Source organism: Myxocyprinus asiaticus, chromosome 1 (genome assembly GCF_019703515.2).
Source record: "Myxocyprinus asiaticus isolate MX2 ecotype Aquarium Trade chromosome 1, UBuf_Myxa_2, whole genome shotgun sequence".
In the NCBI taxonomy this organism is placed as follows: domain Eukaryota; kingdom Metazoa; phylum Chordata; class Actinopteri; order Cypriniformes; family Catostomidae; genus Myxocyprinus; species Myxocyprinus asiaticus.
Window position 1 is genome coordinate 43,780,292 of NC_059344.1, and position 72,089 is coordinate 43,852,380.

At 38.4% G+C, this 72,089-nt stretch overlaps 2 protein-coding genes and 2 long non-coding RNA genes across 6 annotated transcripts; 3 read left to right on the top strand and 1 right to left on the bottom strand.

The window, feature by feature from the left end:
• Positions 1-10,261: 10,261 nt before the first annotated feature.
• On the top strand, positions 10,262-21,984 carry LOC127446298 (uncharacterized). Of its 3 annotated transcripts, none has more exons than XR_007898185.1 (4): positions 10,262-10,393; positions 18,460-19,220; positions 19,435-19,517; positions 21,195-21,984. It is a non-coding gene; the product is annotated as an uncharacterized LOC127446298 (long non-coding RNA). The 3 variants fall into 3 exon arrangements; XR_007898184.1 differs by having other exon boundaries at positions 18,460-18,576; positions 19,004-19,517; XR_007898183.1 differs by having other exon boundaries at positions 18,460-19,517.
• Positions 21,985-26,052: 4,068 nt separating this feature from the next.
• Positions 26,053-42,644, bottom strand: LOC127446135 (NEDD8-activating enzyme E1 regulatory subunit). The gene is made up of 20 exons (XM_051706819.1): positions 42,520-42,644; positions 42,058-42,161; positions 41,901-41,961; positions 41,735-41,765; positions 41,543-41,614; positions 41,379-41,458; positions 41,087-41,196; positions 39,617-39,726; positions 39,426-39,488; positions 39,284-39,347; positions 39,089-39,180; positions 38,942-39,001; positions 37,175-37,308; positions 30,501-30,576; positions 30,325-30,364; positions 29,968-30,054; positions 29,389-29,481; positions 26,724-26,838; positions 26,530-26,579; positions 26,053-26,355 (listed from the first exon to the last, which is right to left on the bottom strand). The coding sequence occupies exons 1-20, from the start codon at positions 42,567-42,569 to the stop codon at positions 26,246-26,248; spliced, it is 1,602 nt and encodes a 533-aa protein (XP_051562779.1). The 5' UTR covers positions 42,570-42,644; the 3' UTR covers positions 26,053-26,245.
• LOC127446317 (uncharacterized) lies at positions 30,859-35,747 on the top strand. The gene is made up of 2 exons (XR_007898199.1): positions 30,859-31,480; positions 31,600-35,747. It is a non-coding gene; the product is annotated as an uncharacterized LOC127446317 (long non-coding RNA).
• Positions 42,645-50,309: 7,665 nt separating the features above from the next.
• Positions 50,310-64,950, top strand: LOC127446239 (carbonic anhydrase 7-like). Its single transcript, XM_051706997.1, has 7 exons — positions 50,310-50,720; positions 51,198-51,395; positions 56,349-56,467; positions 56,752-56,847; positions 57,517-57,579; positions 59,433-59,588; positions 62,596-64,950. Exons 1-7 carry the CDS (start codon positions 50,684-50,686, stop codon positions 62,716-62,718), a joined length of 792 nt encoding a protein of 263 aa, XP_051562957.1. The 5' UTR covers positions 50,310-50,683; the 3' UTR covers positions 62,719-64,950.
• Positions 64,951-72,089: the final 7,139 nt, after the last annotated feature.

Below are 72,089 nucleotides of genomic sequence, written 5' to 3' on the forward strand. Positions count from 1 at the left end.
ACTGTACATGCAGGAAGTCCTGCCAGAAGGGCAATGCAGTAGTCCAGTCTAGATATGACAAGAACTTGGACAAGAAGTTGTGTAGCATGCTCAGATTGCAATGTAACATGAAACATCTGGCATGTAACTCATTCCGCATCATCTGTCATACACTCATGAATGAGGTGTCAAATCGACCAGCTTTAAGAGGAGAGGTGCAAATATCTGACGCACGGTGTTCAGCCATTGGGTTTTAAAAAAACAAAAAAAAGTCCTTAGGCTTAACATTTCATACCTCCAAAACAGAAAATCATAGAGACATGGGCATGGCCTCTTTTTGTGATAGCTAGTTATTTTTGCAATTATTTGTGTTGGGTGTCATGAGTGTGACAAACTGCACACTTCACCTTAAAGCTCAAGAAATAGACCATTTTAAACTTGGTTTGGTGCACTGGTACTGTTTGCTGTCAAACAATGAAGTGAACAAAGACAGTGCTGTACAAAGAACTTGCCAGGTACTATATGGATACAAAACAACATTCTGCGAGGACTGAAAGAAAGAAAAGAAAGAAAGAAAGAAAAAAAAAGATGAATGGATGTTGCAAATGAGGAAAATCAGGCCAGGAACACACTGAACAAGGAATTCAGAGTGGCTAAAAGATACTCTGAGAAGCTGAAAAACAAGATTTCAGCTAACGACCCTGCATCAGTGTGGAGTGGCATGAAACAACTCACAAATTACAGGACCCCTACCCCCAACCAGCTGGCCCCCATCTTCACACAGATCTTCAATAGATCACTGGAGCAGTGTGAAGTCCCATGCTGCTTCAAACGCTCAATCATTATTCCTGTCCCAAAGATACCAAAAATCACAGGACTTAATGACTACAGACCTGTCGCCCTGACATCTGTGGTCATGAAATAATTTGAAAGACTGGTGTTGGCCCACCTGAAGAACATCACTGGACCCTTTCTAGATCCCCTTCAATTTGCTTATCGAGCAAACAGGTCTGTGGATTACGCAGTCAACATGGGATTGCATCATATCCTGCAACATCTGGACAGACCAGGGACACTTGCAAGGATCCTTTTTGTGGACTTCAGTTCAACATTCAACACCATCATCCCAGCTATATTCCAGAATAAATTACACCAACCCTCTGTTCCCATGTCTATCTGTCAGTGGATTGCCAGCTTTCTGACTGACAGGCAGCAGCTTGTGAAACAGGGGAAACTCACATCCAGCACCTGTACAATCAGCACTGGTGCCCCCCAGGGATGTGTGCTCTCCCCACTACTCTTCTCCCTCTACACCAATGACTGCATCGCCAAGGACCACTCTGTCAAGCTCCTGAAGTTTGCAGACGACACCACTGTCATAGGCCTCATCCGAGATGACGATGAGTCTGCATACAGAAGGGAGGTCGAACAGTGGCTGTCTGGTGCAGTCAAAACAACCTTGAGCTGAACACGCTCAAAACAGTGGAGATGATTGTGGACTTTTGGAGGAACACCCCAACACTGACCCCCTCACCATTCTAAACAGCACTGTGGCAGCAGTGGAGTCATTCAGGTTCCTGGGCACTACCACCTCACAAGACCTGAAGTGGGAGACACACATTGACTCCATTGTGAAAAAGGCCCAGCAGAGATTGTACTTCCTTCGCCAGTTGAGGAAGTTCAACCTGCCACAGGTGCTGCTGATACAGTTCTACTCATCAGTCATTGAGTCTGTCCTCTGCACTTCAATAACTGTCTGGTTTGGTTCAGCTACGAAATCAGACATCAGAAGACTACAAAGGACAGTTTAGACTGCTGAGAGGATTATTGGTTACCCCCTGCTCCCCCTTCAAGAACTATACACTTCCAGAGTGAGGATAGAGGCTGGAAAAATCACTCTGGACCCCACTCACCCTGGCCATTACATTTTTGAACTGTTGCCTTCTGGCCGACGCTTCAGAGCTCTGAGCACCAGAACTGTCAGGCACAGGAACAGTTTTTTCCCTCAGGCTATCCATCTCATGAACAGCTAAATTGCCCCATTGAGCAATAACTATGTGCAATACACAGTTTAGTCTTTTTTATATTTATCCAACACATCCAACCTCTTCTGCCATTTCATTCCTCTGGGGGGAAAAAAAACAAAAAAACAAAAAATTGTGCACTGTACATAACAGATTTGTATTTGCACTGTACATAACTGATAACAGATTTGTATTAGACTGCATTACATATGTGTATGTATGTATGTATGTATGTATGTACGAATGTGTATAACTATTTTTTATTATTATCTATGTCTTGCTGCTTTTTTTGTATTGTTTTTGTATAGCTGTACACTGGAAGCTCCTGTCACCAAGACAAATTCCTTTGGCAATAAAGCTGATTCTGATTCTGATTTAATATTTAGTCCTTTCAGATGGAAAACATTTATACATGTAAATGATGTGATCCAAAATACATTTGAACAGCGGTGAAACACTTTCTTATGATGTGTTACATTCATACGAGCAGACAGAGAAGTAAGTTTGAAGTAAGTTTGGAGTAGAAGAAATAGAAATAAACCTTGTGTAAATTGTCAGCTTTACGCTAAACTAAAATGCTATTTCTAGCCATTTTACATGCAAGTTACCAGGCACGATCATATTTTTTTATCAAGAAAATTCACGTTAGATCATAATTTCTTTTTCTAGTAAGACCTTTGATATTAGGGCAAAAATCATATTCTTGATAATAATTTTTGTATTGTTTTCCTGTAAAAATATCTAAAAATCCTTAAAACAAGATCAATTTCATTGATCTTGTTTTAGAAACAACACTGCATAAGATATTTAGGTTTTTCAGAGAATGTATTTTTAACGTGTATTTTGTCTTACTGTACTGGCAGAGTTTTTATAGTCAAAACAATTGAAAAAACCTACCAGTGCTGAAGAAGTAATCCAAAGAATTTAGAATACATTACTGACCTTGAGTAATCTAACGAAATACGTTACGAATTACATTTTACAGCATGTATTCTGTAATCTGTAGTGGAATACATTTCAAAAGTAACCCTCCCAACCCAGAACATATCAGAGCATTACTGCATGTTGATAAAGTGCAAAGAAAAAAAAGCAAAGAAAGTGAACTCACCATTGATTTCTAATATAGCCCATCCAAATTTGTTTTATCGCAATAGATCAGTGGTTCCCAACCCTGTTTCTGGAGGCCCCCCAACACTGCACATTTTGTATATCTTCCTTTTCTGACACACCCAATTCAGGTCTTGGAGTCTCCACTAACAAGCTGATGAGTTGAATCAGGTGTGTTTGGTTAGGGAGATATCCAAATGACAGGTAAGTAAGAGGTCATTTTACATTGTCCAGGATGCATCAGTATAGATTAGCATTTACACTACAAATGCAATGTGTTCAGATGTGTTTTTGACTACCTCCAAATGTGGTGATGATTGGTTGAAATGATCAGACAAAAGAAAACATTTAGGACCCTGTTAACATGTATTTAGCGCTGTAAAAAAAAATCCTTCCTTATTTTGTTTTTTTATTATTATTTTTATTTTCTTTTTGCACAATTTCTATTTTGCACTGTGAATGCAGTTTATGTAGTTAAAGAGAGAGTTCACAAAAAAACAAAAAACAAAAAAAAAATTGTCATAATTTACTCACCCTCTCATTACCTGGGTTTTCATCAGAATGATTCACATTTTTTAATTGCATTTTAACAAATGTGCATTTTCATCCACTACATATTGCACATTATCTTAAGGAGCCTGCCTTGTCAAGATGGATCATGAGCAGTTGAATGACCTCCTTGCTTTAGGGAGTGTTTTATTTGCAGGATTTGAGTAAATAATATCAGAATTTTCATTTTTGGGTGATCTATCTCTTTAAGCTGCAAATGCTTTGGCATTGCAAATGTGCAAATATAGGATCTGTTATGATTTTTTATAATAGAGAGGATCTGTTATTATTAACACACATTAGCCTTGTGTCACATACAATGAACAAACTGCTGTAAATCTGTTGTGACTGAGACTGGAAGAGAGGAAGAGAGAAACTTTGAGGAAGGAGAGGTTAAGAGAAGAAACAGGATAGAGAGAGAGAGAGAGAGAGAGAGAGAGAGAGAGATCCTGCGGTGTAGCTTCAAACAAAAAGGCCCACTATGTGGTGTGTGGCAGAAGGAGATCACTGATTACCAGTCTGTTGGTTGGGTCTCATTAAATCCTTTTTCTCTGTGTCACTCCCACTCAGTTTCAGTTTCAAGGTGCTTTACTGGCATGACAAACATTTTTACATTCGTATTTGCCAAAGCGTTTACAGCTGAGCAACCTACAAATAAAAAAGTGCGAAACAAAGACAGTGCAAAACAATGTACATAATATAAGAAAAAAAGAAAAGAAAATATTCAATGCATTCTTGGCAAATAAGGTAAAAATTATAATGTTAAATAATAAAAATGTAAACAAGTTTAAAGTTACACATAAAGGAAAAATAAAATATTACTAAAAAACTATAAGAAAGGAAAGGTCCCACTCACTTCATGAACTGCACACACTTCACACCTCCTCTCCTACTGCCCTGCCATATGCCCACACAACCATGCCCCCAGGTGCTAAGAGCAGGCAGAGGCCAGACCTCCCTCTGCCAGAGAGGAAAATCCACTTCTGTCATGAGTCTTGCAACCCTGATCCTGCAGAGACGTCACAAATCTAAGCAGGTAAGGGTTGCAGAATGGGAAACCTAGGTTGTTTACAAAAAGATTGACAATCTTGACATATCAAGACAGCTTGAGTGCACAACTCAAGAGGCAACTGTAAAAGCTCTAGGTGAGATGTAAAAGCCTTTATCTAATATTAGCTTGCACTCAGACTATGAGAGGAGAAACAAAAGGAAGTGGAGGTGGTGTGTGTGGTCTGCTGCTGGATGTTTGAGATCCTTAGCTTGGCTTGATACCATAACCAAAGAGTAGGATATGTTCTTGGCAAGACCATCAGAACTGCTGGAACCCACTAGTCCATGTGTCCTGCTTAGCCACAGTGATTATCATACAAAAGTATTCAAAATATTCGTAAAAATAAACAATTATTATTCATATAAAATAGTTATTCATATTTATTTAGCCTTGAATGGTTCTGTTAGTTTTTTAGGTTTTCAAGGACAAGGCACGCAAATCCCTTTAAGGCAAGTCAGATCACTTGGCGGCCATGTTCGAAACGCTTCAGGACAGCTTGTTGAATGCTATTTTCTAAGAATAAAAGTACAGTCCATACTGAATCTACTTGAATGGGGAAAGACAGAAATCTCCAAAATGGTTAGTTAAGATTACAATCAAATAACATATTTCAAATCAGCTACAAAACTGTACGAGAAATTGTGCTTCTTTACATGATATCACACCAAAAATGCTTTTTTGTTTTTTATGCTGGTGCGCATGTGCATTCTTGAGTAAACAGACAGGTGACATCTCTATCAAAAAGGTGACTGGCTCTTTTACCCATAAGACAGAACTTCCATTTCTAAAAACACCAAAATCAGCGTTACAATTTCTTCCATTCATAAGTATACCAGTGACCGGTCTCATTCTATACAGTCTTGGATTTGGCTGACTTCTACCAAGTCACAGATGAATTTGCACCAAAAATACTGTTGAGTTTTATGGGATGCAAAGCCTTTGATGTCAACAACAAATGATGTGGGAAGCATTTTCTCCTCCCTTTTAAAAGTTGATAAGCCTAATCATTTTGCTGTCCAAACGATGCACAATTATTTCGTTTTGTTGACTTTGTTTTATTCCTGCTGTCTGCGACCCAATCATAATAGATGTGCAACCCATTTGGTGGTGACCCACCAGTTATATACACTGATATACATCTCCACTGTTTGTCTGTTATAGACATGATCAAACTGCCTCAATTAGTCGCTCTACTGACCCCCTTTACACACCATGATGCAATACACTATTCAATGTGGCTCACTTCCTGCATTAGTACTGGCAATAAAGCATTTAAACTGCGATAGTTTTTTTCAGCAGTTCTGAAATTAGACAAATATAGGAAAAAGGGAAAGTATGCAAACATGATACACCACATCTGCACACACAAGAAATAGAGAAAGAAGCTGTGCAAAAGAAGTTACTTCCCATTGCAATACAACCCTAACACAAAAAGATCATAGCACATCATACAGTATGGAAATGTAAACAGTGTGATTCACTGTGGTACATGGTTTGTGTACTCTAGAATTTAACAGTTACTTTACCGAATACCTGGAAAGTGACAAATTATCATGTAATTTCATGAACCAGTGAGTTGTGAGGAAATTCTAAGAGTTGCCATACCAGTTTGATTAGTTTAAAATAAATTGAAACAGTGCTAAACATTATTATTAAACCATCAGCAAGATTTTGGCATGACATGCAATATGGGACGGTTCTTGGAAGAGAGAAAACAACTAAAGTTTCAGGGAATGTGGAAAGAGTTTTGACCAGCAATCTTTTCTAGAAAAGGAGGCAATGAAATGTGAAGCTGGAAAATTCAATTTTGTGGTCAATGAACATTGAATCATCATTTGTCTTCTGAAGAGACTGCCAGGGAAACAAAGTAATATGATTATCTTATCTTTTAAAATCGAAACACTCACAAATTCAGTAGAAGTCGGTTTGCGATTTATGCACTTTATACTATTCTAGAGACCATCGAAGATAGTTGCATTAAATTACATGTTATAGGAGAGGAGTAATTTGAATACATCTTGTGTAGCTACTCTGGGACATATTCTGGTGTTGTTTCTGGGCAGAAATGTATTATGTATACAAGCATGCAGATATTCTTCCTGTTTATTTGTCTCACTTCTAACCATTGCTTTCTTTCACTTAACATTAACTTCCCTCAATATATTTGTACAGGAAGTATATTTGAAATCTCTTCATCTCTTAAGAGCATACACAGAGAATGACAGAGAAGAAACATGAGATGTGAGAAAGGGGAAGGAATGGGTTGGGAAGAATTTACTTTATGGCTTTTCCTCTGTCCTCAGCCGTTCCAGAAGTGGCTACAAAGATTACGACAGACACTTTGGTGTGGAGTGTTTTGGCTGTCTGGAAATGAGAATCATTACTCACATGAACACTAAAGACCTTGGAGGGAAAGAGAGCTCTTGTCTTCTGTGCACACACACACACACACACACACACACACACACACACACACACACACACACACACCATAGTAATAACCAGACACCCAAACACTTGCATAACACTGTCTCTCATCCCCGTTTTGTGACCCTGCCGCATGCCAAACACAGCACTGATGCAGTGAAGTTAAACAGAGGTCCTCGTCTCTCTGCCTGCCTGGTCAGAACGACACCAGCTCTCAACTATTGCTTGTTTGAAGGAATAATTTACCCCAATTTTTACAACTAATGGAGATAATGAAGATAGCTTTCCGTCTTTTCAATACAATTGATAGTGACTCACTTTAAAGCTTAAAAAAGTATCCACAAGTATCATAAAAGTAGTTCTTGTGTCATGTGTCATATTCCAAGTCTTTTGAATGGTTTTTGTTGAGAAACAACTCAGAATTGAATTTGTTTTTGTATTCAAAATCTTGGCTTCCATTTGGTGCTAAAAACAATGCAAAAATGACTTAAATTCAGGGTTGTTTCTCTCCAAAACCTATCGTATGGCTTCAGAAGACTTGGAATATGATAAGTCCTGTATAGACTACTTTTTCATAGAGCAGTCTACTAAATGGACTACTTTTATGATACTTTTGACCTTTTTTAACTAAAGTGAGGCACTATCCACTGCCATTGTATTGAAAAGACAGAGGGCTGTCTTAAAATAAATTTCTGAATAAGACAGAAAGATTTATGGGTTGGAACCAAATGAGGGTGTCAATTATGACAGAATTGTCATTTTTGGGTGAACTATTCCTTTAAATGGAAAGTTGTTAGAGAAAGCAGGTAATTTCTTCCTCATACCTTCACTCTATACAACACAATCTCCTTTGGAGAGTGGGTGTTGATTTATAAGCCAAGATGACTGTTCCTGTATTGAGAGGTCTTTCGGTCAAAGTTGGATATATTGAGCAAGATGAACTGGATGCTCTGGCATTTTTCAAACAGACAGGTGAGCGATAGGATCAACAATAACATCTTCCCAATAACAAACAATAACAAGCTATCTTTTTATTCATCCTACTCTACCAATTTGTGACCCTTCCGTTCGGTTTAATTGGGGCCCAGGCTACGTTTTAGTGGCTCATGGACAGAATCCTCAAACCACACGCTGCTTATGCCGCTGCCTATCTAGACGACATTATTATTTTCAGTAATGATTGGCAGTGGCACCTGTGGCATCTGAGGGCTGTTCTGAGATTGTTGAGATGGGTGGGACTCATGGCAAACCCAAAGAATTGCGCAATTGGGCGGATGGAAGTAAGGTATCTGGGCTGACACTTGGGTCATGAGCAGGTGCGGCCTCAAATTGATAAGACCGCAGCGATTGCAGCCTGCCTGAGACCTAAGACCAAAAAGGAGGTGAGGCAGTTCTTGGGGCTGGCTGGCTATTATCGTAGGATAGTGCCTAACTATTCGACCGTCACCGGCTCGCTGACTGATCTGACTAAAAAGGGGGCACCAGATCCGGTCCAGTGGACGGAGCCGTGTCAGCAGGCGTTCACGTGGCTGAAAGCTGCACTTTGCGGCGAGCCGTTATTGCACTTTCCTGACTTCTCTCTCCCTTTTTATCTTGCAGACAGACGCATCGGACAGGGGGTTGGGAGCAGTACTGTCCCAGATGGTGGAGGTGGAGGAGCATCCCATGCTGTACATTAGTCAAAAGCTCTCACTGAGGGAGACTAGGTACAACACGATCAAGAAGGAGTGTTTGGCCATCAAGTGGGTGGTCTTCACCCTCTACTGGGGTATGCTTTCACCCTCTGTTCGTACCATGCCCCGCTCCAGTGGTACCATCGCATGAAGGATGCCAATGCACGGATCACCCATTGGTATCTGGCTCTCTAGCCTTTTAAGTTCGAGGTGGTCCACAGGCCGGGGACGCAGATGGCTGTTGCGGATTTCACAGCCGTGTTCGTGTGTGTGTGCATTTTTGTTATGCTGAAAAGCAAACCTTTTTGTGTGTCACTGAAAAGTGTTGTAAATTAAAGTCTCACGTCAATTGTTTACCTAGCCCCCGCTTCCCCCTTCACAACCGAGCAAGAGATTTATCACAGTGTGTTAGAAGAATGCTATTCCAAACATGGCATGTGTGGTTTGGTTTTGGTGGTTTAAGAGGACACTTTTTCAGGTTATACACTAATAGTTACGAGGGTATAATGCTATAAAGGTGGTTAATGAGGACATCCCTAGTGTCCCTGTAATTCAAATGGCTTAAAAACCATCGAAAAGCCATTGTTTTTTTTTTATTTAAAAATTCCCAAAGTTTTCTGATAGGGTTAGTTTTAGGGGTAGGTTTAGGGGATAGAATAGATAGTTTGTACAGTATAAAAATCATTATGTCTATGGAGAGTCCTTGTAAACCACAAATACCAACATGTGTGTGTGTGTGTGTGTGTGTGTGTGTGTGTGTGTTAGTTACTCACATGTTCGGAAAGTGTAGCAGAGTGCATGTATGTCTCTCTTGTCTTGCTACATGTGTGGTGCATCTGTAGTGGCTCCCTCCTGTGGCTGTGAAGGTAAACTACAAACAGATGTCTGCTACACCCTTTCATCAAAACCAAGAACCTGCCTCTGCCTCCAACCCTCCCCCCTACAACCACTCAGCATCCCATCTCCTCTCTCCTTCCCCCTCTCTTCTCTTCCTGTCTGCTGCATTGTGAGTCTCTTTAGCATTGTGCTGGCACAGTGTATACAAGCCTGCTGACACATGCAAAGCAGCTCAACCAGACACAACCAGAAACTGACATTTCTAAGGCGAGGCAAGCATCAATATCACTTTTGCTCCTACATCAAATCGTGCAGCTTGTTGAGAAGTATGCTTTGACTTTATACTCATACTTGGTATCAATATCTTCATATAATGTTTCTGAGTGTGAGTATATTGACATAAAGATGTGGTGCTTCTAAGAACAGTGTGAAAATATGTCAGCCATTTGGGTGTTTAAAACATTTAAACTTAGCATGTCAGTTTTAATTTTTTACACACGTGCACTCACCCTCTCTGAGAAAGTTTGAGAAAGATAAGGAGAGTGAGTCAGCACTTCACCATACACACGCCAGATGGTGGCTGTAGTCCTAAACACCGCAACTCCAAAAATGATGTAGCTTATGTGTTTGAGTCTAAAGAAGATGCTGGTCAAGCGGATGGCAGTTAAGTAACTTTTAAGTTACTTAAGCCTAACAATCGGACATCGAATACCGTGCTAGATAATCCATCATGCCCACAACGCCATGTAAGTTAGGACCAGTCTCTTTACTAGATCTCTCTCTCTCTGTCAGAAGATATCCACATATTAGACTTTTGTCTGGTATTCAAAACCAGTCAAAATCAACAGCTTGTTGTTATCTCTTCTACCATCCCAAGAGCTAGGCATAGGCAGCAGGGGAATGTAGCAGAAGGCAGGAGACAAAGTGATGATAAAAATGATCAGAGGTTATTGAATAATATTAGTAGCGTGTTTCTCAATGCACAGCCTGAATTTGTCTGACCAACACAAGCTCAACAAGCGTTGTTATACCAATCAAAGACAATGAAAAATTACAACTTCACTCACAACATGGTCCTGTGTCGTTGAAGATCTTAAACTGGAGACAGCACTTTATCTCTAACTTGTGAAGACAATACAGTGCACAAGATAAGATGAAACAGAAAAAATAATGCATGGCGAGGGCAAGAAACAATGTAAAAAGAAAAGTAACAAGTAAAAGTGAATATGTAAAATGAATATTAAGAAATGAGTAAATATATAATATTATTATACGAAAGATTTAAAGAAACAAATTAATACAACACAGATGTTTGCTATTTTGAAGCCGCACACACACTCAGGTTGCCATTAAAATCTCAAATTAGATCATTAGATCCATCAACCGTCACTGCCATTACAATGCACCTGTGAATGAACACAACAATATGCGTATATTCCTTGATTTTTTGACATATAAGAGGTCATTGTACTATGAAAACCTATTGTAAGTTTCAGAACTGAAAACTTGCTCAATAGAAAAAGATAATTTATTTAAACCAAGCACTAGAAATGGGCCGTTTGGAATTTGTGGTGCTTGTGACGTCACAAGGACCAAATAAATCTGCATATGACTGCCTCTTCAGCAAGACATCAATGCCTATTTTTCCATCATTGCACCCTTGGTCCCGCCCACTGGTGCTCAGTTACAGAATTGAAGAGCAGAGAGGGCCTGTCATGGGAGATTCATCTACATCAAAGGGGACTTACATAAGACACCTTCATGTGCCTGTCTGGATTTAAATGTTTTTCTACACTATATGAACGGCTTTGACCATTATCATTCATCTTGCGCTGCTTTTAAAAGATGTAATGTCAAGTTATAACTCTAAAAAGGAGACCTCCATTCTGTTTCATTCAGCTGTGCTGTTTTGAAGGCATCTTGGACTGTTTTTGCACCCATCTTTGCTATATTTAATTGTTAGTCTTTTGTAAACATGCGCTATGTGAACATTTTTGATCGTTTTGATTCGTTTCCGGCAATATGCACCACATAGTACAAGCACAACTTTTAAAAACATTTCTCATTCTGCTGCTGCCACTTACTGGGAGAAACACATGCCGTTCTGTGTGTAAGCAAACATGGAAGAAGCACCCAGCTTCACCATGGATTGTATTACGTTTGTATTTTCAGAATATTTTAGCATGGATTGTATGTTTTTCTGGCTGATATCAACGTGGATTGCTTGTGAAGGAACTGTTATTGAATGAGCATTATTTAAGATGGGGCAGTTAAAAACTCTATTGAACCCCACGCAAAACAGTAAGTGAACAGTTTTATTCACAAATATTTCAAATGTCATGACTGTTTATAGTTAAGGTGCCACTGTGCTTAATGTATTCGGATGCAATGTATTGGATGTACGTTATGTGTAAACCTTGAAATTTAATTTTAGAATGTTGTGGAGATTGTTGTTCATTTTCTTCCGATTGAGTTTCTAATATGGCTGAATTAGAGGGGGCTGCATGATGTTAGCCAATCATAACAGTGGGCATTTACATTGAAGTTTTAAAGGGCCAGAGAGCTTAAAACCGAGTATTTCAGACAGAGGGCCAGAGCAGGGTGGAAAATTATTATATATTACTAAATTATGACTGTTTTGGTTAAAAAAAAATAAGAAAATAAAAATAAAAAGACGACATTATAAGTGGACCTCAGGGAAAATAATACAATTATTAAATAAAAGAGTATGTTATGACCCCCTTAAAGCATAATAATGTATCAAACATGTTAGCTGGGTTACTTTTAAAGGTAAGCAACTCCGTGGTCAAACAGTCATGAATTGCTGAAACTTGAATCAGTCTTAAATTGGTATCAGTGCACCTCTAAAAAAAATTGAAATCTAATACTCACTGCACTCTCACCAGATATGGATCTAGTTATGGTAACAATCCTTCCTTTCTGTTTTAGCAGGAGAAACTAATGAAATGAAATCAGACATTGCTATATAATCAGTAGACAGAATGGCATGAATGCAAGAAGAGGACAAGCTTATTCAGTTTATCGAGGAACAAAAATGCCATGAAACCTGGGGATTGTTTAAAAACTGCATGCCACAGGCTCAGTCATAGCCTGGGCTCTCAGCTCTGTGCTGAGATGGGACCCTGCCAATATGTTTTTATAGATCACCTTTTTTCCCTTGCACTGTCTTTCCTATCTGTGCATTTCTTTTGTTTCCATCCTTTGTTGGTATCAGTCAATCACATTTATTTCTATAGCACATTTAAACAACACATGTTGTCTTTTAACTGAGTTTTAAAAGACTCAACTGTGCCACAGGATCTAATGTGGATAGGCAAACTATTCCAAAGGCGAGAGGCCGCAACAGAAAAGGGACTTGGGGACACTCAAAAGCAGACTCTGTGAAGTCCTCAATGATCTAGCAGTTTGATATTGATGTAGAAGGTCAGAAATGTAATAAGGTGCAAGCCCATGCAGACCCTAAAAAACTGTTAAAAGTACCTTAAAATTAATTCTATATTTAACTGGAAGCCAGTGCAGAGAGGCCATCACAGGAGAAATACTACTGTGCTTCCTGGTGCCAGTCAGGAGTCTAGCCGCTGCATTTTGCACTAACTGTAAATGTGATAATGAAGCGTTTGAAAGCCCCAAATACAATGAATTACAGTAATCAATTCTGGATGAAATAATGGATGGATGGATGGTTCTTCAGAGTTGCAATGGAAGGCTTGACGACAGCTTTCTGTCCACCATTCCTCACCTCCAGAACTACAGGCCACACCACTTATATGTGGAATTCTCAATGTCTCTCTGTGCTCATCAACACCTCACTGTAGAGCCTGACAGTTTTAGAAAAATAGACAGAGGGAGGACTCTCTCTCTCTATAAAGCCCATGGCAGCTAAGCTCACTGTTTCCTCAAGGACGTGCCATTGATTATTAGAGAGAATTCCATGCATGACTGGGATTGGTGAGATTTTTAATCAAATTTGGCAACTGACAATGGTTGTAGACTATTGAAGTAAAGGCAAGAGGCCCCACTTCAGAAGGGAAGAAAGGCAGGGAGGGAGAGAGAGACACAAAGAATTTATAATATCAAGGGCCAGCTCACCTCTCTCCAGCATCTCACTCTTTACCCCAACTGGGCAGACTCTCCTCCATCTCTGGCTCTTGTTTTCCCAGCACTCCAGAAAGTTTTCACCCAGTGGTGCAGTGTGTCCTGCAGCGTGGGTTACAGGGTTTGTGCTTTGGACTCTCTCCCATTTCACACACACTCACACCCACACTGCTCTCAGCCTCAAGGATGAAATAAAAACATCTTTACTACCAGCATGTGAATTATAAATGATGAATTCACATTCCTGTAGCTCAACTGATAGAGCATGATGCCAAGATCATGGGTTTGATTCCTAGGGAGCAAACATACTGATAAATGGATAAAATGGTTTGCAAAATGCATACATTTAATATAATTCCAGCAGCACATTTGTTACCGGAAACATGTCTCTAAACACAGGTACTGTATGTTTGTGTCCTTTGACACAAGAGAAATAACAGTGATGGCTGAGGAAGGGAATGCAAAAAACGGGATGTCATTGATAAGAATGGCAGCCAGAGAATGTGTCTCCTGCAGAGCGTGTTTACATTTTTTGCATACATACATGACATTGGCCGTGTATTCACACGTGCGTAAACACACCATGCACCCAGTTACATTATATGCATAACGATTTTACATATTACACAAACAGATAGTGTTTAGAACAATATGTGAAGCCTGAACCTCTTCCTTGCATTTGGAGATTTGACTCATAAGATCCAAAGTGCAGGAGAGGCCAGGAAAGTATGGCCTGTTCTGGGTATATGTTAAACTGTATGTGAGGAACTGAACGGAGAACAATGTGATCATTACACATACAGGAAATGGCCCCTCACACCTAAACAGTATGACAGATCTGTGCCTCACTGTAAAACTGTGCAAGAAATTCAAATAAATAAGTTAACAAGATTAGACAACAAGAATACAATTTTACTATGTAAATGGGTTTTACATATGACTTAACTGTTGCAGTAATGTTATTCTGCAGTAACTTTGATCTTAGTCTTTGATCATACTATTAAAGTAAATAGTTGCATAGCAAATGCAGTATTGTAAATACCAGGTGGTATTTTTGTTTTCATTATAGTTAAAAATTTGTGCCATCACTGTTCTACTTTCAAAGCTGGCCTCTGGTAAGATAAATATTGCTATACCGATAACATCTATTGAAGAATGGTCTATTGAAAAAAGGTCTTTTAGTGATGCTGAGGGTTTCTCAACACTCTTAGATCTGTTACAGTCTAGCTGTGCTTTCATTTCAGGGGTTACAGTATATGACTACACTGGTGCCATTGTTTAGATAAAATGAACATTGTGCTCTGGTGGCCGGTTATGAGAGAGCCAAAAAAATAAATTAAAAAATCAGCCACATTGAGACAGGAGAATGCAATATAAACAACATACAGAATACACAATATACTGTACACACTATGAAACTATAAACATACTGTATTATACAATATGTGCTATATGTCCAATATAAACATAATACAGAATGTTTATACAATGCACAGTATAGATAATTTACACATACTTAACTGTTTTCAAAGCATGTACTTTAAACAATTCTGTAACTGCAGCTGTGTTACATAAACATAAAAATACCATATATCAAATTATCATGGTATTATTATTATCTAAGATCATCACTGTGTTGCTGTTGCACTGCCACAGTATTTTTTGTAAGGGCCCCATCATTTTGCTCATACTGCACTGGATTAATCCATCCCAGCCTCACCAGACCCCAGGAGAGATGAAGAGACATAGCGTAGCATTGGCAGACGGCCAAGTAAATTTCCAAAATAATAATCAGCAGATTTCAGCAACATCCCCACCCTCTTCCAGTCCCTTGCTGCTAACTCACTCCTTTGGTATTCTCTTTATGTGTGCGTGTTTATAGACATAAATAAATGTATAGACATGTTGATTTTTTTTTTCAGCTTTTATTGAATGCCATGAAAGAAAAAAAAAAAAAAAGGTACACTGAACCCAAATATGGTCACCTCATCTATTGTTCACCCCTCCTCCTGTGAGCAGAGATAATGCACCACCCAAAGTCCTCCACTCAGATCCTAATAACATGTGAATGGATCCAGTGTGCAGTATATGTATGCATATGATAGGAGTGTTCGGATGATGATTCAAGCTGGTTAGTGAATATATATTTACACATATAGAGGAATTTTTTCATGCAACCCTGAAGATCTTTGCGAGCTGTTTCAGGTAGAGTTGAAACAAAACCCAAGTGAGCTGATCTAATGTATTGAGCACTGTTTTGAGGATTGCTAGTGCTAAACTCTGGAAACTATCTGTGGATTCAGATTTTTCTGGAACAAGCACCAGAAATGTGATTACTTTTGTTGTAAATGATCTCCGGCCAATGATTAACCAAGGCGGTGACTAAAAAGCTAAAAATACATTACATTTGTTCTCATATCGAAAGCTTTATATTCCTTTATTTGTGTGAGCACTAGGAGTGTGCAGCTGAGCCATTATCTGTATTTGTATCTGTATCTGTTCATATGACAAAATTATCTTGTATTCGGATAGAACCGGGTGTGGACGGGGCTTAAACAGGAAGTGCGTCAAAAATGCCCATTTTTAAGTATTACTCTTACATTTATAGTTTATATTAATAAAATATGACTTGTATGTGCCATTTTTTTTCTTACCAGATGAAGCTGAATTTGTAGGCTACATGAACTGTGGAATATGTTGTGGTTTCTCCTGCTGCATGAAACAGAATTTTCGTTTGTCTGTACATGTATATATATAAGGTGTCAAGCAAAATGTGAAAGTCAAGCACACATTTTTGCAGTGAATAATAAATACAAATTCAAACATTAAAAGAAATGAAAATAAAATCAATATAGCCTACAAACACGTGAAAGTCCCATAAGTCTATCAGGAATTTTTACGATAGGACACCATTATTTATTTTATTAATAATAATAATAATAATAATGTTACATTTATATTGCGCCTTACTAGAGTTCAAGAACATTTAACATTTTCAAATTTAGCACAGTTTAAAGAAGAAGAAGAAAAAAGTTTCAGTTTCTTAATTTTACATGAGGAATATTCCTAATAGACCTTTATGGAGCATTTTAACTTTTTTTTTGGAATAAAGTCTTAACCAGTTAATAACCTTAATAGCTGATATGAATATAAATGTGGTCAACTTTAAGAGACGGAAGATGAGCTCCGATGTTAAATCACTTCAATTTAGGAATTTAACATTGCGCTCAGGTTTAGGGTATAGCCTAAATGAATACATGAGAATCACATGTGAATCGTGTGATACATTAACATAGACATTTCAAGAAGTGGAAAATAGATACGACATCATATACATCTTAATGCTACAGCTGATAAGCTCCAGACAATTAACAGAGACCGCAAACGACCGCGCCTATCCGATTTGAAATCACAACTTGCGCATTTTCATTCATAAGGTTTACACTTATATACTAAATACTAGCTGCGCAGATTCATAACTTCATTGTAATTCTGGATATGTGTAATATGATGTTGTGTGTAATAAGTTTCAGGTGTGTATGATCAAATTGGTCCTCTTTAGCATCTTGTTTTCTCACTGCTGCCCGTGACAATGTGTCTGCAATCCACATACAGTTACCTGGTGTGTATTGAATCCTCAGATCATAACCTTGTAAACAAAGAAGCATTTGCTGCAGTCTTGCTGGTGCTTTATTCAATGGTTTTCGAAAAATATTCGCAAGTGGCTTATGACCAGACTGCACTGTCACTACTTTACCATACACATACTGATGAAAGTATTCGACAGCAAAAACAATAGCCATCAACTCCTTTTCAATTTGTGCATAATATTTCTTAGCATATGTAAGTGCTCGTGAGCTATAGTACAAGGGATGCCCTTCTTGCATGAGCACAGTTCCTAAGCCATCCTTTGATGCATCAGCTTGAATTAACAACTGTTTGACAGGATCATAGTACTTAAGGACTGGTGCTTGATTTAAGGCTACCTTGAGACTTTCTAAAGCCTTATCATGCTCAGGGCTCCACTGTCAGTCAGCTTCTTCTCTCAACAAATACCTTAACGGAGCAGTTAGTGTTGCTTCATTTTTGGATATACTGAGATAGATACCTTGTCATTCCCAGAAATCTCTGAAACGCCTTCTTGTTCTCTGGTGGTGGCATTTTAACGATTGCTTGAACTTTGTCTCCACCAGGTTTTACCCCTGCCGAGGTGATGATATGTCTAACTAAGACAATGTCCAGCATATGGGGTAGAATGTTATAAGTGTGGAAAGAACAGTCATTTTGCAAAGATGTGTATGACAAAAAGCCTGATAAAAACACGAGCATCAAGAAGTGTTGACAACATTGAGAATGATATTGACGTTGACATTCTCCATATTGGCACAATCCTGCGTATAAATTCAAATACAACAGTAATACAGAACGATAAGGCATGGTATGTTAAAGGTCATTTGAATGGAATGGATGTCAAGTTTAAACTGGACACTGGTGCCGAAGCAAATGTGTTATCAATGGAAATGTATGAAAAGGTTCCTGCTGTATATCCGATGAACTCTACAAATACTGTGCTCGTGGCTTTTGGAGGAAATAGAATAAAACCAGAAGGTACCATATCAGTTATGTGTGAAACTCCTAAAGCGAAATCTTCACTGCAATTCTTTATTTTTCACTCAGTCCAGTACTCTGATTTTAGGCCAAGAAGTCTGTGAAGCCATATAGTTGGTGAAGAGAACAGAGGCAATTGGAGTGAAAGGACCAATGACAAGAGATGGAATGATTCAAGAATATTCATCTGTCTTTACAGGGCTTGGTGAGTTTCCTGGTGTTCATCACATACATGTTGATCCAAATATAACTCCAATAGTACAGGGATGTAGGAAAATTCCTCTAGCCATAATGGACAGATTAAAATCGACTTTACATTAGGAGTGAGAAAACAAGATGCTAATGAGGACAACGAAGACCTGTTTCAGGAGAAAGTAGTGTATTTGCTAGAAGCTACTGATTCTCTGAGTCCAGAAATGTTGAAACAACTAAAAGAAATGAGTCAAACAGATGACATCCTGCAAGCTATAAAAGAAGCTCATAAAAGTGACTGGGGTAAGCAATGCAGCAGGTTTAAGGATAAATTGCACAAATTCTGGTCAGTGCGACACAACATCAGTATGCAGAATGATGTGCTAATGATGGGAGATAGAATCATGATTCCAGAGAAATTAAAGTCTACTGTGTTACAGAGGTTACATACTGGACATCAAGGTATACAACGAACTAAAGCACAAGCAAGGCAAGTTGTGTTTTGGCCTGGCATGTCAAAAGATATTGAGAGCTTGGTAAGCAAATGTGGCATATGTCAAAAGTTCCAACCTCAAAATCAAAGAGAACCTCTTCAGTCACATGACATCCCAGATGTTCCCTGGTTGAAGCTTGGAGCAGACATCTTTGAATTGTAAGGTCAGTCTTTCCTGGTGTTAGTTGACTATATGACAAAATACCCAGAAGTGCTAAATTTGAGAGACAAATCTGCCCATTCAGTCATACAAGTTATGAAAGCAACATTTGCAAGATACGGCATACCAAAAGAAATTGTGAGTGACCATGTACCATTTGCAAGTCAAGAAATGAGAAAATTTGCTGATATGTGGGGAATAAGGCTTTTGTTTTCCAGTCCAGGATATCCACAATCAAATGGACTTGCTGAGCGAACAGTGCAAACTGTGAAACATGTTCTGAAAAAGGCCCTGCATTCAGGTGAGGATATACATCTAGCTTTGTTATCATTCCGAAATACACCTGTCACAGGATTAAGTATAAAGTCAAGTAAAAAAGAAAATACACCCTCCTTGAATTCAATGGTTTTACATATCAGGACATAATAAAAATCATCTTGTCCTTAGCAGGTCTTAAAATTAGGTAAATACAACCTCAGATGAACAACACATGACATATTACACCATGTCATGATTTATTTAACAAAAATAAAGCCAAAATGGAGAAGCCATGTGTGAAAAACTAAGTACACCTTATGATTTAAAAGCTTGTAGAACCACCTTCAGCAGCAATAACTTCAGGATTTCTGTATGACTTTCAGTCTCTCACATCGTTGTGGAGGAATTTTGGCCCACTCTACTTTACAATGTTGCTTCAGTTCATTGAGGTTTTCGGGCATTTGTTTATGCACAGCTCTCTTAAGGTCCCGCCACAGCATTTCAATCGGGTTGAGGTCTGGACTTTGACTGGGCCATTGCAACACCTTGATTCTTTTCTTTTTCAGCCATTCTGTTGTAGATTTGCTGGTGTGCTTGCGATCATTGTCCTGTTGCATCACCCAATTTCGGCCAAGCTTTAGCTGTCGGACAGATGGCCTCACATTTGACTCTAGAATACTTTGGTATACAGAGTTCATGGTCGACTCAATGACTGCAAGGTGCCCAGGTCCTGTGGCTGCAAAACAAGCCCAAATCATCACCCCTCCGCCACTGTGCTTGACAGTTGGTATGAGGCATTTGTGCTGATATGCTGCGTTTGGTTTCGCCAAACATGGCGCTGTGCATTATGGCCAAACATCTCCACTTTGGTCTCGTCTGTCCAAAGGACATTGTTCAAGAAGTCTTGTGGTTTGTTCAGATGCAACTTTGCAAACCTAAGCCGTGCTGCCATGTTCTTTTTAGAGAAGAGGCTTTCTCCTGGCAACCCTTACAAACAAACCATACTTCAGTCTTTTTCTAATTGTACCGCCATGAACTTTAACATGCTAACTGAGGCCTGTAGAGTCTGAGATGTAACTCTTGGGTTTTTTGCAGTTTCTCTGAGCATTGCACGGTCTGACCTTGAGGGTGAATTTGCTGGGATGTCCACTCCTGGGAAGATTGGCAACTTGAATTTTTTCCACTTGTGAATAATCTTTCTCACTGTAGAATGATAGACTTTAAATTGTTTGGAAATGGCCTTATAACCCTTCCCTGATTGATGGGCAGCAACAATTGCTTCTCTATGATCATTGCTGATGTCTTTCATCCTTGGCATTATGTTAACACACACCTGAATGCTACAGACCAGCAAACTCCTAAAACTTTGGCTTTTATAGAGGTGGTCACACTTGCTGATGATCAATTAATCAAGGGCATTTGATTAACATCACCTGGCTACTACTTAGCCTCTTAATTCCTATGGAAGCAGTAAGGGTGTACTTAGTTTTTCACACATGGCTCCTCCATTTTGTCTTTACTTTTGTAAAAATTACGGTGTAATATGTCATGTGTTGTTGTTCATCTGAGGTTGTATTTACCTAATTTTAAGACCTGCTAAGGACCAGATGATTTTTATTATGTCCTGATACGTAAAACCATAGAATTCAAGGAGGGTGTACATTCTTTTTCACATGAATGTATCTCCAGTACAAATGTTGATGGGACGAATTCTTCACAGGACTATATCATGTTCTACCAAGATGTTGCAACAAAGATCTTTTGTGCAGGAGCACAGTAGACTGGTAGATCTACAAGTTCGTCAGAAGAAGTACTATGATGTCAGATCTAGAAGTTTGCCAGGGCTAGTAGCAGGTGAGACTGTACATATGCAAACTCGAGAAGGATGGAAACCAGCAACAGTACTATGTAAGAGAGAGGAACCATGGTCGTATAATGTACAGTCGCCAAATGGTCAGATCTTTAGACGAAATAGACGTCATTTGAGAAAGATACATCCAGAGGTATTCAGAGCTGTTGAGTTAAATCCAAGCAGTGATAATGATTTATTTGATACAGTGGCACCAGACCGGTCTGATCCAGTGACCACTAATTCAATGCCAAAGACACCTGTATCTGAGGAAAATCTTGAACAAGCAACTTCGCCGTGTGTCAATGAGGAATCAACAATTCGCACAAGAAGTGGAAGAACTGTCAGACCTCCAGTAAGATTTAAAGACTATACTACATAGTGACTGACATTAACTGACGATATATGCATTTTAAACTCGTCTGATTATGACTGTCATCCTGTGGAAGGACTATTCTTTATGCTGTTCTGATTGTATTTATGACAGTGTTTGTGATGGGATATCGTGATTCATGATTGTGGTTATTAATGCTTGTTGATGAGGTGATGTAATTGTCTTTCTAATTTAAGAAATGAGGATGTAATATGATGTTGTGTGTAATGAGTTTCAGGTGTGTATGATCACATGGTCCTCTTAAAAGAGGTGTGGTTTGAGAATAAACACACAATAAGCATGAAGCATGGTGTAGCTGTGAGTCTGTCTGCAGCAATTTGAGTAGCCCACAAACACAGAAAGAAACCCACATTAATGAGAAACACGACAATATGTTTAATTAAAAAGTCGCTTTATCATGGGCTTTTTGGATAATCAGTCATATGAATATTTTTTATAGCGTATTATTCGGATGAATCTGTTATTCGTTATGAAGTCATTCTGTGCCTTTCCGAATAAGGTATTCGGTTCCGGGCACATCCCTAGTGAGCACCGGACTTTCCCGCTCACATGGCTGATAAGACTCAGAAGAATGAATGTAGTATGTATGTGAATGAATGTATTGATATATTGCTCCATCACTGTCTCTTTATCTCAGGAGCAGGGTGTGTTTATGAGAGGCTGTGTGTCGCCTCTGGATGGTTCTGGGCTTCAGTCATCCATATTAATGAAGAAGAGCTGCCCTGTTTAGCACTTTTGCCAAAGAGAATGGATTCTGGACATGGATATCCATGTTCGATACAGCTTCACATGAGGATGTAAAGTGTTTTCCTGGTAACTTCCTAAAGAACATTATGTCAATCCTGTGGAGATCTCGTTGGAGATGAATAGGGCATAGAAAGGCAAACAACATAATATATGATATTGTAATATATGTGATATAAAGACAGTTTTGTGTACTAATGGCCTACAATTTATCTTGATTACATAAGATTACAAATCAAGTACTTAGATAACATTACATTAAAAGAGTGTAAATTGGTACTTAATACACTTAAAATATTTATTTAAAAAAATGCAACAAGTAATCTAAAAGTAATCAGATTAGATAAAAAAATGTAACCTAAATGTAAAAGATTGTGTTACTGAATACAATTTTTGTTGTGTAATTTGTAATCAGTACCAGAAAATTTTAGAGGTAATCTATCCAAAACAGTACATGGATGTCACCCCTGTCATGTCTTAAAGCCACCATTGCACATTACAGTATAGAATCAAAATCAGAATAAGCTTTATTGCCAAGTATGCTTACACACACAAGGAATTTGTCATGGTGACAAAAGCATCCAGTGCAAAGAGAATACAACCATATATACATACATACAAACATATACATTTAAACACATATACATATAGTGACATAATATATATATATATATATATATATATATATATATATATATATATATATATATATAAAAACAGATAAATAAAAAGAGAAATATACAATAGAGCAATAATGTTGTTCGAAAGTTTTATATACAGTTATGTGCAGGTGATGTATTGAACAATACGTAGGATATGTTAAAAAATATAAATGAAAAATAAATATATATATATATATTTATATATATAAAAAACTGTTCCTGTGCCTGGCTGTTCTGGTGCTCCGAACTATCCTTTGAAGTCTTCTGATGTCTGACTTGGTAGCTGACCCAAACCAGACAGTTATAGAAGTGCAGAGGATAGACTCAGTGACTGTTGAGTACAACAGAGCAATAATGTTGTTCGAATATTTTATATACAGATATACAATTATTTGCAGGTGATGTCCCCAACCTTTTTTAGTCTGGGGAGTATTTACACTTTACAGTGTTGTTAAGATTATAATTGCACACAGAATGTGAGTGCAAGCCTTTAAAGTAAAATGCACAGTGAGGAGAAGAGCATTAGGTAAGGATCTGTTGCAAAGATAACGCATTAAGTTAAACCACATTTATGTGTTTGTAATGGTTTGCCCCACTTGACGTTCTGGCCATGTTGATACAGCTGCATGGCACGCTGGACTCCAGGCCTGAACTTCCTTCTCTCCAGGTTTTGTTTCTATGGTTCTCTGATGTTCCTTCTCACTTATCATCTGACATCCTAAAGGAAAATCCTATTTAATCATCTACATTGTCTCACATTTCTCCTTATTTCTTAGGAGAAACTGACATACAGAATGTATGGAGTAGAATATAGAGCTGTAAAATTGTTGTGGATAGCATTAGTTAATTTGGGCTTGGAAGAGCTTGATGAGAAATGCTCATATAAAGTTCATATTTAAATCTTTGACTTTTGTTTGCCGACTTTGGTATCTTGACAAATCTGAGCATAATTTGAGACATTGTTGAAATGGGATTTCCTATGGGATTACAGCTGCCACTGGAGAGCAAAGATTCAGGTCATTTGAATGTTCAAACATATATAAACAGCAGGCTTTATGTTGTGGAAGGAAGCAATACTTAAGAAACCATGTAAAACTGAACTTCCCTATGTTTATTAGTCTAGAAGAGCCTGCCAGCTGAGCTAATACTGGGCAGGTGGTAAACGCAAATTTCCTATTTGTGGCAGGGAAAGAGCCTAACTAAAAATTTTATTTAGCTACTGAGAAAACCAAGGTCATGAACTGAGCAGATTTTATACAAACAGTCCTAGATCTTATTCACGCTAGCACCATCTTTGATTTTTTTTAATGGGAATGACAACGAGGCTGTGAGGGAAAGTATTCCAGTCTCTTCAATGGCATGAATGGTACAAAGCTGTATATAGCTCCTAGATCACATCTGATTCTCCACAACTCATGCTGTCTGGAGTTTTTGGATACTGAGTGTTCTTGGACAGATATTTTATCAATGTTTTGTCCACAGAACAATCCAAAAACACTTTAAATTGCAGTACAGCCCATTGAAGATACCTCACAGCTTTGTTGTTGTTCCCACTGTGGTACAAAGGGAGCAATGAATACAGATACCAAAAAGATAAGCTGTATTGCGAATGAGGCTTCAGTTCAATTTGCTAGTTGAATAGGGAAAGACAAAGTTTCTTGGTTACAACCACTGGTTCAATGTCACTTTTGGTCCAGAAGGGGTAAATCTCCTTGGGGGAATTTCCATTCGGTTTGAATAGCTGCAGGCAAAACAAAACAATTCCTTCAACATTCATAAACACAGCCCAGATAGACAAAACTATACTTACGTGTCACATAAAAAGTTTAGTAACGTGCATACTGCATAGGCAGCATGTCATCAATTTATTAGTTGGTGAGAGGAGAACATTTTAAAGAATAAGCTTCTGTAAAAACAATGAAGTAGTTACTGATCAACATGGCCTGGTTTCTTATTAACATTGTCCTCCTCAACAGATACATTTAAGGAGTGCCCGCAGTTGAATGAATTATTCACTCTTCACTGGAATGTGGATGCAAAAAAAAAAAAAAAAAAAGTAAACTGACATTTTTTTTAGTAAGCACATTTAAAAAAAGGGGGAAGGGTGCCCTCCACTGGATTTGGGCTTTAAAACATATAGTAATGTACAGAGAGGAGTGCTCTGACATTTCTATAACTTTGCGTAAACATAATGGTATTCCTAGATAAACTAAGAGGGCTTTATAAGAGTATACGCGACTTGAGGATGGTTGAAAATAGAACAAGTTTATGTGCCACTTATTGTGTCCTTCCTCCGTCTAGACTCCCCGTGAGGAAAACCTAGCTATTCTCTCCAAACCACAGAGAGCACTCTGCTTTTACAAAGGCCATGGAAACACAGCACTCCACCCTACAGCAGGAAATAACTCTGCAAACTACTCAAACAACAGAAGCTCACCGCACACAGACCTTAGCACTGCAGGGACATGTTTTGTACAAATTCTATGGCATACATAAACAGTAGTTCTCCAGTTACTATGTAAAAATGCCACACGTTTATAACATACTACAATTTAAGTTGGGCGCACAGTCTGAATGCTGGCAGAGGGGACGTCCCAAATATAAAACCGTCCAACAGCTAAATTGCTGGTATGGACATTTAAGAAAATGTTTCGCTTCTTGTTTTTCAAAAGACTCACATGCTTATCAATTTATTTTCAATTCAGGCAGCTGACTGCTAACACTAGTCATGCTATGTGCCTGAAAGTAACATTTAGCCGGGCCACACAGATGAGCCTTGTCACCATGGTTCATGACTGCGATTTCATAACAGACTGGCATAACATTATTATATTTAAACCACTGCGCTGGTGACACAAGAGAGACATTCAATCTACTCTTTGACCATATTCATCCATATGAGCAAAGTTCACAAACCACACACAAAAGCTTCGAAGATACACTGTTTATTCAGTATGCAGCATCAGTTCTGGTCTGGACGAAGAGCATTGATCATTGATCAATACAAGTCTAAACAAACTTGAGCATCCCCTTTGATGCATGAATTAAACCAAATCCAATGTTTCGTGCCTTTGAGGGCAACACTTTGATATAGGAGTGAAAATCAGATGGGGAAGATTGCTCTACAGTGGAAAAGTAGCAGAGGTCTGTGACATGGCATTATAGATGAATGTGTTGTTGAAAGGTACAAACTGGTGAGTAATGATTTTGATGGCTTCTTGAGCTGCTGATCCTACAACAAAAGGATGACAATCATCAAGGTTGTATTTGCATTCAATGGTTTGATTTGCTGTTGTACTATAAAATCCACATACCGCTAGTATAGATGGCCATCATAATAATTATATGAGTGTGTGACAAGTTGCTTGTTTGCAGGCCAATCCTATATAACTATGTTAACACTCACCCCCCAAAAAAGCTGCGACTGTGTGTGGCTCAGCAGCTCCATAACGACAGCTGGAACATATGACAACAACATTTACACTTTTACAACTGAATTATGAACAGGAACAATGTGTGCTTCTTTGTTGTCATAAAACATATTTAGCACATACTGTATGGCTTCAAACCAAACAGGCCTAAATGTGGGCTTAAACTTACAACTCATGTATGTAGTCATCTTTCACATTGACATTTAGACTGTACTCCTGTAAAAGACCATTTACACACAGCTTGAGTTTATTAATGTCTTCCTCCACCTGGTAATTGTAGACACCTGAGAAAAAACAGCAACAGTACAGTCTATAATCTCAGAGTGACATATATATATATATATATATATATATATATATACACACACATACACTACCAGTCAAAAGTTATGAAACTTTTGACTGAAATGTTTCTCATGATCTTAAAAATCTTTTGATCTGAAGGCGTATGTTTAAATTATTTTTGTAGACAAAAATATAAGTGTGCCACCATGTTAATTTATTTCATTATAAAACTAAAAAAAAAAAAAAAAAAAAAAAAAAAAGTTTTTATAATTGATGACTTGGACCAAATAATAAAGAAAAAGTGCCCAACATAGATGGGAACTCCTTCAATACTGTTTAAAAAGCACCCCAGGGTGATACCTCAAGGAGTTGGTTGAGAAAATGTCAAGAGTACATGTCTGCAAATTCTAGGCAAAGGGTGACTATCACAGCTGAGAGACACATCTGACAGAGTAAGCACACATAATCAGGGCGCTTACCTGAAACCGGAGTTACCAGATTGTGAGATGTAATCAACATGGTGGAGGAAAGAACGGTTTATATAGTGAATGACTCCTGTGCACCAACTACCACAAAATACTCGGGGGAAGACCCTGAGTATTTTATTTACTCATTCTTTGAACTGTTGTATAAAAGCAATATCACACTCGCAATCGTTTAATGTAACTATATGTGCATACGCAATGTCGTATATACATATACAGGTGCATCTCAATAAATTAGAATGTCGTGGAAAAGTTCATTTATTTCAGTAATTCAACTCAAATTGTGAAACTCGTGTATTAAATAAATTCAATGCACACAAACTGAAGTAGTTTAAGTCTTTGGTTCAATCAGCTAATCAACTCAAAACACCTGCAAAGGTTTCCTGAGCCTTCAAAATGGTCTCTCAGTTTGGTTCACTAGGCTACACAATCATGGGGAAGACTGCTGATCTGACAGTTGTCCAGAAGACAATCACTGACACCCTTCACAAGGAGGGTAAGCCACAAACATTCATTGCCAAAGAAGCTGGCTGTTCACAGAGTGCTGTATCCAAGCATGTTAACAGAAAGTTGAGTGGAAGGAAAAAGTGTGGAAGAAAAAGATGCACAACCAACCGAGAGAACCGCAGCCTTATGAGGATTGTCAAGCAAAATCGATTCAAGAATTTGGGTGAACTTCACAAGGAATGGACTGAGGCTGGGGTCAAGGCATCAAGAGCCACCACACATAGACGTGTCAAGGAATTTGGCTACAGTTGTCGTATTCCTCTTGTTAAGCCACTCCTGAACCACAGACAACATCAGAGGCGTCTTACCTGGGCTAAGGAGAAGAAAAACTGAACTGTTGCCCAGTGGTCCAAAGTCCTCTTTTCAGATGAGAGCAAGTTTTGTATTTCATTTGGAAACCAAGGTCCTAGAGTCTGGAGGAAGGGTGGAGAAGCTCATAGCCCAAGTTGCTTGAAGTCCAGTGTTAAGTTTCCACAGTCTGTGATGATTTGGGGTGCAATGTCATCTGCTGGTGTTGGTCCATTGTGTTTTTTGAAAACCAAAGTCACTGCACCCGTTTACCAAGAAATTTTGGAGCACTTCATGCTTCCTTCTGCTGACCAGCTTTTTAAAGATGCTGATTTCATTTTCCAGCAGGATTTGGCACCTGCCCACACTGCCAAAAGTGCCAAAAGTTGGTTAAATGACCATGGTGTTGGTGTGCTTGACTGGCCAGCAAACTCACCAGACCTGAACCCCATAGAGAATCTATGGGGTATTATCAAGAGGAAAATGAGAAACAAGAGACCAAAAAATGCAGATGAGCTGAAGGCCACTGTCAAAGAAACCTGGGCTTCCATACCACCTCAGCAGTGCCACAAACTGATCACCTCCATGCCACGCCGAATTGAGGCAGCAATTAAAGCAAAAGGAGCCCCTACCAAGTATTGAGTACATATACAGTAAATGAGCATACTTTCCAGAAGGCCAACAATTCACTAAAAATGTTTTTTTTATTGGTTTTATGATGTATTCTAATTTTTTGAGATAGTGAATTGGTGGGTTTTTGTTAAATGTGAGCAAAATCATCACAATTAAAAGAACCAAAGACTTAAACTACTTCAGTCTGTGTGCATTGAATTTATTTAATACACGAGTTTCACAATTTGAGTTGAATTACTGAAATAAATGAACTTTTCCACGACATTCTAATTTATTGAGATGCACCTGTAGTTACATTATAGTACATTTATAAAGTACAGTGGCGATACCATGGTACAGTGATGCTATCAGAAGCTAACACCTAGGTACTTGTAAATATACGATCGCACTGTATGATTACCAAACTTGTACCACAGTATTTACGTGGTATGTTACTCAAAAATTACCATAGTAATGTGGTAGTGTCATGGAACAACATCATTAGTATACTGATAAATCTATAAAAAAAGGCTTGAAGACGTTTCCTGAATTCAAAATTCAGACAGAAATGGGAAGAAAAAGGACCATCTGTGACAAATTAATGGATATTATAAACACTGTTACTTTATGCCTGTCAATTTTGCTAGGTCTTCTGACCTGGGTAACGAGAGTGTTGCTGATAGAAGCGGTCGACTGAGCGGAGCATGAGGTAGAGCACCATCTCACTGTCAGGGCTGTCCATACAGGATGCTGTGGAGGTAGGAACAACTACTTAACACATACAGTATAACACCAAAGCGTGGATGTACACAACATGGATTGAACAATCAGATTCCCTATTGGTTAATCCACCTAAATAATTTAATTTTGCGCAGTGAGCATAAAATGTACAAACTGATATAGAAACCACAGGCCACCAAAGAGAAATGCAGTACCATTTTACAGTACAACAAGGTTCTTAAAGGTGCTGTAAGCAAACTGTTTTTTTTTTTTAATGAAATGACAGAAAACATGTCAATAATAAAGTTTTAAAAGATTGGTTAATATATATTTATAAACCAAACAACTGTCCATTGATAGATGGATTAACTAATATTTAGGTATGTGTTAATTATTATTTGTTAAAAATGTAGAAAATTAACAGTAACCAATGCAGAAAATTGACATTAATGAATATTAATAAATGGTGTAAAAGTATTGTTCATTACTTAAACTTATGGCAAATATAAGCCTTACTGATTTCATCTTTATTGAAAGTGTCTACACTGTACTCCTCTGCTAGAGACCTGCACCGCACCACTCTGAGGAATGCTGCGTTCTTACCTGTGGGACACAAAACAACACCACAACATAGTTTTGCCACACATTTATCTGCAGTACAGCAAATATGGTTGGATCCATGAACGTTATCATGAATGAATCCAAATACACTGATGGAATAGTTAATAGTAGATCATGGGATTTTGCTACAAGTATGAAAAGTGTTGCTCATCTAGTTACATGACAACACCTTGGCTTTTCACAGACAAAACAGAACCAAGAGCAGTTCATGGGAGCAGTGTGTAGTGTGCATGATGACCAGGCAGTACTCACAGAAAAGCTTTATTTCCTGTTCGGAGATGCTCTCTGGAGGCTTTGAAATAAACAGTAATCATTAGTAGCAGCATGAAGCCAATACACCTCAAACAAACAACTTTCATCTTTAGTGTTAATGTGCAAGTAAAAGATATAAAATGCTGTTATTACAAACAAGTTGGTTATGTAAATACCTTTCCAACTGATTGCAGATACGATTCAACGTGTTTGGACACAATTGCAGCATCCTTCATTGCTTTTTCTCTATAGCTGAATAAAAATTAAAAAAAGTGTAAAACAAATGCCATGAAAGTGTGAAACAAATTGCAGATTATCTTATCAAGCATTCAACAGAATGTCTCATGTAGGAGTGCTTGAGTTCTAAAATCATCTGAAGTAAACAGAGGGATAGACATTCACTGTACAGGTACATAATGTTTTTCTATTATAAGTGGTCATGTCATTTTATATATATATATATATATATATATATATATATATATATATATATATATATATATATATATATATATATATATATATAAACTCAGCAAAAAAAAAAAGAAACGTCCCTTTTTCAGGACACTGTATTTTAAAGATAATTTTGTAAAAATCCAAATAACTTTACAGATCTTTATTGTAAAACAATGTTTTCCATGCTTGTTCAATGTACCATAAAGAATTAATGAACATGCACCTGTGGAACGGTCGTTAAGACACTAACAGCTTACAGACGGTAGGCAATTAAGGTCACAGTTATAAAAATTTAGGACACTAAAGAGACCTTTCTACTGACTCTGAAAAACACAAAACAAAAGTGCCCAGGGTCCCTGCTCATCTGCGTGAACGTGCCTTAGGCATGCTGTATGGAGGCATGAGGACTGCAGATGTGGCCAGGGCAATAAATTGCAATGTCCGTACTGTGAGACGCCTAAGACAGTGCTACAGGGAGACAGGAAGGACTGCTGATCATCCTCGCAGTGGCAGACCATGTGTATCAACACCTGCACAGAATCGGTACATCCGAATATCACACCTGCGGGACAGGTACAGGATGGCAACAACAACTGCCCGAGATACACCAAGAACGCACAATCCCTCCATCAGTGCTCAGACTGCCTGCAATAGGCTGAGAGAGGCTGGACTGAGGGCTTGTAGGCCTGTTGTAAGGCAGGTCCTTACCAGACATCACCGGCAACAATGTCGCCTATGGGCACAAGCCCACCTTCGCTGGACCAGACAGGAGTGGTGAAAAGTGCTCTTCACTGACGAGTGATGGTTTTGTCTCACCAGGAGTGATGGTCGGACTCGCGTTTATCGTCGAAGGAATGAGCGTTACACTGAGGCCTGTACTCTGGAGCAGGGTCGATTTGGAGGTCGAGGCTCCGTCAAGGTCTAGGGCAGTGTGTCACAGCATCATCGGACTGAGCTTGTTGTCATTGCAGGCAATCTCAACGCTGTGCATTACAGGGAAGACATCCTCCTCCCTCATGTGGTACCCTTCCTGCAGGCTCATCCTGACATGACCCTCCAGCATGACAATGCCACCAGCCATACTGCTCATTCTGTGCATGCCTTCCTGCAAGACAGGAATTTCAGTGTTCTGCCATGGCCAGCGAAGAGCCCGGATCTCAATCCCATTGAGCACATCTGGCACCTGTTGGATCGGAGGGTGATGGCTAGGGCCATTCCCCCCAGAAATGTCCGGGAACTTGCAAGCGCCTTGTTGGAAGAGTGGGGTCACATCTCACATCAAGAACTGGCAAATCTGGTGCAGTCCATGAGGAGGAGATGCACTGCAGTACTTAATGCAGCTGGTGGCCACACCAGATACTGACTGTTATTTTTGATTTTGATCCCCCCCTTTGTTCAGGGACACATTATTCCATTTCTGTTAGTTACATGTCTGTGAAACTTGTTCAATTTATGTCTTAGTTGTTGAATCTTTTTATGTTCATACAAATATTTACACATGTTAAGTTTGCTGAAAATAAAAGCAGTTGAAAATGAAAGGACGTTTCTTTTTTTGCTGAGTTTATATACATACACACTGGCATCCAAAGGTTTGGAATAATGTACAGATTTTGTCTTATGGAAAGAAATTGGTACATTTATTCACCAAACTGGCATTCAAATGATCACAATGTATAGTCAGGACATTAATAACTTGAAAAATTACGATTTCAAAGAGTTCTCATTGAAAAATACTCTTTGCAGATCCTTGGCATTATAGCTGTCAGTTTGTCCAGATATTCAGGTGACATTTCACCCCACGCTTCCTGTAGCACTTGCCATTGATGTGGCTGTCTTGTGGGGCACTTCTCATGCACCTTGCAGTCTAGCTGATCCCACAAAATCTCAATGGGGTTAAGATCCATAACACACTTTTCCAATTATCTGTTGTCCAATGTCTGTGTTTCTTTGCCCACTCTAACCATTTCTTTTTGTTTTTCTGCTTCAAAAGTGGCTTTTTCTTCTAAATTCTTCCCATAAGGCCTGCACCCCTGAGTCTTCTCTTTACTGTTGTACATGAAACTGGTGTTGAGCGGGTAGAATTCAATGAAGCTGTCAGCTTCAATAGATAATGACAGATGCCTCCTCTGTGGGTTGGGGCGCTGTGTACGAGAACCGTCCTGCTTAAGGAGTTTGGACGGGTCAGCGGCTGATTTGGCACATAAACTGTCTGGAGATGCTAGCGGTGCTGTTGGCTTTTAGGTTTTTCCTTCCAGTAATTCAGAGCAGTCACGTACTCATCCGGTCGGACAACAGGACGGTGGTGGCTTACATCAACTGTCAGGGAGGGGTGTGCTCTCATGCCATGCTCAGGCTGGCACATTCTTCTGTGGGCATGGGACAATGTGCTGTCTCTACAAGCAGTACATGTTCCGGGCCGGTTGAATCTGGGGGCAGGTCGCCTGTCCAGACAGGTTCTGATGCCAGGAAAATGGACATTACACCCACAGATTGTAGAAAAAATCTGGATGAGGTTCAGCAGAGCAGAAGTGGACCTGTTTGCATCAAGCGAAACGTCACACAGTCCCCTCTGGTTTTCTCTCTCACCCCCGGCACCACTGGGCATCGATGCGCTGCCACGTTTCCACCAATCAACCTGCTGCACTCTGTTCTGCAGAGGGTTCGGGGGGGATCGCTTTCGGCTTTTGTTAGTGGTGCCGTATTGGCCATCTCAAATATGCTTTTCGACTCTGGTCTCTCTCCTGGACGGAATGCCTTGGGTGATTCCAGTCAGAATGGACATGTCTCAGGTGCGGGGCATCATTTGTTAACACAATTATGGAGACTGTGGGTTTGTACCCTCACCAGGGCCCTCTTTTAAATGATGGTTTATCCCCCACGGTGGTTGATACCATCTTAAATGCTAGAGCTCCATCATCATGAAGAGTATATATACGTGTAAATGGCGTATTTTCACCTCTTCATGCGCAGCACACAGTGAGGATCCAGTCCACTGCCCAGTTGGTTCAATGCTGTACTTTTTTGCAATAGTGTTTAGACCTTTTCGTCTCGTCCGCATCCCTTTATGGGATTTATCTGTGGTGTTAGAGTCACTCTCGGCTGCTCCGTCCGAGCCTTTAGCATCAGTATCTGATAAATTTCTTACTCTTAAAACGGCCCTGTTAATAGCACTGGCATCGTTGATGTTTTGCATGCCCTGTCGATCAATCCCTTGTGTATGCAACTTGTGCCAGGGTTATCTAAGCCCTGCTGGTTTATGTTGACCTTAATAGCCAATATTGAAAGTTAGAGCAGTTGTTTGTATGCTTTGGTGGCCGCAACAGGGGTGTCTCATTGGATTGTGGATGCAATCTTGAGTGCTTACGAGATGCATTGTTTGCCTTCACCTCTGGGTATTCGAGCTCATTCTACGAAGAGCATGGCATCCTCATGGGCAATGGCAAGAGGTGCGTCCTTGGAAGACATTTGTATGGCAGCAGGATGGTCCTGTCCACATACTTTTGTCAGATTTTATAACTTCGACGAGTGTTTGTCTCCAGCTTCCCAAGTTCTCTCTGTTGGATCAGGAGTAAGTTTTTGAGATTTCTATTTCTTTAGCTCATTTGTGTGATGCTGTAAGCTTGCCATATGGGCTTAGAGAGTTGGCAGCTACTGTTTGCATGGTGTGATGGTATCTCGTCCCAACTGCGTCATTATGCAATGTCAGTGTTTCCTTGAAAGGGAACGTCTCATTTATGAATGTAACCTTGGTTCCCTGAGAGGGAACGAGACGTTGCGTAGCTGGCCATACTCTCTAATTGCTGCACAGGCTTGTTGTGCCTGTTGCAGAAAATCTGGCGAAATGGCACAAAAGCAGCCACCTATATGGGTTCCGTGATGCAGCTCCCTATGGGCGTCACTTCAGTGCAATCAGCCAATATATTTTATACAACTGTATACAATTGCATGATTGTATACAGGCTTCAGACCACGTGACTCACTGACGTAGTGATGTGCGTCATTACGCAACGTCTCGTTTCCTCTTAGGGAAATTTAAGACTTTAAGACCTTTTTCAAGACCTGAACAAATAAAATTAATACTGTTATTCTTACATAAACAGGCAGGGGCACACATTCAACATGGACTTAACATTGCTTATCAGTAAAACAGAGTAGACTATATGCAAGTTTAAAATACTCAAGACATGTTTTCCACATATATATCACATTAAAATTGGTTTATGTACCATTATATAAATAAATACAAATTAGAAGTCGACTGATATTGGATTGTGCTGATTCGATAATGTGTTGAAAGAAAGCCAGTAAGTTTGCCAATAGTTTTTAAAATTGGTAGCCTATATTAAATGTTGTTCTTCCTGTGATAGGGAGGGCCAGACAGAGGCTAAAAGAGTCCATATTGAATTAATAAAACAACAGTCACGTTTTTACTTTGAAGGATGCAGAGCATTTATTTAATTAAACTGTATTATTTTCAAGTTTGATAATCACATTAGGTCATATCACGATTTCTGTCTTTCCACCCCCAAATTTAAGACCTCTTTAAATAAAAATTAAGACTGTTGTATCATTTAAGATATTTAAGACTTTTTATGACCTCAAATTTTGGAAAACTGAATTTAAGACATTTTAAGGATCTGCTGGAACCCTGACGGTATATAACCAAATTTCACAAATACATTAACATTAATGTGAATTTTCCAAACAAAAATAAAAATAAAAATAATAATAATAATAATAATTATATATATATATATATTATATATATCAGTTGAAGTCTTAAGTTTACATACACCTTAGCCAAATACATTTAAACTCAGTTTTACACAATTCCTAACATTTAATCGTAGAAAACTTTCCCTGTCTTAGGTCAGTTAGGATCACTACTTTATTTTAAGAAATAAAAGTAGAGAGAATGATTTATTTCAGCTTTTATTTCTTTCATCATATTCCCAGTGGGTCAGAAGTTTACATACACTTTATTAGTATTTGGTAGCATTGCCTTTACATTGTTTAACTTGGGTCAAACGTTTTGGGTAGCCTGCTTCTCACAATAAGTTGCTAGAATTTTGGCCTATTCCTCCAGACAGAACTGGTGTAACTGAGTCAGGTTTGTAGGCCTCCTTGCTCGCACATGCTTTTTCAGTTCTGCCCACAAATTTTCTATCGGATTGAGGTCAGGGCTTTGTGATGGCCACTCCAATACCTTGACTTTGTTGTCCTTAAGCCATTTTGCAACAACTTTGGAGGTATGCTTGGGACCATTGTCCATTTGGAAGACCCATTTGCAACCAAGCTTTAAATTCCTGGCTGATGTCTTGAGATTTTGCTTCAATATATCCACATAATTTTATTTCCTCATGATGCCATCTATTTTGTGAAGTGCACCAGTCCCTCCTGCAGCAAAGCACCGCCACAACATGATGCTGCCACCCCCATGCTTCACGGTTGGGATGGTGTTCTTTGGCTTGCAAGCCTCACCCTTTTTCCTCCAAACATAACGACGGTCATTATGGCCAAACAGATAAATTTGTTTCATTAGACCAGAGGACATTTCTCCAAGAAGTAAGATCTTTGTCCCCATGTGCTCTTGCAAACTGTAGTCTGGCTTTTTTATGGCAGTTTTGGAGCAGTGGCTTCTTCCTTGCTGAGCAGCCTTTCAGGTTATGTTGATATAGAACTCGTTTTACTGTGGATATAGATACTTGTCTACCCGTTTCCTCCAGCATCTTCACAAGGTCCTTTGCTGTTGTTCTGAGATTGATTTGCACTTTTTGCACCAAACTACGTTCATCTCAAGGAGACAGAATATGTTTCCTTCCTGAGCAGTATGATAGCTGCGTGGTCCCATGGTGTTGATACTTGCTTACTATTTATACAGATGAACGTGGTACCTTCAGACGTTTGGAAATTGCTCCCAAGGATGAACCAGACTTGTGGAGGTTCACAATTTTTTTTTTGAGGTATTGGCTGATTTCTTTAGATTTTCCCATGATGGCAAGCAAAGAGGCACTGAATTTGAAGGTAGGCCTTAAAATACATCCACAGGTACACCTCCAATTCAGTAGACCTCTTATCACAAGTTAATTGGCTAATTGTCTAAAGGCTTGACATCATTTTCTGGAATTATCCAAGCTGCTTAAAGGCACAGTTAACTTAGTGTATGTAAACTTCTTACGCACTGGAATAGTGATATAGTCAATTAAAAGTGAAACAATCTGTTTGTAAACAATTGTTGGAAAAATTCCTCGTGTCATGCACAAAGTACATGTCCTAAACGACTTACCAAAACTATAGTTTGCTGATATTAAATCTGTGGAGTGGTTAAAAAATTAGTTTTAATGACTTCTACCTTAGTGTATGTAAACTTCTGGCTTCAACTGTAAATACCTACACATTTTGTAGATTGATGAATTTGTCAGAATCAGCAATCATGTCTGGGATGGTTCCTCGTACAGGGAGGTTTCCATTCCCCTCATTTCGCACAAAGTCCCTCACCCCACGTGCCATAACCCAGAAGGATGGGGTCTGTGTAAATGTGTAAAAATACATCAACCACACCTATTTCAGTGTAAAAAGAAATAACTAAACAACATAAAACTGGCGATTAGGGCTGCAACTAATTATTATTTTGATAATCGATTAATTAACGATTATTTGACTATTCGGTGATTATTGCAACGATTAATCATTAGCTCTTAACCGATTATTCAGCTAGTGTCCCAACTTAAAAGGTTGTATTAAATGTGCTTACTAACAATAAAGAGGACAAAATCATCTTTTAACAATACCTCAATGACATTCACTGAATTAAAGGGAAAAAAATACTTTATCAAGTTTAATTCAGTAAAGAAATTCACTGCAAAGAATCCTATTGTTATCAAGTGTTTTTTACTTGAGAAGCAACATATAAGATATTTAGACTTGCTTTAAGAGAATGTATTTTAAATATAAGTGTATTTTGTATATAAGTGTATTTTTCCACCTGGTTATACTTCTGCGAGTGCAGTAAAGACAAAATATACTTCTATTCAAGGTCTATTCTCTAAAAGCAAGTCTAAATATCTTATATGCTGCCACTCAGGTGAATGCATCTTTTTAAAAGGATTCTTAGATATTTTAAAATATTTGTATTTTTAATATTATATTCAACATTCTCACGTAACAATTTTTTCTTCTGCAGTATAGCTCCTAAAGTAAATATGCATTGTTTTAAAGGAGTTTTATATATTTATATTGGAAAACAAGCCAAAAAAAAAAAGAAAATCAAAAACTTATTTTGTTGCAGTGTATAAGGGGCGTAGTCTCTCACATTTCTGTTCACTTCAATCCATCTTTAACTCACAAACAAACAAACAAACTCTCTCTTATTAATAAAGCTGCGTATTGCCAAAGAAATGCACAGTGACATTTATTATGATTCAACAAGTCACGAGCCATCACGTTATAATCTAGCTGCATTAAGCGTGCGCGCTCGAGGGACGAGTGTCCCCGTGACAGAGTGTGCCTCAGCCGGGTGCAGTTTCAATCTCTCCCCCTTAGATAGGGGCATTCGCGCAACTCACAGAGGCACTGACTGCACAGAGAAATGCCAGTTTTGGAGTTTGTAGTTATTTACATGATCTGCTTCCGTATTATTTGAACTTTAATAAGGCTATAACGCATTAAATATAACTGCATTAAAGATGTAACGGTGGGGTTTTTCCTTTAAAGACGCTCGACATGCAAGTTTTGCTTCAGCGGAGCGGCAGCTCCAGCTCCACTTATTTCACAACGAGAGTGCTTCTGTATTTACTTCTTTTGTATTTTTGCATTATAATTTCCTCATACTTTGCATTCTACATCACATAAAGCTGTGAAAGTTTAGACTGCATCTGGACTGTAAGCTGTGTAATTCCTCCTCTCCTCAGTAAGGCGCGAGCTGCAGTGCTGATCATTAGAATTTAATGTGATCTCATTGTTACGTTAAATGAGATCAAACGACTATTTGACAAAGAAAATTTTTGTCGACACTTTTTTATTGTCGACGTTGTCGATAACGTCAACTAATCGATTCAGCCCTACTGCCGATGTATACATTGATATAATTTAAATGACCACATATGTTACACAGATGAACTAGTGTTTTCCACAAATAAAAAAAAAAAAAAAAGCTGTTAACCTGTGAGGTAATGTTTTCACACTGTTCAGCATTAAATATGTCCTCCACTGCACTAGAGACCTACATCACAGTGAGAAACAAAGGTCAGTTATACATATCAGATTTACAGCACACAGACCTCATCTTTGAAGAGGACATCTACTGTACCTTGGTGGGGTTCAGAGCCGTGTTCACATTCTTGATCGCCTCCTCAAAGTTCTCTTCATCCTCAGGCGTTCCATTCTCGTTCTTAAGGATTCCTGAGAAAACAGAAATGACAGAAAACCCAAAACAAAACAGATGTAAGCTGTTAAATTTGACAATATGACAAACCTACTACTGACAACTACTGAACTGCATTACCTTCTCTTATGAGTTGTCTGAAAGCTTCCTTTTCCTTATAATTATTTGGTAACTGGGAGTTGTGCTGGATTAGAGAAAATATTTTGAGAACACTTAGGAAGCCTTATACACAGAAAGCTCATAATAGTTTGTGAAGAATTACCTCACTATACCACTTTCCCAAGTACTTAGCAACCACAATGATCCATGGTGTATGACTGTGATCCTAAAAACAAAAATACAAAATTCGACCGCAATTGATTTACATGTGAATCAAATACAGGCACACAGGTTACGTAAATATCAGCAATTAAAATGTGTCTTCTTTGTTATCATCACCATCTTTAATCTCACCTTCTTCTCCATGCTGTCCAGGTCATAGGACTCTATGTGGCTTTTGAGCTCGGAGAATGGATGGTCTAATCTCAGGTCCTCTAAAGCATTATCTGGATGAGACTCAACCACTATGATGGAAGACAAAGACAGACTGCTTTACAGTTACACTTTAACATAAGTATCCATGTCTATAAATGTTAGGGATATGCAAAACTACATTAAAAATGTACTAGTTGGTGAGCTGTCTGAACCACTTAAAGGGACAGTTCACCCAAAAATGAACATTCTCTCATCATTTACTCACCCTCATGCCACCCGAGATGTGTATGTTTTTCTTTCTTCTGCTGAACACAAACAAATATTTTTAGAAGATTATCTCAGCTCTGTTGATCAGTGGCCAGAAATGTGAAGTTCCAAAAATCACATAAATGCAGCATTAAAGTAATCCATACAACTCCAGTGGTTAAATCCATGTCTTCAGAAGTGATATAAGTGTGGGTGAGAAACAGATCAATGTTTAAGTCTTTTTTAGTATAAATCTACACTTTCAAATTCTTCTTATTTTTGTAAAAAGGACTTAAACATTGATTTCATTCTCACCCACACTTATCATATCGCTTCTGAAGATATGGATTACTTTTATGCTGCATTTATTTGCTTTTTTGGAGCTTGAATTTGTGCATTTTCTAGAGTTTCACATTAGTTAAAATGCGAATTAAGGTGATGGAAACGGTTTATTCACAAAATGATGATGTGTTTTGACCATCCGTCAGTGTGCGGAAGCTTGATGTGACTGGCCCATGAAAGGTCCAACCTTGGCACACAATTCTTCGAATGTAGCTCTAGACATGCGAAAGTGTTTAACCCACTGCTGGTCTTTAAAGTGGGTTCTCAAAATCCACAAGAACAGTTGCATGTACACGCTCCCAAGTATGCCGAGGCTGGCAGCGTATGGGCATCGCATCCATTTCAGCCCTCATTATATAAGATATTACACTTGATCTGCGGTGTCTTCTGGCAGCATTAAATTAAAAAAAGGTACAATTGCTCCATTCCTGCAAATAAAACTCTCCCCAAAGCAAGGACGTCATTTAGCTGCTCCATCATGTAAAGGCAGCTCCCTCAAGATAATGCGCATGATGTAGTGGATGGAAACACACAATGATTCGTATTCTTTAGTCAAATTTTTAGAAATTTTGATGGAAACCCAGCTTGTGTTCAGCAGAAGAAAGAAAGCCATAGACATCTGGGATAGCATGAGGGTGAGTAAAAACAATGATCGAATATTCATTTTTGAGTGAACTATCCCTTTAAGCCCATATAACTATGCTGGTTTAGTGTCATATCCACCAGACATGGATCAGATTTATACATGCTAAGTGACTTCAACAGGCATGTGCAGATATTCATTCATTAAATCCCTATTAAGTGTGTTTCTCAACATTCAAATGATTTAGAACCACAAAATAGTTTGGTTTATTCTTTTACCCGTGTGTTCTTTCACAACCAGCCTCATGTAACCAATGAGTCCATATGTCCTACACACAAGGAATGGCACACCAGCCTCCCATAACACAGAGCCTAGCCTCAAACATGTGCTGTTAAGAGTAAGACAAAATTCATTAACATAAACCAGATTTGATGAACAAGCATCTACAAACAATCCAAAATTATCTGTTGTCTTTAGTAATTATGTTCCTAGAAGAAGCCCATGACAATAATAAAGGAACAATATATATTTAGATTGTATACAGTGTTTTAAGAGTCACGTAAATAATACCTTTCAGGAAGCTGGACACCAATTACTAGACTAAATCTGTGAAAAAACTCAGGATCATTGTCCAAAAGTTTATCAGGACTCTGAGGATTAAAAGGACAAATGAATATGATGACACATAGCAGACATAAACAAACACTTTGTTGATAATGTTTTAAAAGACAGACCTCCTCCACAAAGTTTCCAGACACATCACTGTTGAGCTCCTGTAGCAGTTCGGTAGCAGCCTGAGCTCTGTTCTGAAATATAACCACAACATGATTCAGTCACACCCTGTGTCACTCGCTACATGGCAATATATCACACTAGGTTTGGAATATATATATTTTATGGAGCCGGTGCACACAAGCTAAGCTTACCTTTCCAATACTGTTGCTGCAGAGAAAAAAGCTGCAACAGAACATTCAAAGCATGATCAGGTAAGAATAATGAGCATTATATCTATACATACTATATGATGACAGTTAGTGCATTCAATTATCTGTGTACCGCTCTACAATCGAATAATATGAATAATAAATGTACTTGTTTCCAACATCCTCCCCTGACACTTTGTGTCCATCGGCTATGGTAAAAGCTCCAATGCCTATGAAGGACAGCAGACAAATATAATGTTAAACCATTGACCCATATTGATTCAAGTCTGTCATATTTGGAGGTGCACAGTGAGAAAAACTGATACCTGGCAGCACAAGGTTCTTGAGTATTTCAGTGCCAGATGCAGTGGCATTGATGAGACAAACATGGGCACTTTCAAGCGCTTCCTGTCCATGATCTCCCCATAACCTGAAACAAACGTACGACTTAACCGCTCAAAGATCAGAATATTGCATTAATATAAAATACTCTGAGACATACAGGTAAGCAGAGTAAGACATCCAGAGGTTTCCAGTTAGGTAGGTTTACTATTCTAAACACAAGACAGATGTGTAATATTGCTGTCTACCCAATGAAAGCATAATGAATTGTCCGGCTCTCTGATTTAAATAAATAAATCTGAAAGTGTCAATGCTAGTATTACCGCTAGGCCTGTGTGTATTCAAGCGTTAATGTCATAGGAAATATAAAGAACTAACGCTGAGGGATAATCGTTGTGCGTGTATACCGCAGCTTTCTGAGTTTTTGAATCCCGACTGATGTATACCTGAGCTGTCGATCATATTTCTGCTCTTTGCTCGTTTTGAGGTCTGTCATGGTCCTCTGTCTCTGTGACGGCTCGATCCCACCGGCACGCCGCTGTTTCACTTTTTTGAGATTGACATTCGCAGATTCGACATTTGCAGACTGACCCCTACGCGCATGTTCTGTTTGGCCCATAGACTGTCTATGGTTTGGCCACAAGATGGAGCCAATGAGCCAGCTCTTTGGAAGCGCCTCAGGGCCGGACACACCGAACGTGTATCTCTGTAGGTCTAAAAAAGCTAGAAGGAACAGAACGCAGGTGTCTTGAGTCTCGAGATGCGTTTTTAAAAGTTCTTTTTAAATTTACACGGCGTCTAAATTCTAAACTGTGTTTTTTTAAATAGGAACATAGGGGCCCAGAGCAATATACAGTCAGGGGGCCCAGATGACCTTGCTACGGCCCTGTACACAGACTAGTGATTTTAAAATAATAGCAGTACTGAAATGTAATGGGGAGGCATAAAAAACACTTTACAATAAGGTTCCATAAAAAACATTAGTTAACATGAATGAGCAATGAACAATATTTTACAGCAATTATGAATCTTGGTTGATGTTAATTTCAACATATACTATTACATTTTTAAAATTAAAAAATGGTATATGTTAACATTAGTTAACGCTCTTTGAACTAACTTGAACTAACAACAAACAATTGTGTTTTTATTAACTATCATTAACTAAGATTAATAAGTGCTGTAAAAATATATTGTTCATTGTTTGTTCATGATACCCAGTGCAATAACTAATGTTAATGAATGGAACCTTATTGTGAAGTGTTACAATATGTATATATATATATACAGTATGTGTACACCGATCAGCCACAACATTAAAATCATGGCCATGACAGGGTTTTGATCCGGTGGTCCTCCATCCACACCTTGATTGACCTGGCTGTGTGGCATGGAGCATTGTCCTGCTGGAAAAAAAAACAATCCTCAGAGTTGGGGAACATTGTCAGAGCAGAAGGAAGCAAGTTTTCTTCCAGGATAACCTTGTACATGGCTTGATTCATGCGTCCTTCACAAAGATGAATCTGCCTGATTCCAGCCTTGCTGAAGCACCCCCAGATCATCACCGATCCTCCACTTGGTCATCTAATGGTTAGACAGAGACCTGGAGATGCCTTCAAGCCACAGTGTCTCGCATCCACTGTACAATTTGGTGGAGGATCGATGATATTCCTTTAAGGATTGGTGTCAGGCACCTTCATTTTTAAATAAAACCTGTGTTCTAAATGGCATAAATGCTGCCTTCGGAGTGCACTTCGAAGGGAGAACAATTATTTTAGTCATGCGGTAAGGTTTTCAAAGGTAAATTGCAATAGAAATGACTTAAAGAGTTCAGAGGTACCATTATTTTTTAGCTCCACACCTTTCAAACCTTCAAAGCTCTCACAGTGGATTGTAATGCCTTTGAATGGAATAGAGCATAGGGATGATCACTTCTGAATAGAACGCACCTAGTGTCATAAGTTCTCAAGTAGACTGTGATCACAGCTTTTGGTGTGTTCCATTCAGAAGTGCTCATTCCTAAGCTCTATTTCATTTGAAGAATATACCATCCACTGTGAGAGCTTTGGATGGCTGAAAAGTGTAGGGCTCAAAAATTAAAGTCACAGAACTCAGAAGTCTTTTTTTTTTTTTGGATATTCTGTTTGGCATGAACTTATAGCATGGCTATCATGATAGTGCTCCCTTCGAAGGCATCATTTATGCCATTTGTAATGACTTTGGAACTAGACTGGGTAGGCAATCACCATTCTGATCTTGAGCCACTCCAATAATAATCCCTAGTCTGTGGAGTTTCATTCAAACTATTTGGTAGTCATTTTATTGATTAACAGGCAGAGGTCATTTGTGAGGTCATTGACCTTGTTAAGGCAATTGTTTTTCATTGGTGTAAACCTAGTTTATGAAAAAAAAAAAAAAAGAATACCTTAAAACACACATTTAATTGTATAATTAAATGAAATAATTTAAGAAATAAATAAATAATTTTCATTTACAGGGTAATCAATTTTGAATTTCAATGCTTAAAAATATTACTATATTTCAATGTAACTAATTTGGTAAAATGAGGCAAAGGGTTAAGGTTAATTAAATGTGATAATAGTCAAGTGATGTCTTTAAATATTCACAAATTCACAAAAAATTTTTAGAGTACCCAAAGTATTCATCCGCGCCTTTTTTTAACACAATTATTAGCCTACAGACAGACAAATGTTAACAAAAAAACACTGTGAAGTAGTTTAAGGTTCGATATTCGCTCTCTCTGACTGGAGCTCACTGGGGGAAACCCAGTCTCATGAAAATTCATACTTATTTTACGAGTTGGTTATTTTTTATGACTTTGTACGAGTTTGTTCATATAAATTTGAACGATTTCATCACGTGCAAATGCCCGGATGTCTAATGCGTAATTAAGTGCGAGTTTCACGCACGAGGCATTAAGGACATGCTTATTAATATTATGCCCTTACCCCCCTTATCTAAACCTAACCAATCAGTAGAGTGTGCAAACATGACAGGACACTGTTGTGTGTGACAGAAGCAAGTAATTGTCACGTATTAGATGGAAACAATGTCCAGCGATGTCATTGGCTGTAGTGAAATTCGTACGAATTCATACAAGTGCAGTCATACGATATCAAAAAAGTCATATGAATCCTTACGATTTCGCTGTGAGTGTGTGTAGCTGGGGGCGACAATCTTATTAGTGCAATTAGGTTAAATAGCCATCCTATACGAGCATAAAACATTGTACTCAAAACTGTCAACGTTTGTTTTAGCAACAGAAATATTTATGTCTGAAAATGCTCTGATGCACTTTCATTGCAAACATGTAAAGGACCGTTTAAAAACGCCTCCCACTGTGCTAAAACATCAGCAGTGTCCAAGCATTCAATAAATTGCCTATAATATAGAAGTTATTATATATATATATATATATATATATATATATATATATATATATATATATTTTTTTTTTTTTTTTTTTTTAAAGTAAAAATACACTTTCAGATTCTGAAAGTTGTAGTAGGCTTCTAGTGGGATGACTTACAGGTGAGCTCTTGCCACCATCAAAGTATTCAGTTATTATAAAAAAAAAAATAACCAAAATGTTCTTTTACATTCCAAAGGTTATAGTAGGATGTTTTAGTATGCTCCTGGAGGAACAACTGACTTGACTACAGGTGTCACGTTCTGTCTCCCTCCTGTTTCTACGGACTCTTATTTTGAAGTTTCCCCCTGGACTCCATTTCCCATAGTGCACTGCCCTTATCACCTCCATCTGTTCCTGATTACACTCACCTGTCTTCAATTCCCTCATTTAGTCCCTTTGTATATAAATACCCTTCAGTTTTGTTCTTTGTTATGCTATATTATTCTATATTGTCATCTCCATTAAAGCCTGCAAATAGATCCCTCGCCTCATCTTCTCTACCACAACTTGTGACAGAAGAACTGACCCAAACAAGATGGATCTGCCAGCAGTTCGCCTCACATGAGGATCGTTCCCTCAGACCATACTCGTGAGGTTTTTTTTTTTTTTTTTTTTTAGATCTGACTCCCCTAACCCACTACCCAGAGGACTGCCTATGCACTTTTTACAATGTCGGACTCTGTATCCTGACCAAGGCCAAGTTGTCTGAGGAGGGTCCTCGAGGGAACTTTGCCAAATATGTGGAGTGGGTGCTGGTAAGTGGTGACTTGCTGTTCACTGTCTGCCCTGCTAATGAGGACAACGCCAGCCCCACTCCACATATTTGGATTAGTAAAGTGCATAGGCAGTCGTCTGGGTAGTGGGTTAGGTGAGCCAGATCTAAACCTCACGAGTGTGGTCTGAGGGAACAATCCTCGTGTGAGGAGGCGAACTGCTGGCAGATCCATCTTGTTTGGGTCAGTTCTTCTGTCACGAGTTGTGGTAGAGAAGATAAGTGTCTACTTGCAGGCTTTAATGGAAAAGATGATGTATAATAACATGGAGTATCATAACTAACTTGTTTGAGAAATAAAGTACAAAACTGAAAGACTAAATCAGGGAACTGAAGACAGGTGAGGATAATCAGGAACAGATGGAGGTGATGAGGGCAGTGCACTATGGGAACTGGAGTTCAGGGGGAAAACTCTAAAATAAGAGTCTGTAGAAACGGGACGGAGACAGAATGTGAAAAAAGGTGAGTTTGTCAATAGCTCCCCAGATATGGATGTACTATATTAGATTAGTAAATAAAATTCACCAAAATGATATTTTCACATTCCAAAGGTTAAGTTCCAGATGGGATGCATGATTTACTACAGGTCTTATTTTTTTTCCAATATCTAAAGTTGTATGGATTAGACAATTTTAGTGAAAATGTCACTTAAATTCACCAATGTTATTTTCGCATTTCAAAGGTGGTAATAGGCTCCTAGCAGATAGATTGACTTACAGGTGCTAGTTTTTCCCAGTATGTCCATTTATATGGAAACGGGATTCAAATATTTTAGGAACAAAATCACTATAATTCACCAATGTTATTTTCACATTCTGAAGTTTCCCAGTGGATAAACTAACTTACTGCAGGTGTTTCTTACCCCAGTTCGTATAACTATATATTCAGTTATTTTAGAAAAAAAATAAAAAACACAATGTTACAGTATTTCACATTCCAAAGGTTGTAGTGACTTACAAGTCAGATTTTGCCAGCATGTCTAATTATACAGATGCTGTATTGAATTAATAAAGAGAGGGGAAAAAAAAAAAAAATCACCAAAATGAAATGTTTATGTTCTAAAGTCTGCAGGCTTCCATTTGAGGCTCAAGCCAGAGGAGCATGCCCATCTGTGTGCTTTTGGGGTTAGGGTTGGGCAGTTCTCTGGTTTGTGAATCAAACACTCCTCTAGCTTGAGCCTCACTGGAAGTCTACTGCCTTTAGAATGTAAAAATAACATTAAGTTGAATTTCAGACATTTTTACCTATAAGTTTATTATTAAATCTGTATAAGGTGAGTTGTTGGCAAAATGTCAGCTGTAGTAAGTCAGTATACCCACTGGGAACTCAGAGTCATTACAAACTTTAGAATGTGAGAGAACAAATAAAAATAATTGAATACTTAATGCCATAATTTGGCATACTGAAAAGTCAGTCTAAGGGGAATCTACTACAACCTTCAGGATGTAAAATTAACATTTGGGTGATTTTTTATATATATATATATATATATATATATACACACACACACACACACACACACACACACGCTGTATGTACAGTGCATCGGGAAAGTATTCACAGCGCTTCACTTTTTCCACGTTATGTTACAGCCTTAATCCAAAATGGATTAAATTCATTATTTTCCTCAGTTCTACAAACAATACCCCATAATGACAATGTGAGAAGTTCTTGAAATCTTTGCAAATTTATAAAAAAAATAAAATAATATACATAAGTATTCACAGCCTTTGCTCAATACTTTGAAGCACCTTTGGCACCAATTACAGCCTCAAGTCTTTTTGAGTATGATGCTACAAGCTTGGCACACCTATTTTTGGCCAGTTTCTCCTGTTCTTCTTTGCAGGACCTCTCAAGCTCCAAGTTGGATGGAGCGTCGGTACACAGCCATTTTCAGATCTCTCCAGAGATGTTCAATCGAGTTCAAGTCTGGGCTCTGGCTGGGCCACTCAAGGACATTCACAGAGTTGTCCCGGAGCCACTCCTTTGTTATCTTGGCTGTGTGCTTGGGGTTGTTGTCCTGTTGGAAGATGAACCGTCGCCCCAGTCTGAGGTCCAGAGCGCTCTGGAGCAGGTTTTCATCAAGGATGTCTCTGTACATTGCTGCATTCATCTTTTCCTCGATCCTGACTAGTCTCCCAGTTCCTGCCGCTGAACAACATCCGCACAGCATGATGCTGCCACCACCATGCTTCACTGTAGGGATGGTATTGGCCAGGTGATGAGCAGTGCCTGGTTTCCTCCAGACATGACGCTTGCCATTCAGGCCAAAGAGTTCAATCTTTGTTTCTCATGGTCTGAGAGTCCTTCAGGTGCCTTTTGGCAAACTCCAGGTGGGCTGTCATGTGCCTTTTACTGAGTGGCTTCCGTCAGGCCACTCTACCATACAGGCCTGATTGGTGGAGTGCTGCAGAGATGGTTGTTCTTCTGAAAGGTTCTCTTCTCTCCTCAGAGAAATGCTGGAGCTCTGTCAGAGTGACCATCTGGTTCTTGGTCACCTCCCTGACTAAGGCCCTTCTCCCCCGATCGCTCAGTTTGGCCAGGCGGCCAGCTCTAGGAAGAGTCCTGGTGGTTCCGTAAATGGAAGAAGTTTGGATGATGGAGGCCACTGTGCTCATTGGGACCTTCAGTGCTGCAGAAATTCTGTACCCTTCCCCAGATCTGTGCCCCGATACAATCCTGTCTCGGAGGTCTACAGACAGTTCCTTGGACTTCATGGCTTGGTTTGTACTCTGACATGCACTGTTAACTGTGGGACCTTATATAGATAGGTGTGTGCCTTTCCAAATCATGTCCAATCAACTGAATTTACCACAGGTGGACTCCAATCAAGCTGTAGAAACATCTCAAGGATGATCAGTGGAAACAGGATGCATCTGAGCTCAATTCTGAGTGTCATGGCAAAGGCTGTGAATACTTATGTACGTGTTTTTTTTTTTTTTTTTTTTTAATATTGCAAAGATTTCAAACAAACTTTCACGTTGTCATTATGGGGTATTGTTTGTAGAATTGAGAAATAATGAATTTAATCAATTTTGGAATAAGGCTGTAACATAACATGTGGAAAAAGTGAAGCGCTGTGAATACTTTCCGGATGCAGTGTGTGTGTGTATAATTAAACACAGTATCCAATTGGACATACCTGAATATGATGACGTAGTAAGTCCGTCTATCCATTGGGAATCTACTACAAACTTTGGAATGTGAAAATAACACCTTGATAAAATAATAATTGAATTCTGCATCTGTAAAACATGCTGGCAAAATCTCATATGTAGTTATCACAGTGGCAGCCTACTTCAGCTTATAGTGTGTGTGTGTGTGTGTGTGTGTATATATATATATATATATATATATATATATATATATATATATATATATATAATATACACAGTTCATACAAAATCTGTTTGTTTAAACATCGTCCCCTAACACTAGTTTACTAATTCTAAACCATGGCTTGGACTACACTATTGGCATTATATTCATACTATTTTAGCCCCCCCAAGGTTATTTTTCTTCATTAACCAGATCTTATGAAGTTTTGCGTTCCTTGTCACAGTCATCTTTAGCATGCTCGCTGGGGGTCTAAATACAAATATTATTTACTTACATTTTTTTTTTTTTTTTTTTAAATCAAACCATACTATTATGACTCCTAAGACATTACAGACATTACAGCTTTTTTTTTTTTTTTTTTTTTTTTTTTTTTCTGTAAAGCTTTGAAAATGTGTGTTGTGAAAAGCACTAACTAAAATGACACCTTGAATGAACGCTTGCACGCCAACGTTTTAGCGCAGTTTGTGGACGTTTTAGATGGTCCCTTACAGCAGGGGAACGTCCAAATAATATCGAAGCTAAAACTATTTTTACCCCGCTAAATAAAAATGACTTTAGTTCCGAGCTTTCTCTTGTCATGTTCATTATTCAGCAGATTCCAACAAAAAAAGTTATCAATAAAAACTCTCGATCATTAGCCTATACATTGGGTACTGAAAAAAAAAAACTAATGGTGAATAATTCTCGTCAAAATCTCTCAAACTTCCAATAACATGAATCATGATTTTCCTCTTGCTGCTTACTCCGGTGAACAGATGATTTATCTCTAGCAATCAGCAAATGACGCTGCTATATCAAAGTCGAGTCTCAAGTATTCAAACAAGACAGTCCGCTCAACAGACGATACATCTCGTGTCATCTGTGTGCGGTCAGTTCAATCGGCTTTAGAGGAGGCGGAGAATGAGCGGATCAGCTCCCATGTCAATCAATTACAGCGCTCTTCATTCACCTGTTACCTCTGCCATTAGTGTCCACCACCATACACTGCTCTACAGCACGACTCAAAGTACTCACCTTTCTGCTCACTTTCCAACATCTTATCACGTGCTAAAAGACAAGGGGAGCAATGACCGGGCATCTCTGGGGATATGGGGAGGACGACGGTAAGTTACGGAACGTTGCTGTTGAAGATTCTGTGTTTTGTGCTCATTCATTCATCCATTTAATGTCCAGCCATCTGTCTTTAGATTTAATGTCGCACATTTGCCTGCCGAAATCAATGTTAGGATATCTGTTAATGGCACTGATGTGATATTAGCCCAGTTATCTTTTAAAAGGATTGTTTTTTTTTTTTTTTTTTTAACGATTGAGAATCCTGCTGCTACAATGAACTGAGAAGAAAATTGAAAGACTTGTTACAGTACCCACTGGCTACCTGTAAGCTCAGTTATGCAAAGAAACAGGCAGAAAGCATTTCTCCGGCAGGAGTCCAGTGTTACAGATCTTAACCTCCTAATAGGCTTAAACCCAACCAATACAATGAGGGGCATGTTTTCATCAGATTTTAAAAGGTAAAATATTAATTGTTTTCATGTTCATGAATCTCTGTTGTTGTAAATTTTTGAAATGTGGTGTTCTAGGTCCAGCTGCATGGCACAAAGACTATCCCATTGCTGAGGGTAACCGGCAATCACCCATTGACATAATACCATCCCAAGCAGTGTATGATGCCAGATTGTCTCCTATCTCGCTGTCTTACAATAACTGCACTTCTGTCAGCATATCAAATAATGGCCACTCTGTCCTAGTGGAGTTTGTTGACACAGATGAGAGATCAGGTTGGTAACTTTTTGGCTGATTTAATACTGTACTTGTGAAGGAATGGCACTAGACCTAAAGTTTGGAAAAGACTTCCTTTAATTCAATTTGAGCAGGCAGCTTTTACTTCTGTTTCTGCAAAAATCCACATCAATGTTTTACACACGACATGACTAGTATCTGGTTCCTGAAGTCACAGCTCCCATATTGTGTGGTCACGGAGGTTTTCACACTTGAACAAATGCCAACCATTTTTAGTGGTAGTGGTGAAAAAGTGTTTGGGTGATTCCACAATTCCCTTTTAGGCCCTTCACCTCTTGAAAATTAAACGATCAATTATTAACATTTAATCTAAGAAAAATTGCATTTAGCTATTCAAAAAGTGTTTCTGTCCATCTCAGGCCACAATATTTCATTTTTCACAAGTATTAATTTTTGAACAATGGCTGCTTGTTTTTCCTTTTAACAGAGCCCACAAGCTCAATTCTATCCACATTTTATGGCATTTTATTCATTAAAGTAGTAAAAAATATGGACCAAATGTGATTGAAAAACAGTAGTGTTTTATTTTTCATTTTGTGATAAAACAATGAAGTAACAGGGTTGAATATTGGGTAACTGGGTTGAACAGAGTAAGTCTTGGTCTCTTCACCGAATTTACTGTATTTTGTTTGTGTGCTTCAGTTCTCTGACTTTGCCCCTCTTTCACACGCTCCATCTTCTTGGTCCCAAACTAGAAATCCTTATCAAGTTTTTTCTTTTCTTACTGTTACTCAACCCTTTTACTCCTGAATGAGTAACTGAATGAAAGTAACAGGGTTGAGTTTTTAGCATATAGCCTAATTAGCAAACAAGCAAAATATGGCTAGCTAGTGTCTGTTAATGCCATGTGGACATTAATGACATTCTACAGATTCACATAAAATGTATTTAATAAATTACTGTCATTTGTAATGTAGGTAACAGTGTTGACATTTGTCTAATACCTCCTCTTTAAAGATTATTATATCACTGAAAACACAGAAGAAGAAAAAATATTGAGAACTTGCCTTTTTTTTTATTCCCATGGCATTTAGTAAGTTAAGACTATGCCACTTTCTGCTGAACATGCCATTTGTGGAATATTCTAAATATTTAATAGGGGTGACTGTTCCAGTAACAGGGTTGAGTCAGTATTATGGGACTCAATTAAAATTGAATTTTCTCACTAATAATGAATTACTCATGACCAAATTTGTTTAAGGCATTATACAAACGATGGAGCTACAAAATAATGACATAATATATATATATATATAAGTACTTTAACATCTCTTTTTCAAAAGTGTAAAGAGTAGTCCCAGAGCAGAGAGACATGAGAATTTTATTTTTTATTTTAACTTTAATATATTACATGTGTGTTGTCATGAAGGTCATTTACCTTAATTCTTACCTTAATTTGCAAATGGCACTGCAATCGTGGAATCACCCATTTCAAGTAGGGCCTATTTATTTTTTTGTTATATAAAGTGTTTGCTACTCTTTTCTATCAAATAAACAATCATAAATCAGTTTATGTCCAATAAGTAATTGCATTTAATTGAGAGCACAATTGTGTGCTACCCATATGACTTTCTTCTGTGGAACACAAAGACATTTTGAAGGATGTATGAGGACAAAAAGGACAAAGGCAGCATAAAAGTAATCAATTCAAGTGTTAATTCATGTCTTCTGAAGCAATACAATTACTTTTGGTGAGAAACAGACCAACATTTAATAATCACTATAAATCTTAATATCTGCTGTCTCCTTGGTGCGTTCATGTGAAAATTGTTCATATTGCTGAACAATGATCTCTCTCTCTCTCTCTCATATATATATATATACACACACACATACATTTTTTTTTCTTTTTTCAATTAACATTTTTATTGATTCATAACTTAACACATAGAAAAAACCACAACATATAATGAATCAATCACATTTAACATTAAACCCCCACTATAACCCCTCCCAATCACCCACCCCACCTGACCCCCCACGAACACCCCTGTGGTCAATAAAATAGACACAACAAAAAAAAAAAAGGAAAAAAAAAGAAAATACAATAATCTAGTATATTTAAAACTAAACTACTCTCTCCACCACCCCTCCTCGAGAGTCCCCCAAAAACACTAAATAGTTGCCCCATTTCCTATTAAAAAAAATTCCCAACTCCCATCCTACTGCTCAACCCCTCCTCGAAAGCAGCCATCCTCCCCATCTCCGCACACCACTCCGGGAGCGAGGGTGCTCCATCCGACTTCCATCCCCTTAAAATAACCTGCCTCCCAATCATCACACTGGTCAAAACCCAATTTTTGTGTACTTATCCTCCAAAATACTGGGAGTCTGGGACAGAATGAAATTTGAGTGCTCAACACATCACACACAAAACTCTGCACCAAAAAACATGGGTTGTGTCTCCATCTTCTGATTGGCATCACCAGCAGGTGGGTGTGTCTTTAAGACCAAGCCAATACAATTTAGAGGGGTCCAATAAAATCTATGTAATATCTTAAATTGCATAAGGCGCACCCTTGCATCTCTAGATGCAGACTTGACGTTTTTTAGAATCCTAGCCCACACTCCCTCCTCCAATGCCAAGTTTAAATCTTTCTCCCATAATCTCTTGATAGAAGTTAAAGCTCCATCCCCCAGACTCTGAATTAGCAAGGAGTAATACACTGATGCCTCATGACCTTTTCCAATAGCAGTAATCACCTCTCCCAGAGTATCTGCCACTTAGGGGGGTGTGTGCTACTCCCCAAAACAGTGCAGAGCAGGTGGTGCAGCTGTAAATACCTATAGAATTGAGATCTGGGAATCCCAGAATGTTGAACCAAATTTTCAAAAGATCTCAATACTCCACTCTGATAAACTGAGTAATAAGAAAGCGTATGCAGCTTTCAATAAGAAAATAAATTACGTTCTATAAAAACAGACTGTTGTGCCTCTGCTTTCTGATTTTATTAGTAATTTTATTGTAGGAGAAAAACGCTTTGCGACAGAATCACTCTGGATTACAATCTGCATTTGTGATATATGCAGCTGAGTGCAATCACAGATTAAAAACTCAGATCAGCTTGATGTCTTGTCAGTTCTTCAGTAAAAAAGCAGCTCATTCGTTGGTCACTTGAAGAGAATACAAGAGTCCGCCCTGGTTTTCGATTTTTCTGTCATATTGGATCCTTTTGTTCCCATTGCTGTAACCATAAACTCAGCAGGGAGTCTCGACAGTCAAAAGATTAACGACCTCACGCTGGCAGATGATAATGCCCTTTTTGCCTCTTATCTACTACGATTATGTTAATGAAGCTCACACCTGAAAATCACTGAAAAAATCGGCTAGTGTGACGCTGGCTTCATGTAGCTGATACGTGTCAGGCCAAAACCAGGAAGAACATTGACGGAAGCTAAAAATTAATGACCTTGAGGGAAGAAATGTGCCCTTCAAATGGAGTCAGAAATATAATAATTAAGAGTTTCTGAGCACATTAATGACCCAGTGAAGTCATATTTATGGGTGGGAAACTCGGAATTCTAGATGATACATGAGTTTCTGAGTTGGGACTTTGGAAGGGGCGTGTCAACATGAAAGATGATAGGAAGCAATGATTTTTGCAAAATTATTTCAACTTCTGTACTTTATTTAAAAAATATGAATTTGTTATATATGACAGTCAACCAATGACTCACCCTTTGTGGTTTGTTTTAAGCAAATTAATAATTTGTTAGATACCATGCATTAATAAATCATATGTGTATAAGTGATGCAGGTTTATTCACATGTTTATTCACCAGTACAACAGAAAAAAGAGCTATTGCTGTCGTTCATTGTGTATTTAAGTTTGGTTTCTTCCATATTTTTTTCCCACTTGAATGTGTGACATGTCATAGTAACGAATGTCTGACTCGGCGGTACGAGCTTCCCAAGTGCACTTGAAGGCAGCATTAAACATCTGCTGAAGACAATGAAATTATGGCAAAAAGATGTTACACACCTTATGTAGGATTATATCCTTAACTGAGTATACTTCTTGAATTTCGAATTAAAAGGTAGCTTACCCTGTGGAGTTTACTTGTAAACAAACAACTTGTTTACATTCATTCTTGAGGTCTAACAATGTGGAATGCATTTATTTCTCCATTAATGGTATGAAATGTACATTGTGATAAATATTGATATCAAACAATATATATAAAACAAATATTTTTTTATTTTTTTTTTGCCATTTCACCCAGCCCTTAACTGTTTACACTTTATTGCGAATAAGGACTGGTTCTCACCCAAGGCAATCGTATCACTTCAGAAAACATGAGTTAAACCACTTGAGTTATGTGGATTACTTTTATGCTGCATTTATGTCCTTTTGGAGTGAAAAAAGTGATAACACTGTAATTTCAGTTTTTATCCCATCTCACCACTTGAAGAGAATGTGTGCTCTATGTTGTAATTATTGTTATATGAAATTGCACACATTAAACAGTTATTTCTCTGTTCAGACTACAGTCTGCAAAAAGGAAGCTCTTGATTTAATGGACTGTTGTCAGCATATGTGGTTTCTGAGCCCTTGTTCCCAGCCCTCTGGAAAGCAAACAAATGCTGATACTGACCCCTATTTTGAAATTGTTGAAAGTTTGTCTTACGATTCGGCCTTGTCTCTGAGAAAGAGACCAAGTGAATATAAAGCAAGAAAATGGGAAATACAGAGAGGAAAAAGAAAAGGAGGGACAAACAGAGTCTTGGCTTAAGTGTTATCAGACTAAATTGGACCAAACTGTTGCATCAATGAGATCCTGGGTGTGCAATAAGCCAACCACTTACCATTTCATATATCATATTTCATATAGGTACATATGTGTAAAATTCTATCATGCTCGTAGTATCTTTAGGCATTCAGGAGCTATTTGAGTACATTACTGAGTAAACTGCTCTTTTCTTATGGCAGTGATACAGGGAGGTCCCCTGAGCAATGTTTACCGACTTAAACAGTTTCACTTCCACTGGGGAGGCAAGGGTTGCAGTGGCTCTGAGCATACAGTTGATGGGAAGACCTACGCTTCAGAGGTGAGGTTGCAGAAAAGGGACAATGACTGATTCTCTCTCTCTCCTGAGTATACAGTTCAGGTGCATGCGTGCAGGGCCATAGGTAGGAATTCTGGACCACCTGAATGTATATTGCTCTGGGCCCCTTGCATAATACTGCTGAAAGTGTTGTGGGCCACTAGAATCATTCCCTCTGTTCATCCCAGTAGCTATTGCCCTGTAAATGTGCACACACATTCTCTGTCATTCTCATTAGTTATGATTCATTATCACAATCTATTGCAGCGAACTCTTTCTCTCTCCAGCTTCATCTGGTTCATTGGAACGCTGTAAAGTACAAGTCGTTTGGTGAGGCCGCAGAAGCACCTGATGGCTTGGCTGTCCTTGGTATCTTTCTGGAAGTTAGTCTCTATTTCATTCTCTCCTTATTGCTCTACAGTGCTCTGCCTGAATCAGCTCAGTGTGGTTCTAAAACAAAGAACTAAGTTAATAGTGTTAAAGGAATAGTTCACCCAAAAATAAAAATTGTCATATTGTTGTTCCAGTTCCGTATTACTTCTATGGAACACAAAAGAGAGAAATGTTAGGGACTGACAACCTCAGTCCCCATTCACTTTCGTAGTACAGAAAAAAGATGCGATGAAGGTGACTAGTAACTGAGGCTAACTTTGGAACAACATGAAGGCGAGTAATCTGTATTAGAAGCTATTTATTAAAGATCCATATTAGAATCATATAAAATTATTCAATTTAGGATGGAAAAAATGGAATGGATGGAACATAAATGTTCATATAAATAAACATATCTTTATATGGATGTACTTTCTAATCCCTAAAAAAGACACACAAAACTCCAGCAACATACAGTGTGAAGTACACACAATCCAAATATTCCATTGTGCAAGTCTTTACTCAAAGGGCATGTTTACCACTAAAACATTTGTTCCATACTAAAACCAATTGCATGTATCGAACCATCATACTATAACCAACAGTTTTGATATTATTGAACCCATTATGAGAGAGTGTTTTGATTCATTTGTTTTTCTTTTGAAATGTTTGTGTTTCAGACAGGTGATGAGCACAAAAGTCTTCATAAGATAACTGATTCCTTGTATATGGTTAAATTCAAGGTATGTGTATTTATATTGTAAATGTATGAAAACTGGGCAAAATATTCAAGTTTCTTAATGATACTGGGAGGGAAGGTATGGACTCTGTATTAAAACAATAGAGGTTTTTAGGTAGTTTGCCATAAATTGGCAAATGGTTGTGGTACTTTAAACCGCTTTTTGCATCTGACTGAATTTGGAAGCACACAAGTGCCTCTTTTGCATGTAATTTTATTTGAAAATATCATCTTGAAATATGTTAATCAGTCTGCTTGTGGATTCAAATTAGCACCTCAGGGTTTTTTCTGAGTATGTGTTACATCACCAACACTGGCACAACCTGAGAATAGTGGTTTTGACCTTGCATTTGGTGTGACTAAATCATTTGGTTATTTCAATTAGTTTATTAGCTTATGCATTTCTATATTGGACACAAGCATACTGTATATCACAAACTTACTTGGCTGACATACATTACTGTGTAAAAGTTTTAGGCACTTGTGAAAAATGTTGCAGAGTGATCATAGTTGCTGGTCCGGATCGGCACAGAACGGTACAGTTTTGCTGCGAGAACTGTTCAGCCCGCTGGTGGAAAATCTGCTAATATTTGATATGACCACCTTTGCCTTCAAAACAGCACCAATTGTCCTAGGTACACCTGGACACAGTTTTTCTGGTTGTTGGCAGATCGGATGTTCCAAGCTTCTTGGAGAATTCGACACCGTTCCATGTATTTAGGCTGACTCAATTGCTTCTGTCTCTATGTAATCACAGACTGATTCAATGGTGTTGAGATCTGGGCTCTGTGGGATCCATACCATCTGTTGCAGGACTCCTTGTTCTACTTCTATTAAATTCTATTTGCAAAGGGAATGTTGAAATCTAAATTGATATTTCCTACCGATACACTAAAGGCAGAATATATAAAATAACTGTCTTTAGACAATTTTTTGTGAAAAATATAATGCACAGAAGACTTTTGCACAGTACTGTTTTTAGATCTAAACAGATAGTCATTCTAGGAAATAAGGAATCCTATTTAGAATTTATTTACAGTATGTTTCATCAATTTAATGCGGTTGAAGACAAATAATACCCCCATGATCGTTTTCATTGCCCGTCGGGCCCATGGTCATTTTTGTCATTCCCTTTTAGTCGCCTGTTATGGGCCCCCTTTTCGCCCCAGGCCCCAGAGCAGCTGCCCACCCTACTCTGTCTGTAGTTACGTCACTGGTAATCCACTACATATTACTTATTATTTCTTTAAAATGTTACTCGGATTACTGATTACTTCTTCGAAAGTAGTCGCATTACTAATTAATTTACTTTTCAATTGCTGTCTAAAATACGTTTTTTACAGAAGTTTTTGTTTTCGCTTAACAAATATAAAATAATGCCTATATTTCTCCTTGTTTATTGTCACACACAAGTTATACACTCTGCATCACGTTTCTCCCTGACAATGACTTGTTAGAAGGCACATATACTCCAGCTGTCACAAAACGCAAACAGATGTACATATTAACATAATTCATGTTTTAAATGTATTCTACATAAATACTATTATTTTCAAAATATGTGTGACCCAAGTTATGTTTTTAAAAGCAATTAACTTAAAGTCAGTGACTGTATTCTGATTACAAGAATTTTGAATGTAATGTGTTACACTGCTTTTTGACTAAAGTCATTAGTTTGTAGTAACTAATCACTTTGTAATCAGATAACACACAACACTGTAATAATGATCATTATCCATGGTGGTTACAGCCCTGTTTGGAGCACCTAATTTTTCCTCCATGGAACTAAAGTTCTGCTGCATCACAAGTACAGTGACCAGAGAATGTCAGGTCTTGTTTGTTTGTTTTACCTTGTAGGGAAGTGTTGCTGATTTTAAGAATTTCAACCCAAAGTGCCTCCTGCCTAGCAGTTTGGACTTCTGGACATACCCAGGCTCTCTCACCACTCCTCCATTATATGAGAGCGTGACATGGATTGTACTGAAGGAACCTATTTTTGTGTCTGAAAAACAGGTGGGTTGCTTTTGTGAATGTTTTCTTTAATTTGGTCAAGCAATTAACCTGATTAATTGTAAAAACTATACCAAGATTTATAAACTCTTGCTAGTGTTTCTCATAGCATCATCTGGTCTTTTTACATATGTAATCTTGTGAAAATTAATGGTTGTGGAGAGAGATGGATGTGGGAAGCTCTCCCACTGAATCAAAATCATTGGTAGTTATGTAAATTAGGGACAGTCCACAATATTTCAATACACTGGTGATGATAGTCAATCTAGTCAGAAACAATCTCATCTTTTTTTGATGACTGGGTTGAATTTTGCTAATCCATTAATCAGAGGATATGCATCTCATGTGTGTGTGTGATGTTAATGTGTGGAGGTACAGGGGTGTGTCTCAAATGTAAAGTGCTTCCGAGAATTTTTAACAAGGCTCTTTTTGAAGTTCAAGGTTTTCTTTTATTAGTCTTGAATTAAAGATAATGTATATTTGTTTCTGTGATTGAATGAGTTAACACACTTTAGAGTGTTCACTGAACCCCACTGAAAAGAACAGCATTTGTTGTGTTTTGGATGCTGGTGTCCCCACCTGGCTTCTTGCTGGCTGACCTGCATTTTCTTGCTGGTGAATAGCGTGGTTATGCTGGTCCACCAGCTAATCTACCACCAAACCAGCTTGGACCAGCATGGAAATTCATGATGGTTTTAACTGTTCTTCATCAGGGAAGTTAATTACAAGACAACATATTAAGATGTCTAATAGAAGTTAGAAATGTTTTCTCAGTTTTCTTTTTTTTTTTTTTACAGTAGTGTATTCTGTTACTTGTGAATGGTCTAAGTATACTAATGTTGAGTGAGGATGTTTTCCAAAATTATTCAACAAATTGTTTTTTATTAATTAAATTCATACATAAAAGTGCCATAAACCTAAAAAAATAAATAAACAAATATTTCATGTGACCACCCTATGCCTTTAAAACAGCACCTCTTCTCCTAGCTACGTGTCGGCAGATAGGATGTTCCAAGCATTTTGGGAGAACTTGCCAATGTTCTATGTGTTTAGACTGTCTCAATTGCTTCTGTGTCTTTATGGAATCCCAGACTGACTCGATGATGTTGATATCTGAGCTCTGTGGGGGCCATAACATCTGTTGAAGGACTCTACTTATTCTACTTCTTTTCTATTTGAAAAAGGAAATCTAAAATTGATATTTCCTGTTGACACTAAAGCAGACATTGTGAAATATCAAAAGCTTTTGCACAGTACTGTATATTCCATAAGAGGCTGAGTAAGTGAGCATAAAAAATACATATATATTGTATGAGCCTGAGTGTGAAAGAATGATCTGAGGGGTTCCGGTCAGAGTTTAAAGGGATTGTTCATCCAAAAATTACAATTCTGTCATAAACCGTTGTTGTTTATTATTATTATTATTATTATTATTATTATTATTATTGTAAAAGACAAAAGATGATGTTAAGCAGAATGTTAGCCTCAATCATCATTAACTTTCATGTAATCTTTTTTTCAAAACAATGCAATGAATGGTGACTGAGGCTAACATTCTGCCTAACATATCCTTTGGTGTTCCACAGAAGAGAGAAAATCATACAGGTTTTGAAAAACATGAGGGAAGTAAATCATCACAGAATTTTCTGTTTTCTAAGCCTAAAACCCAAGCTTGATTCAGAAAAAAAATGGCACATTTTGACAAGTGGTGCAGTTCAAAGTAATGACTTTCATTCCCTTTCACACAAAGTTAAATGCAAATTACCAGTTCATAAACACTTACTTTTCACCCTGTTTCTCACAAAATTCTATCTTGTTATATCACTTTTACCAGTGTATGACTTGTAAGGCGGTACATTTAAATTTTTTTTTTAAATCTTTTTATTTTTATCCCCTTTTCTCCCAATTTGGAATGACCAATTCCCACTACTTAGTAGGTCCTCGTGGTGGTGCGGTTACTCACTTCAATCCGGGTGGCGGAGGACAAGTCTCAGTTGCCTCCGCTTCAGAGACTGTCAATCCGCGCATCTTATCATGTGGCTCATTGTGCATGACACCGCGGAGACTCTGCATATGGAGGCTCATGCTATTCCCCGCAATCCACGCACAACTTACCACGTGCCCCATTGAGAGCGAGAACCACTAATTGCGACCACGAGGAGGTTACCCCATGTGAATACCTTCCCCAGCAACTGGGCCAATTTGGCTGCTTAGGAGACCTGGCTTGACAACCTGGATTCGAACTAAAGACTCCAGGGGTGGTAGTCAGCGTCAATACTCGCTGAGCTACCCAGGCCCCCACTAAGGTGGTACATTTTAACATTTGCATTACATAACCAACTACATTTACAAGCTTGTTCGAGTAAGATCAAATTGCACAGGGTTACTCAACTGACAGTGTTGCACTTGCGATGCAAAGGACCAGGGTACAAGTTCTTTGCTTTTATGACGTTGTCAGTTAGATTTGGGTCTAAGGTTTAGGGTAGGGAAGTAGGTTTTGTTGATTTAAAACTCAACAGGCATTATCCTTAACCTCATCTGCTTGGAGGAACGTCTACCTTACTTTTAGTGCAACATAGTCCATATTTCAGCTCGGAACTGCCATGATACATGTAAGAACAATGTCATTTTACAAAAATGTAACCACAGTCACTTAATTTTCATGAAATGTGGCTGGAAGTGTCATAGATTCATAGACTAGACATTGTTTTTACGTTTATTAGTACATGATGTGGACTTTATCTGCAGCCCTTAACATGAGTAATAGGAAATTTCATTGAAGTAAGCACAAGTACTTTGGCATTTTGGCTGCATAGCTGTGGCAGGGACCTGTTGCACCTAGCATGAGGTCACAAGACCTTGATCTTGTACAGCTTATTAGTATAATTGATGAGCGTTAAGTGGAAAAAGCTCAGGATGTTCACAGCATTGAGAAATGTTACATAAGTCGTGGTACCAGCAATTTTTTGTTGTTCTGTCTCACTCTGTTTTTCATGCTATCTGGATTTAGATGGGAAAATTCCGGATGCTGCTTTTTAATGAAGAGGAGGAAGAGGATTGGAAGCGCATGGAGAACAATTTTCGACCACCACAGCCACTGAAAGGCAGGAAAGTGTGGGCCTCTTTTAAATAGCTTGGCTGCTTATTGGTAACCTGAACCCCTCCACACCTCTAATTCTGATCTCGGCTCTGACAAGATTGATTGACACAACACACTTACTCCTTGAATGTGCAAAACAAATATATTTCTGCATGTTTTTAAATTCAGGTACATTAACAAAGCTGCAATACTAGAGCAATATTGTAACTGAATGGAATCATAGGGATTGCAGACATGTGCTTGTTAATTAGAAGAATGTCACTACAGAGAATTGTAAAGATTAGCTGCAAACTTGATAATTTTTGATAACATGTATAACTGATGCTCCTTGTAAATTCAGTTTTTGTGTATGATTTTTTTTAAGTTCTTTTTAACTACACAACTAAGAGATGAGTGAAGAGATGACCTCAGACACGGTGTAGTTTGACTCTGATGCTGAGCTTTTCGAATCCAAAGCTCTTCATGTTTCGATGTCTTATCCACCTTGGTCAGGCTTGTGCAAACGATCCTAGTTGCAGGTATCTGTGATATTTGTGCTTTCAAAGGGTCTGAGCTGGTGGGTCAGATTAGCTGGCTGCTGTCTGCTTTCTCACAGCTATAGGAAAGGACCAGAAAAACAGGAACATGAAATTTAACCTGTTAGTCTACTACACCAAAGTATCTTTAACTATGTCTGGTGTCCAGTATACTTAAGGTGACCAGATTCCTTCTTGTGGAAAACGGGACAGTCCCCTCCCAGCAATAATGAAATTGATCTATGCCTAGGTAAGGATACTTCAATGCAATTACAGATGCATCCTCTAACTTTTCTCACCTTGTACTTTTTGCTTGCAGCAATTTTTCTCAGTGTGCGCTTGTCTTTCAGGAGTTTATCGTAAAATGCAGAGCAGTCCAGTTCAAAATTAAGACATACGAAAAGCATTGCCTTCATGACTGTTACTCTGGGTCGAGATTTATCTGGTGTCCTTACTGCGTTCATTAATGAGAACACACGCTCCATAGATGCAGATGTCCCAGGCAGGCATAACTACTACAAAACTATAGTAATAACTACTATACAAAACATAACTATAACAAACTCCACGACCTTGGCTAAGACTCTGAAGTTGATGGTCTTGCTCTCCAGATCTCAAAAAACATCTGTCCATCTCTCAATCACGGCTGTCTTGTTCATGTTCCACTCAGAGATGTGTCAAGTGACAATGTTTTCACGCAAGCCCACTCATTAAGTAGCGTGGTTTCGTCAATCAAACTTAGAGCGGGGATTCTGGAGTAGAAGTGTTTGAGGCTGCTCTGAATGTCTTTCCACTCTGGGATGTCTCTCAGTAGAACCCACTCATGTTTTTATGTGTTCTCCATTTCTTTCAAATTTAATCTCTTTTTGAAGATCCTCATTAAATGTACATGCACGCTACCTTGACATTTTTCCAGCCGCAATTTCATCTGTGTGCTCTTTCAAACTGAATCTTCAGTCAGTTCACTAACTGGACGTCTGTTGATAGGGGATTGTGATTGGATAGTTTAATCCAATAATGTACTTAAAATAACACGGTGTGATTTTATTGGTTTTACAAGCCGTATCCTTGGCTACCTTTGATAAGAATACTCATGTGAAAAAGCCGCATAGGCGATAGAGAAATTGTAGGAGAGGGGAAATACGGGACAAAACACAATTTTTTTTCAGAATAAGTCGGGACACTAGAAAAAGTGCATAAACACGGGACTGTCCCTGGAAAAGTTCTGGCCACCTTAAGTATACGGTTCATAGAAAGGCAGATGGCTCTTTTTGGAATGTAGACCTGATGATAACAGGATGGCACTCAAATACTCAAAGTTAATGAATTCACTGAATGTATGTCTGATATTGAGAGTAGATAGCATTAATTTTGATCCTAATTTGAGGCTGTATGTTGGTTCAGTTGTTCAGACTCTATGGAGAAACTCTTTGTAGGCCTTGTATCAGGACTGCACTGCTGTCACTCTAGTGCACGGTGTAGTCCTGTGTTTTCAGTGTAGCCTAATCAATGCTTTTACAATAATACGAGGGTAATGTGGGAAGGTCAAAATGACTGATGGATTACAATGGTCACACTTCAGAGAGAAAGAAAAAAGCTCTTATCATTAATTAAATTCCTAATGGGGTCTCTGGCATGGCTGTAGGAGAATTACTGAAGCTCTGTAGGTCTGCTCCTTATTTAGACTCAGCTGCTGGACAACATCCAGCTAACACTGCAGGGATTTTCTTTCAGTTCTATTTGGTGGCAGGGAGGATTTCATATATTTAATAAAATATTTATGTTTTGTCAATAAGTACAAAATAAAAACATTTTAATAATCAAATTGTCATTGTTGGCTGTATGTTGACCATGAAATAATTGCATTTTTGGCACTTCTAGAAAGAGGTGATTTGTAATAAAATGTACACAAAACATTTGTACAGTTCCAGAAATTAAATATTTTCATGAAGCATATTTACTGTATATAATTAGGTAGTGTTCAAATATTTTGCATTCTTTGAAGTAGTCATCCTTTGCCTATAGATTACAACTTTACACACTTGTGACATATTCATGAGGTAGCCAGGGACGCAGGGCCGTAGCAAGGTATTCTGGGCCCCCTGACTCTATATTGCTCTGGGCCCATTTCCTATTTAAAAAAATACTGTTTAGAATTTGTTGTGGGCCCCTAGAATCGTTACCAAGTTTCACCCCACTAGCTACAACCCTGCAGGGATGCTTTTATACGGTATTGGAGTTCCCCAGTGCTTGACTGCTTTTTCTTCTCAAGTCCAACTCAGCCATTAAAAATAAAGTTATATCGAGAAAATAATATAAAGGCATACTTTATATTTGTCTATACAAATCTAATTTCAGGCATTTAAGCTTAAGCCTTTAGATTTTTTTTTATTTGTTATGAAGATCCTGAAAGAGTCGCATATTAGCTATTTATTCATCTTATTTTTAAAAGGAATATTAAATCTCTACTGTACACTAACTAGTCTGGCGCCCACTTGTGGTGATAAATGAATCAACAAATTTAAATTCAGTTGGGTTCAAGTAGCATGTTGGAGATCAATGGTAGGCCAACTTCAACAGTTTAGCAGTTTATTTTAAAAACATCCTGAATGCATGCTGAATGTTATGTGCTTCATGGGTTCAGTTTAAATTTAATCTCTGGTGACTGCTGACCTGTATGATTTTGGGAGAAAAAACATTGCATTCAGCTGAATTAATTTTAATTTCCATTCTAGGCATTATTCAACAAAATCTACTCTCTGTAGCACCATTACAAGCAGACACAAACCTAACATTAAATGACATGTAGCTAGAAAAGTTGTGTTATAGGCTGAATATTCATTTGAATTGTGAAGTTATCTAAACTAAAAAAATAAGAGATTTGTTCCTTTAACCTCATGTTAGCATGTATGCTGAAAACTAGACTTTTTAAAAATCCAGTTATCACCTGTACATGCGTGATTTTAATTCACCATCTGTGCCAATAATATTAACCCTAGCCTGTAGCTTTGACATTGAGCTTTGATCACCATTCAAATATTATCTTATGTTTGAACAAGTATTAATCATCAAATATATACACACACTTATTGACCACTTTATTAGGTAGAACTGTTGACCTACTTACTCGTGCAATTATCTAATCAGCCAATGGTGTGGCAGCAGTGCAATGCATAAAATCATACAGATCCGGGTCAGGAGCTTCAGTTAATATTCACTTCAACCAGCCACAGCCTGTGCATTTTAAGTCTAGGCCTTCAGTGCGATTCATGCCATTTAGAAAACACCGTTTCTCAATGAATAAGACACCGTATGCATTACGTTGCAGTCAACTAATTATACCAATTGACATTTTAAAAACACATCCATGCACGAAAGCCATAACCAAGGAGGTCTAATACCAAGAAAAATCTCTCTAATAATATTTGCGATTTAAATGTTGCTTGCAATAAATTATGTTCCATCAGAGTACATGGTTACTTTTCAAAACTTGATCTGACACTGAATGCTCAAGCAGCATAATTTACACTTAGAAAACTCCTGATGTTGCTATAACAATGCAAAAAGCACTTTCCTGTTTAATTAATCAATCTCTCGATCATGCAGAACATCTCCGGTTTTTAAATTCATAAGGATTTCTTTCTCAATGGCAATACCAGCAGTGATGACAACCAACTAGTCAGCAAGATCGTGTGTTCTTCGCTTTCAAATTACATACATCACTTAAAGCGTGATTGCATCACTCAAGGCCAGCTAGAAGGCTTCGACTGGGACATAACCTAAAGACCACACCCACCAAGAACAAATCAATCAATCTGATTGGCTGATGAATCTGACAGTCTGACTTTAGATGCCCATTAATTTGCACCACTGAGGGATTCTGTGGAAATTCTGAATGCCTGACGGGGTGGAGCTCAGACTCATGCACTGCTTCGGCTAAGGAGCATGGCTTCGGGCATGTGATTTGTGAAACAGTTGTCACACTGCTTGTAAGCATGGAGGAATAAATTCTGACTGGATAAACTTTTTTTGTTTTTTGCTATTCGTTTGTAGATGAATTAGGAGTGGAAAGCAATTGAAAATACATAGGCAAAAAGGTCAATGAGAATGAAAGGATGAAATAAATATTTTTTTTATTAGGCATGATATGCCAGCAGAGAAGGCTTTGCTGGCCCTGAGAAATCGCCACTGACTTGGGGAATGGGGAAAAAATGTGATCTCAGTGATTTCAACTGTGGCATGATTGTTGGTGCCAGACGGGCTGGTTTGAATATTTCTGTAACTGCTGATCTCCTGGGATTTTCATGCACAACAGTCTCTAGAGTTTACTCAGAATGGTGCCAAAAACACAAAACATCTAGTGAGTGGCAGTTCTGCGGATGGAAATGCCTTGTTGATGAGAGAGGTAAACGGAGAATGGCCAGATTGTTTCTAGCTGACTGAAAGGCTACAGTAACTCGGATAACTGCTCTGTACAATTGTAGTGAGCAGAATAGCATCTCAGGAGGCACACCATGTCAAACCTTGAGGTGGATGGGCTACAACAGCAGAAGACCATGTCGGGTTCCACTTCTGTCAGCCAAGACCAGAAAGCTGAGGCTACAGTGGGCACAAGCTCACCAATACTGGACAGTTAAAGACTGTAAAAACAGCCTGGTCTGATGAATCTCAATTCCCGCTGAGGTACACAAATGGTAGGCCCACTGCAGCCTCAGCTTTCCCAGGAGATCAGCAGTTACAGAAATACTCAAACCAGCCCATCTGGCACCAAAAATCACGGTCAAAATCATTGAGAACACATTTTTTCCCCATTCTGATGGTTGATGTGAACATTAATTAAAACTCCTGACCCGCATCTGCAAGACTTCATGCATTGCACTGCTGCCACACAATTGGCTGATTGGATAATCACATGAATAAATACAGGTGTACAGGTGTTCCTTAAAAGTGGTCATAGAGTGTATATATATACTGTATACAGTGCATTCAGAAAGTATTCGGACCCCTTCATTTTTTTTCACATTTTATGTTGCAAAGTGTTTGGAGTGTGCTCTCCATAGGTTCATTTGATTAGACATTTATTAAACAAAAATATTTAGATTTTGCTTTTTGTTAATTTTGTATATTTTTTTTTGGGCATATTTTAAAGTGCTGACATGCCACAATTTCAGACACATCTACAGGCAATGGATAAAGAAGCGTCTTCTGGCTGCAGCCTCTGCTTCATAACAGTTACCAGAAAGTGAACACATGTATAGCATGTAGAGGTGTTTAGGTTTTTGTGGTTTGCAAGCCCAGAGGCCCTTTAGCAGAGATGGGTCACTTCTATTAAAATAAATAGGAGAAATTGGAATACCCAAAGGTCACCAGATGTAGAAAGGAAGTCCCAACTTCAGGTAAAAGAGCCAATCACCTTTTAGACACAGATATACAGTCTATCAATCAACTTGAGAACATGCATGTGCATTAGCTATACAAGATGTTAAAGTTTATGTTTTTTTGCGTAATTTGAGGTAAAGAAGTATAATTTCAGTATTGTCAGATTTTACTGCTGATTTGAAATATGTCATTTGATCATAATCTCTGACCAACCATTTTGCAGATTTTGGTCTGTCCCCATTCAAGTAGATAGGAGCTGCACTGGCATGCCATGTTTTTACATAATGTAATTTTAAAACGTAATTTTACAGCAACGTTAAATGTTATGGTAAAGTAGCAAATCTTTGCACCCTTCAAAATTTTAAATGCCCCCTCGGGTAAATTATCCTGGCTCACTCTGTGTACAGTGTTTGTTAATGTAAAAAAGGAGATCATTTTATGTCAATGACTAACATACAGTTTAATTGACAAACATGTAATTCAAGTTTTCAGCTTGTTGGAGGTAAAAAGAGCTAATGCTGTTACAAAAACATGATTTATAAACTCTGCAAAAAAGAAACGTCCTCTCACTTTCAACTGCTTTTATTTTCAGCAAACTTAACGTGTAAATATTCGTATGAACATAAAATGATTCAACAACTAAGACACAAACTGAAGTTTCACAGACATGTAACTAACAGAAATGGAATAATGTGTCCCTGAACAAAGTGTGTGTGTGTGTGTGTGTGTGTGTGTGTGTGTGTGTGTGGTGTGGTGGGGTGGGGTGGGGTGGGGTGGGGGTCAGTATCTGGTGTGGCCACCAGCTGCATTAAGTACTACAGTGCATCTCCTCCTCATGGACTGCACCAGATTTGCAAGTTCTTGCTGTGAGATGTTACCCCACTCTTTCACCAAGGCACTTGCAAGTTCCCAGACATTTCTGGGGGAATGGCCCTAGCCCTCACCCTCCGAACCAACAGGTCCCAGATGTGCTCAATGGGATTGAGACCCGGGCTCTTCGCTCACCATGGCAGAACACTGACATTCCTGTCTTGCAGGAAATCACACACAGAACAAGCAGTACGGCTGGTGGCATCGTCATGCTGGAGGGTCCGTCCAATGATGCTGTGACACACTGCCCCAGACCATGACGGACCCTCCACCTCCAAATCGATGCCGCTCCAGTGTACAGGCCTCGGTGAAACGCTCATTCCTTCGACGATAAACGCGAGTCCGACCATCACTCGTGGCGAGACAAAACCGTGACTCGTCAGTGAAGAGCACTTTTTGCCAGTCCTGTCTGGTCCAGCGAAGGTAGGTTTGTGCCCATAGGTGACGTTGTTGCCAGTGATGTCTGGTAAGGACCTGCCTTACAACAGGCCTACAAGCCCTCAGTCCAGCCTCTCTCAGCCTATTGCGGACAGTCTGAGCACTGATGGAGGGATTGTGCATTCCTGGTGTAACTCAGGCAGTTGTTGTTGCCATCCTGTACCTGTCCCGCAGGTGTGATATTCGGATGTACTGATCCTGTGCAGGTGTTGTTACACATGGTCTGCCACTGCGAGGATGATCAGCTGTCCTTCCTGTCTCCCTGTAGCGCTGTCTTAGGTGTCTCACAGTACAGACATTGCAATTTATTGCCCTGGCCACATCTGCAGTCCTCATGCCTCCATGCAGCATGGCTAAGGCACATTCACGCAGATGAACAGGGACCCTGGGCATCTTTCTTTTGGTGTTTTTCAGAGTCAGTAGAAAGGTCTCTTTAGTGTCCTAAGTTTTTATAACTGTGACCTTAATTGCCTACCATCTGTAAGCTGTTAGTGTCTTTATGACCGTTCCACATGTGCATTTTAATTAATTGCTTATGGTTCATTGAACAAGCATGGAAAACTTTGTTTAAACCCTTTACAATAAAGATCTGTAAAGTTATTTGGATTTTTACAAAATTCTTTAAAATACAGTGTCCTGTAAAAGGGACGTTTCTTTTTTTGCTGAGTTTATATTTATAATGTATTTGTAAGATTTTAAAAAGCTTAAATTACAAATTACAAAAACTAAAACCTTATAAACCTTTAAATCTTTTCCATCATGTGCAAATAAAAGAATGACTCAGATACTTACCGGTACATACAGTACATATAATGATTGTTTTATTCATTTAAATTTAAGCATGAACAAAGGACATCAACGTATCTACCAAAAAATGATTGCTCTAGAGTAAGCATTGTCTGTCTTATCCTTGTACAAGTGCATTTGTCTTAGTAATCAGTTAAAGGTTAAAAGAGGCAGAACTTTTGTCATGATGGACCAGAAAGTGTTCTTCTGACTATTGAAAGGCCTCAAGTTCTGACTACAGAGCATCTACCACGTGCTTGTAGGGAAGTGTTGCTGATTATAAGAACTTAAACCCAAAGTGCCTCCTACCTAATAGTTTGGACTTCTGGACATTCCCAGGCTCTCTCACCACTCCTCCATTATATGAGAGCGTGACATGGATTGTACTGAAGGAACCTATTTTTGTGTCTGAAAAACAGGTGGGTTGCTTTTGTGAATGTTTTCTTTAATTTGGTCAAGCAATTAACCTGATTAATTGTAAAAACTATACCAAGATTTTTAAACTCTTGCTAGTGTTTCTCATAGCATCATCTGGTCTTTTTACATACGTAATCTTGTGAAAATTAATGGTTGTGGAGAGAGATGGATGTGGGAAGCTCTCCCACTGAATCAAAATCATTGGTAGTTATGTAAATTAGGGACAGTCCACAATATTTCAATACACTGGTGATGATAGTCAATCTAGTCAGAAACAATCTCATCTTTTTTTGATGACTGGGTTGAATTTAGCTAATCCCTTAAAGGATATGCAGTTCATGTGTGTGTGATGTTAATGTGTGGAGATACAGGGGTGTTTCTCAAACAGTAAGTGCTTCTGAGATTTTTAACAAGGCTCTTTTTGAAGTTCACTGATATATTTATTTTGTGGAACATTCAAGGCAGTTTTCTGTTATTAGTCTTGCATGAAAGATAATGTATATTTGTTTCTGTGATTGAATGAGTTAACACACTTTAGAGTGTTCACTGAACCCCACTGAAAAGAACAGCATTTGTTGTGTTTTGGATGCTGGTGTCCCCACCTGGCTTCTTGCTGGCTGACCTGCATTTTCTTGCTGGTGAATAGCGTGGCCACCAGCTAATCTACCACCAAACCAGCATAAACCAGCTTGGACCAGCATGGAAATTCATGATGGTTTTAACTCTTCTTCATCAGGGAAGTTAATAATGAGGCCCTGCTTTAACAAGACAACATATTAAGATGTCTAATAGAAGTTAGAAATGTTTTCTCAGTTTTTTATTTATTTTTTTATGTTTTATTTATTTTTTTTTTTCTGTTACTTGTGAATGGTCTAAGTATACTTGTGTATACAGTACTGTGCAAACATTTTAGGCAGATGTGAATAATGTTGTATAGTGAGGATGTTTTCCAAAATGATGCAACAAATTATTGTTTTTTATGAATTAATTTCATACAAA

What these genes read in the sequence shown, in the direction of transcription:
- LOC127446135 (XM_051706819.1), bottom strand. Translation starts at nt 42,569, where the DNA reads ATGACAGACCTCAAAACGAGCAAAGAGCAGAAATATGATCGACAGCTC. An exon ending in AAATATGATCGACAGCTCAG is followed by an intron (nt 42,162 to 42,519) that starts GTATACATCAGT and finishes CGTTTGTTTCAG; the next exon opens with GTTATGGGGAGATCATGGAC. An exon ending in TGGGAAAGTGGTATAGTGAG is followed by an intron (nt 39,348 to 39,425) that starts GTAATTCTTCAC and finishes TCTCTAATCCAG; the next exon opens with CACAACTCCCAGTTACCAAA.
- LOC127446239 (XM_051706997.1), top strand. Translation starts at nt 50,684, where the DNA reads ATGACCGGGCATCTCTGGGGATATGGGGAGGACGACG. An exon ending in TGACACAGATGAGAGATCAG is followed by an intron (nt 51,396 to 56,348) that starts GTTGGTAACTTT and finishes TTCTTATGGCAG; the next exon opens with TGATACAGGGAGGTCCCCTG. An exon ending in TTTTTGTGTCTGAAAAACAG is followed by an intron (nt 59,589 to 62,595) that starts GTGGGTTGCTTT and finishes ATCTGGATTTAG; the next exon opens with ATGGGAAAATTCCGGATGCT.